The sequence below is a fragment of the Amblyomma americanum genome, chromosome 9 (genome assembly GCF_052857255.1).
Source record: "Amblyomma americanum isolate KBUSLIRL-KWMA chromosome 9, ASM5285725v1, whole genome shotgun sequence".
NCBI lineage: Eukaryota > Metazoa > Arthropoda > Arachnida > Ixodida > Ixodidae > Amblyomma > Amblyomma americanum.
In genome coordinates this window covers 87,090,497-87,162,585 of record NC_135505.1, presented here as the reverse complement: position 1 = coordinate 87,162,585, position 72,089 = coordinate 87,090,497, and the positions used below count along the sequence as shown (strand labels likewise).

At 43.6% G+C, this 72,089-nt stretch overlaps 1 long non-coding RNA gene across 1 annotated transcript; it reads right to left on the bottom strand.

Moving 5' to 3' along the window:
- Positions 1-39,827: 39,827 nt before the first annotated feature.
- LOC144104981 (uncharacterized) lies at positions 39,828-41,133 on the bottom strand. The gene is made up of 2 exons (XR_013308675.1): positions 40,664-41,133; positions 39,828-40,123 (listed from the first exon to the last, which is right to left on the bottom strand). It is a non-coding gene; the product is annotated as an uncharacterized LOC144104981 (long non-coding RNA).
- Positions 41,134-72,089: the final 30,956 nt, after the last annotated feature.

The following is a 72,089-nucleotide window of genomic DNA, read 5'->3' as shown; positions in this document are numbered from 1 at the left end:
CACTTCCCCTACCCTCCTACTACGATCTCAGTCTCCCTCACGCTTCACGTCGCCCAGCCGCCAGGCTTTCGCAAATGGACTGCGGGGCTGGTCTCCAAGCCTGCGCCGGGGGAACTGAAAACGGCGACCTCTATGGGAAGGTTGCTGACAGCAGATATTACGAATACCCCCGAATGACGCCTGGGCGCGATGCCAAGATCCCGATGCCGCCGAGCCTGATTCTGTGATAACGAATTTTCCTGACACCGGCGCAGTTTTTAGCGCCGACCTCCAAATTCTCGTTGACGGGCGCCCAGTGACGGCTCTAGTTGATACAGGCGCGGACTTTTCAATAAGAAGCAAGCAGCTCGCGGATCGCCTCAGCAAGGTGAAAACAGAATAGTATGGAGCGCAAATTAGTGCTGCTAGCGGTCACTTTATCAAGCCTGTCCGAACGTGCACTGCTGAAGTCACCGATTCCAACTCTCGATTAGTTGGCACTTTTGTAGTTCTGCCGCACTGCTGCAATGACCTGCTCCTAGGAATGAACTTCTTGCGGAAGCATGATGCCCCCATAAAACTTTCTGGCCGTTGTAACATTTTCGACCCCTGGAACAGTTTCAGCCGACACCAAACCACGCATAGCGGCCCTGCGCATTATAGACACGGATGTGACCATGCCTCCGCGATCCTCTGTCCACGTTACCGTCATTTGCGACGACCAGTGCAGTGCTGAAGGCGCAGCAGAACAGAACACTGCGATTGTGCTCTGTCATGGGGTCTGCACCGCGAGAGGTATCGCAACGTTACGCAACGGCCTGGCTTGATGTCCTTCTAACGAATTCCGGGACCGAACGGCAACACATCACCAAAGGCACCGCGGTCGCATACTTCCAGGGCATCGCCGAAACTCACGACTGCCTTGCACTCCAGAGCACGACATCCACCTGTCGCACAGCCCAGTTGGTTATTGCTTTGAACCCTGGCTTACCACCAACCGAGAGGTAAAGACAAGTCGGCCTTCGGCATCAGTTCCAAGACTGTTTCTCGCCTTCGTCGGCAGTCAAACAGACACCTCTCGCTAAGAACCGCGTAATAACGGACGACAGTGCCCGACCGGTTCAACAAAACTCATACCGTGTCTCATTGCGGGAGCGTGAAGCCATAGCTATGCAAGTACAAGAAATTTCATTTTATTTCATTCATTTTCATTTCGCTTTATTTTTCCAGAATGCAAGTTACATCCTAGAGAGTTGCAATGGCTGAAAGCTGCTAAAAACCATCTTGACTGGGCCCAAGCACCTCTTAATGGCAGTACGCGACAAACGCACTTTTATTACAGAAAAATCAAGAATAAAAAATGTTTACCAATATATATAGGTTTCAACAAACACAAAACAACGAAGTAAGTGACATATCGATTCAATGCGATGGAAACAATGAGCATGTATGTTCACTAACAACAGTTTACAGACGCATGAAAATAAACAGAGGACTAAAGAAAAGTAAACAGAAAAAAAACACTCAAAATGAATGCATGGCACCGGCAGGCAACAGAGGCTCATAAAATGCAACCTGGCTATATATTAACAAAATACATATTAACTCACTTTGTTTAACACAAGCCATAACTTTGTGTTTATTAAGAGTGGTCGGTAAATTGTGTTCAAGCGTTTGTACTTTATAATTATTTCGAAAATATGGAGTATACCAGAGACGGGTATTTCGGATGTAGATTCGATTCCAAGCGGTCCTTAAATGTGCAGTACTTATTAGAAAATCTCTATCAGCAGGAGAAGAATGGTAAAAAAACCTCGAAATGCGAAAAAATACTTATGTTCAGAACGAATTGCCTTATAATTTCTAAACGCAGTTTGTTTGGATCGATAAGGAAGGTTTGTAATGTAGCGGATCATTTTCTTGCGCAGATCCTTTCTTGTGCACACTTGTTTTTGTAGTGGCTACCCAAACAGTCACAATAATTCAAAACAGAACCTAAACGAGCTTGATGAATTTGAATTTTCAAGTGAGCGGGGAGAAGCCAACGACATCGTGATAGAACACCTGCTACTGAAGAGAGCTTTTTAGAAATATTTTCCACATGCCGGTCCCAGCTGAGATGCGACGAGAAAGTAACTCGAGGGATTTTGTGCTTGACGACAACTTGAATTTCTTGACCTGCGTATTTAGGAGCGTGTTGTAGATCGATCGGCATGTTTCTTGCACGAAAAATTATTACCTTAGTTTTTGTAGGGTTATTTGGGAGGCAATTAGAAGAGGATCAGTTCGCTAGTTACGTAAGTATTACGTTTCAGTCTTCTATTAACTTGTTTATGTCGTCACCAGAGAAATGTAAACTGCTATCGTCGGCGCATATAATAAATTTCGCTTTATCATGAATATGCACAATGTCATTTATATAGATCTTAAAAAGCAACGGGCCAGAATGCTGGCTTGAGGCACACCATTTTGTACCGCCAGAAAAGAAGACTGATGGTTGTCGATATAGAAAGATTGTTTCCGATTTTGCAGGTATGATATCATGAGGTTTAAAAGTGTTCCACAAACTCCATTTCGAGAATGTTTATGAGTTAAATTTTGATGGTTTAGGGAATCGAAAGCCTTACTAAAATCTACGAAGAGTCTGACAGTGAGAATCCTTGCTTCAATGTTTTGCAAGGATACATTCCTTAAGTGATAACAAAGCGGTTTCCGTCGACTTGCCCTTTCAGAAGCCAAATTTAGCCTCAGAGAGAATTAGTTTTGCAATAAAAAGATTCCATAGACGGGAAAAGATTACTTTTGTAGCGATAGCTGCATTACGGTAGCATTTCGAGCCTACAGCGTGGCGGCGCCTTGGCGGTGGCGGCGCCGCCACCGTGTGGCTCCCTGTGGCTGCGCCGTTATGCTGTAACGTGGTTGGTCACGTGGTGCGGAGCAGCTACCGGCGGAGCGCGCCATGGCTGATACCGTGGCTCATCACGTGGTCGGTCACGTGACCAAGTTTCACTCGGCCAGCTGTAGCTATCGCGTCACTCCATGTTTAACCAAAGCTAACCCACCGCCAATTTTTTCCAAGCCCTTTGAATAGACTGGAATCACTGATATCGGTCAATAATTGGACACTACATCTTTTTCTCCTCCTTTAAACACAACTGTCATTCTTGCATTCTTTATTTCTTCCGCGTAAACTCTCGTTTCAATTACCAAATTGAAGGTGTATGCAAGCGCGGGTGCAATAAAAGAGTACACATTTGACTGGTTTTATCTGAATATTGTCAACATCTAAGCCTTTGCTATTATTTAAATTCATAAAGGTTGTGCGTAGTTCGGCCTCATTGATGGCCTCAAGGAGAAGGATTTCGAAAGGGCTATAAGATGAAGGAACGTCAGGTACATGCATCATGGGTGGACGAGAAGTTAGAAAATTGCTGTTAAAAAGGTCAGCAAGAGCCTGACCGGATAATTCAGAGCCCTTATAGATTATTCGTTTAGTTGGTGCATTTTTCGTATTGCGACGAAACACGTTATTTACAACATTCCAGACAACGTCTGAATTTTTCATTTTAACATCAGAAAACAGTTTATATCATATACAATCTTAGCAGGCCGAAGCTCAGCATTTAGTTTATTTGGTGGTGGTGGTAGTGGTTGTTTATTATAATGATAGTAAAACGGAAGGAAAAGATTTTTGCTAGCCCCGCATCTGCCATCGATACTGAAGCGCCTGAGCTGGGGCAGCGGAAATGAAGGATAGCAGGCAGAATGGAGAAATGAAATGAAAGAGGTGAGGGGACAGGAAGAGAGGATAGGGGGAGAAGTAATATGTACAAACTATTTACACAATAAGAAATGTGTCCAGTTTGTGCGCGTGATTTTTTCATTTCAGAGGAATTAAATCAAACACGCGCACAGCCCTGTGTTTGCTGCCACTTAGTTCATTTCCTGTTTTGTTTTTTCAATAAGATTAGAGGTTCTAGAGAGCGATGATACAAAAAGGCATGGTACAACTTGTTTTTGCGCATTATCCTTCTTTTGAGCTCCGGCTTGATCCATGGCTTTCTTATTCGCTAGACTGCTTAATGTCCTTGCTTAGTATATATTTCTACAGAAACCTTGATAAACTCTGAATACGCATTATTGGAATGTTTTATATCGAATATAAATGACCAGTTCTATACACACCTGTTGCGCTTGAAAGATTCAAGAGTGTCATCTGATACTTACTCTATTGTGTAGGAGTGAGTTTCATCATTTTTGTATTTCGTTTCTCCTTGATAAGAGAGAAAGATGGGGCAGCGATCGCTAAGGTCATATGCAATTGTTCCAGCATCTGAAGCATTGGATTCAATATCTGTAATCAGGAGATCAAGACATGATAACGTAGATACAGTGATCTGAGTTGGTGACGTTATTAAGTTTACAAAACCAGTTCACTGAATTATGGCGGCAAGGTCGCGTGCTGCGGTTGTATTATCTAACATGTCTGTGTTAAATTCTCCCCAGCATTAGAGATGTGATTTAGATATGCGAACACAATCAAAAAAGTTTTCAAAAAAGCTCATGAATTGTGCTATATTCCTGTTGGGAGGTCGGTCCACTTCTGAGATGATTTCTGGATTAACTTCTATTGTCAGTAATTCAAAACTTTTATTTACTGTGGAAAATCCAAGATTCATATGACATTCCTGGCGTATGTCATTATAAATGCTGCAGGGTGGCGTTATCCAGCCATCGAGGAGCCCCTGGGCTTCGCCTTTGGTTTTGGTTAAAAATATGGCAGTCTGCGATTTTGCGTTGAGTACCGGAAGCTTAACCAGGTTACAAAAAAACTTCTACCCGCTACCACGCATTGACGACTCTCTTAACCGGCTGCGGCACGCGCGCTACGTTTCTTCGCTGGACTTAAAAAGCGGTTACTGGCAGATCAAAGTTAACGAGCGAGATCGCGAGAAGATAGCGTTCGTGACGCCTGATGGTCTTTTGAGTTTAAGGTCCTTCATTTCGGTTTGTGTTCGGCTCCGGCAACATTTGAGAATTATGGACGCTGTTTTATCAGGCCTGAAATGGCAAGCATGCTTGGTATACTTGGACAACGTTGTTGTCTTGCCACCAACGTTCGAAAAATACCTCCAGCGCCTTTTGACCTTGCTACAGCAATAAGATCTGGCGGCCTGACGTGAAAGTCCGATAAATGTCACTTCGGTTTTGAGGAGGTCCTTTTCCCGTGCCATCTCTTCAGCCATAGCCGAGTCCGACCGGATCCTGCTAAGGCCAGCGTAGAAAATCATTCACTGCTGAGATCATGTGGATGAACAAGGGAATAGCTTGGCATTTCATTGAAGCACAATCCTTGAAGGAAATCTCTGGGTTCGAAACACAAGAAAAGTCAATAAAACATGATATTAAACAGGAATTCAAAACTCAAACTTCTATATCTGACAGTGATAAATGCCTGCATATTAAAATACATTCATCACGACTCTTAATGAGTGCAAGAATCGTTGCAATTAAGAATGAGCGCCTATTGAGCCTTACAGGCACCGCTTCCCGTCATTTATCTAGTCGAATACTCAGCTGCCGCCGGATGCTCTTTACTTCGTAAGAGAGACCATTGTTGCACAACTTGCGTTTTCCTCTTGTAAAGAAAAACATAACATGGTCTTAAAGCCGTTGAGTTTTAAATACAAGTGCGTAGCTTACAATAGCCGTGCTTTTGTGCAAATTTTATCTAAGTGTGATCCGGAACTCTGTATTTATTTATTGCCTCACCCAAATATTGCTCTTTGTTATTACGCATCGCAGCAGTTCCTGATGGCCGATAAGGCGTCCTTTTCTATGTTATGCGGTTGATAACGTTTTAATCACGTTTAATCTTATAGACTAAGTGCGACAGCAGGAGGCAACGTTGTGCATTGTTAAGACCAAATTAAGTTAGTCATCTTCAGAACTAGCAGTGCTGTTCACAACGCATTTGTCAGCAAAGTCTTAATACCCCATTTGGAGTGACGCAAGAGAAAATATCATTGATAAACGTTAGCAAAAATGTAGGCCTTAATGCGGATCCCTGCGGTTCACGAGAGCAAGCGTCTAAGATATTGGACTTATAATTTTTGAATTCGACGTACTGAGCATGGTCGGAGACGTCAGCCTTGACCATTGAAACTTTTTTTTTCTGTTGATTCCTTACAGACACGAGATATTGGTTGAGTATATTTCCAGATAGATCGGCAGTTCTTCTTAGTACTGTGCCATACTTCCTGATAGGGCGCTTCACAAACACAGGACACTAGGAGGTTATTACCACACCCGCGACAGCTCTGAGCTTACAACCTCTTTGATTCACTTGTCCCTTCTCCTCCTCACAATTACTCGATTAGGCACTGTTGTAAATTCATCCAATTACCACAATTATTTGCCTTACTTAAAGAAGTTCCATCAATTGCCCATTTTCAGTTTTCAAACTTGGCGCCATGCTTCGTTTTCAAATTTGGCTCCACACATTGCCCTGCCTCCGACCACTTTTTGGACATTTTTGGCACTAATTATTTAACTAATATCTCTATCGCCAAATTTTTTTTTTGCGCAGCATCCTAACATCACCCTCTTTCGATTACAGCCATTCGTTTGGCGATACTTATTCTACGTTCCTCACAACTGCTGCGCACACGACCTTGTTGCCATAGCCTAGTAAAGCTTTCACTGTACTAGGCATTCGCAGAAGCACGGTTTTGGCAGCCGACCGACGAGAACAAGGCGGACATACAACTGTGCTGACTAACAATCTTATTTCGGAAGGCAGCCGATCTGCATACTACGCACAGTCAGAAAAAAACGGAGGGAGTGATACGCATTCGCAAAGATCATCAAAGCTCAAGCACGGCCACAACCAAAAGATAGGCCACCACTTCCTTATCGTCGCACTCAAAAAGTAACGCAGCCGGAACAAGCGGAAAAGAGAGAGAGAGGGGGAGATGCGATAAGAAAAACAGAGAGCGTATTAAGACACATTTAAAACGATGTCGATGAAAGCCTAAAACAACCACGGCTAATAAAAACCACCTCTGCTTAACACTTAAAGACGCTAGCTGCACCCCTGAGGAAGGAGCCGAGCCACCTTCGAAACGTTGGGTTTGATATAAAAGTTCTTTAGTTGAAGGTGTGCAGTTTATTATAAGGATAATAGACACGCGCTCTGCTTTTCGTCTTCACAAAAACACGGCCAGTTCCGCCTTGCGTTTAACCCTTGCGGCGTGTTCATTAAACAAAAAGGAAATGTCAAATTGCTACGGCTCTGAATACGTTTTAATACTGCATCGGAAGCCGTAAGAATTGGCTTGTTATAAATCTAGAGGTAAAGCAAATTGTTTATTTACCCGCGCATGCAAACCTTTTCATTAAAATCCTAGATTTTGGGGGGCAACTGACAGACGTATTCGCTGTTCAATATGGCGAGCAACTAAACCTGTCTCATATTCTCTTCTTTTTGTTTAAAAAGCGATATTTAGAGCACGCCCCTTAGGCGTCGGCTACTGCGTTCTGCGTTGTATAGCAGCCGTCGGTGTGGTCGGCGTAGTCAGCGTAACACGCTACCTGACAGGTGGCGTGTCCAAACGTTACAGGTGGCGTGTTGGCAGGTAGAAGCAGAGCGAATGACCACCTGCCAAGGCGAGAGCGGAGGAATGGACAACCGGAAGGTGGTTGCTACCGAAAGATCCCGGAGGGTGGCTAGTTAGAGCCACTGGATAGTTTTATATTACCGCGAAGGTCCCACCTTGTGCTGCAACAATGATCGGCGCGCCCACGACGCTTCCAAACTGTCTGACGCGCGCCAGTCCGGCGCGGCTACATGCGAGCCGAAAGCATACGAAAATTTGAACGCAGCAAGGACATTTGCATAAGATGCTGCATTAAGGAGTTTAACTTCGACTCAGAAAATGGAAGAAGGTGCTATCTGCACGAGGCAATCCTTCATGGAAAGTTGAGCGGCAGTTTTCATGAGGACATTTCCAGCCCTGCCCACGAGCTCTATCGACAAACATTCCAACCCACTATTATTACGTTATTTTGGTGGTGTTCAAGTCTCTCGGGCGTTCTTTCCTTCCTCAGTTACCATAAGAATATGCATATCGAGCGATTCCCGATGGCAATGTAGCTGCTGACGAACTCGCCGCAACATGCCCGCTCACACACACACAAGGAAACAAACTCGCGTGCCCTTTCAGACCACCTTCCATGAACATGTCTGCTTTATGGTGTACCATTACGTTAAACTAGTTACATGAAGCCAAACCTTTTATTTTTGCTCCATGACCTTTTTCGGTTTGGAGCGAATTTGTTCCGTGTTACATAAACATGGACGTATAACGTCATTGCCGTACCGAGGATAATAAAGCATGCACTGTTATCTCGTCCAACATTTTAACTGGCTTAATTCTTATCTATATTTCTATTATTGGTGCAAGTCTAGAAAACGTGAAAAAGCTCAGAAAGATCTTCCGAGATTAAAGCCTGGACTCCATGTACGCGAAAACTCACGCGACGAGAAGGCGACGGCGGCAAGCGACGAGCGACGCCGTCGCGCGAAGCAAAATGCCTGTGTCGCTTGCCGTGTCGCTCGGATCTGCACGCACAGAAAATTTCGCACAGAAAAGTCTCCCACGCGACTGGCCAACCAGAGCCGTTTCCGGTTTGTCTACGGTTTCTCACGGGTACATCTCACGAAATCCGCCCGTCGTCTTGGTCATCGGCACCGTCAATAAAATATTTGGTTTTGTAGCTGAGAGGCAGTCCCGCATGATTTAAATAATTAAAGCAATCTACTTTTCGGGTGCGGAGGGCTAACAGCATTTGGAGCGGGCTACGAGAGTGGGCGTACTGCAGGGAGAGATGCGTGTCGAGCCGCGGGTACCGGCGCTCGATCCACCGTGCCGCTGCGCTCCAACTGCGCGAAACACTCGCGGTGCGCATTCGCACTGGTAAATTATAGTTTGGTGACTTACAATCAAACTGTGGTGACAGTTTATGGGAATGTTTTACTAAGCCGGTGTGCACAGGCACCGAACGAAAGCACACCTCCGCCGTGAACCCGTGATATGACTTCGTCTCCGCAAGCACGCCGTTGGTTATCTCCACTGCCGCTATACCGCTGCCGTAGAGGAAATATTCCTTTGGCCCTGACTATGAGGCACACTCACAACATTTTGAGAGAGAACAGGTTACTTGGGTGTTTCTAAGCTTGAGTGCGCAAAGGACGGAGTCCGCTGCGCACGTCGCGGGTTCGCGTCGCCTGCCGCCTTCGCTTGCATGGAGGTTGCCCACAATGACGGAGCGAACGCCAGCCGTCGTCGCCGCCGTCACGTTCGCGTTCGCGTGAGTTATCGCGTACATGGAGTCCAGGTGTAACACTCCTCTATGCCGGAGAGGCGACACAAGCATGCCTCACTGTCTGTCTGAATAGTGTACGAAAATGCGAGCTTGTTTCGTGGATTAAACTTCAACTAGGAAACGAAAGCTGAAAGGTAGATACTGAAGGTCACGCATGGCGGTTCCAGTAACGGGCAGTCATAATTAGTCTGTGTGGAATACATACTCAAGGTTTATTTCTAGAATATCGAGCAGAAAATCCTGCAACTTGGGAAATTAATGAAGAAACACCCGGGAAGATCACAGTATAAATGTAGTCAAACCCAGAAAAAGAGTTTCGTGATGGCTGAACTTCTAACCGCGACTGAACTTCAGCCCTTAAGCATAGAACCGCATTCAAGAAAGTAAGCCCAGGCACCATTATTTCTTTCCAAATACCTCAGTACTTCATACCTGTTGTACAACTCAATGCCCTATGTTTCATTATTCCGGCATCTCTTCGCCCTTTTGCTATGAGAGACGGTAAGTGCTTTTCCGTGCACATTTGCCCTTCGTTTACCCATACCCCGAGATATTTGTATTCGGCCTCTCGTGGTATTTCATGGCCTTTTTTTGTATGCTGCTGATCAGTTGTACCGTTGAAAGCCATCATACCTCAGTTAGTTGCGCTAAAATTGAAACCTAGACTGTCTCCTTCGTCTCCGCAGCGAATAACCAAAGTTTGCATATATTCCTGACTATCTGGCAACATTGCAATATCGTCCGCATACATTGATCCCGGTAGTCGTTGCTCAACAATTTTTCCGCCTAACCTGTGCGACAGATTAAAACCTAGCTTGTTTCCTTGTAGCCATGTTTCCATGCTTATCATATAAAGCACGAACAGCAGCGGCAACAGAAGACAACCTTGCCTTAATCATTTGTGTACCTCGACAGTTGTCGTACTCTTAATTCCTTCCCATGTTATTTCAACTTCATTTTCTCGATATATTCCTGTAGAAAATCAATTACCTTATGACCGACACCTTCACCTTTTAATATGTTCCACAGGAGTTCTCTGTCCACGTTGTCGTATGCACTGCTTATGTGCAGAAAGGCTAAATATATAGGTCTGTTTTCCGCCTTAGCTATTTCTATGCACTGGGTAAGCACGAACAGGCTATCATCTAAGCGCCTACCATCTTTGTACCCGCTCTGAAGTTCTCCGAGTATTCTATTACTTTCTACCCATCACTGCAATTTTATTTTCACCGCCTGCATCGCCAGCCTGTATGTAACTGATGTTATCGTAATCGGTCGGAGGGATTTTATGCTCGTCTTATCGCCTTTTTCTTTATAAATCAAATTTATTTTACTCTGTTTCCAGCTGTGTGAAATTTGCTTATTTGTTATTACTGCCTCCAATGCGTTACCTTGCCTTTGGGCTAAGTTTATTATGCTTAGAAACAGCGCGAAGAAACGCGGACACCACGAAGAAACGATACACACGAGCGTTGACTCACAACTGAATTTTTATTTTGAAGGAAAGATGAATAAATAGAAGACATGAGAAGGTGGCTAACAGGGCTGCTGCAGCGATAACCGGAAATCAGTGTGGTCGCGTCACAAAATTTCAAGAACAGGAACAAAACAAGTAAGCGATAAAAAGAAGGCGTAAAGAGCCGCAGAAAGGTGGTCAGGTGACAGTAACAAAAACCAGACCAATGAAAAATAACCCCCCCAAAAAGGGGGGGGGGGCAATGCGTTAAAATCATGAGCGACACATATGGGAAGATACAAGTGAAACATAAAAATGAAAGAACTAAAATATTTAAAACATGCCCAAAAAGGGGAGTTAAAAGCATTAAAATCTGATAAGACGCTGCGGAGCACAAAATAAGATAAAGGCACTACCAACAAGATCTCATTGAATTATTTAGATGTAAGAGGCACAAAAGAAACCTTAAGTGTTCATCAAGCCACCCAGAAAATTCAGCACTTTTTCTGACAAGGAGAGGGATGCTGTGCTCACGCATTGTTCAAAAGCATGATGAATTTGGAGGGCTTCGACGATTTCCCTCGTCAACCTATCTCGTCCTCGGCCGATGGTGGCACAACGATGGAAGTCAGGGGTGCAGATGCTTTCAGAGTCGTCTTCTGGGATTTTGCACTTCTTACATTGCTTAGACATGTGCTCAGAAATGGGTATACTTTTTACGTTGTTTTGATGTTCTTGGAGACGGATATTGATGCACCTTCCCGTTTGACCGATGTACCTCTTCCCGCACGACACTGGGATGGAGTAAATTATTACTGAATTACAGGGGGCATACTGTTCAGAGTGTGTCACCCTTTACCCTCGGGTTTCCAGCGGGCTATTCACATTGGAACAGACGGCGGAAAGCTTGTTGGGAGCCGTGTAGACGACATCCACGCCGGCGCTCTGTGCGACTTTCTTTAGACTATGGCTGACTGTGTGATGGTAGAGCATTACCAGAACATTTCTGCGCTTATCGTTTGAAGCAGCAGGTCCGACGTTCGGCCGGGATTTCTTGATCATGGAGCCGGCTGCAGATACAAGCAGATGCAAAGGGTAGCCTTCTGTTGGTCTGGTTGTTGAAACTGTCCAGGAAGAGATGCTCACATGATTTTTGCAGCGCGTTTTGGAAGCCCAGTTTACTATGCCCAGCTTGACAAGATTTGTATGGGCTGACGCGAAGGGCAGGAGTGACTTCTTTCCTTTAGGTTGGTAACACCAGCAGGTGTGATTATAGGAAAATCGGAGGTTCAGGTCAAGAATCTGATCGACTGATCGTTGGGTGTTTCATGCGTCCAAGAAAGAGGCAAGCATCGGTCAAATAAGGAAAGGGCCTGCGATACCGCTGAGGTGAGATTCCTGGCTGCAATTTAAAAGGACGAGTTGGTACCGGAAAATTTTTACCACGGCCGTCTCAGGAATCGTGTCATGCTGTTTTCTGTCATGTTGGGCTAGAAAAAGTTCACTTAGAATGGGCGCTATACATGACCCAATACACAAACCCTGCTTTTGAATATACTTGTGGTCATTCCAAGTAACGAATGTTGATTTTAGGTAGAAGTCAAAAAGTCGCAAAGTCCCAGTGTCATGCGGGAAGAGGTACATCAGTCAAACGGGATGATGCATCAATATCCGTCTCCCAGAACATCAAAACAACGTAAAAAGTATAGCCATTACTGAGCACCCGGCTAAGCACCGTCAGAAGTGCAAAATCACAGAAGACGAAACTGTAAGAATCTGCACCCCTAACTTTAATCGCGGCACCACTATCGGCCGAGGACGAGATAGATTGACGAAGGAAATCGTCGAATCCCTCCAAATTCATCATGCTGGTGAACGATGCGTAGCACCGCATCCCTCTCCTTGTCGGAAAAAGAGCTGAATTTTCTGGGTGGCTTGATGAACACTTACGGTTTCTTTTGTGCCACTGACAGCTAAATGTTTCAATGAGACCTTGTTGGTAGTGCCTTTGTCTTGTTTTATCCTGCGCAGCGTCTTATAAGATTTTAACGCTTTTAACCCCCCCCCCCCCGCTTTTTGGGCACGCTTTTAAAGATTTTTACGTCTTTCATTTTTATGTTTCACTTGTATTTTCCCATATGTGTCCTTTATGGTTTTAACACATTCCCCCCCCCCCCTTTTTTTGGGTTATTTTTATTGGACTTGTTTTTGTTACTGTCACCTGACCACCTTTTTGCGGCTCCTTACACCGTCTCTTTATCGCTTACTTCGTTCGTTCTTGTTTTTAAATTTTGTGACGCGACCACACTGATTGCCGGTTATCGCTGCAGCAGCCCTGTTAACCACACTCTCATTTCTTCTATTTAAGCATATTTCCTTCAAAATAATAATTCAGTTGTGAGTCAGCGCTCGTGTGTGTCGTTTCTTCGCGGTGTCCGCGTTTCTTCGCGCTGTTTCTAAGTACAATGCATTACCAACTAGCCCGGAACCTTGCTCTTCTGAACTTCACCTCTTGTTCTTCGGGCGCTATTAAATGTTCCACCTCTGACCCACGTTTCTCCTGCTCTCAGGCCGCTAATGCGATTTGCCGGTCCGGCACCCTCTCCTTTTGCATCCGTCACAAGATCCTGCCCCTGGACGTCCTGGCTCTATTCGGCGGGTTTGCTCCCTCGTCCGGCCATGGGATCCGGGTACTGAAGCTTCTAAGGACAGAATGGCAGCGACAACGCCGCCTCTACATGGACACCCTATTCCTACGGTTGTGCTCATGTAATGCGTCGAACCATGCTTGGAAAGAATGCCTTCGAGTCGTCGGCACCACGGCGGAATTCCTCTGGCAAAGATGCCTCATCATCCTGCGGATGTTGCTGCCATAAAATGCAGCGAGACCTTCGAATCCTGTGCACGCAGTAGGGGATGTTCACCTACCGGACAATGTGCGGGGTGTTCCTCAGCCTTGGTCCCAAATTTGCCGTCGAGCCCAAGAAGTCCGCGGCAGAACTTCTCGGACTAGTGTGGCAGATAGGACAACGAGCTGCCGACTCTGACAAAGCCAGATGCATTTCCGAAGGCGTCGATGTCCTGCAAATACGCCAAACGTCCTACAAGAAGTTCCCGCTGCGCCATGCCGTCACCTTTCTTCGAGCCAAGGACCTATTTCTGGTTCAATCCGACAAGGGAGGCGGCTACACGGTGCTCCCGGCGGGTGACTTCAACTCAAGTGCCACCAGCGCTCTACAGACTTTCTTCCATAGAAGAGATGATGTCCAGCTTCTCAAGGTGAAGAAGCAGGTTGCGCGCTTTTGTAAGTCACTAAAATTGGACAATCTGGCCAGTAGAGTACAGTCTGCGAGTCGTCTCAGGGAAACGTGTTTTGCTCCAAAAAGACCCATAAGTCTGGGACCCCGTTTTGTGTTATAGTTTCGGAAAATGAATCTTGGCAGAAGTCGGTCGCGTTTTTCTTAGGGACAAGCTGAAGTTAATAACCGTTGACGACACTTTCGGGTCGACGAATCAGATAAGATCAGTGAATATTTAGACACTATCCACGGCAGTAATTTAAATACCTTTTCCGTAGACATTAGGGATTTATACTTCTCATTGCCGCATAACGAATTAATGCTGTGCATTGAAGCCGCTATTGATACTTTCGGAGCCATAATCTTCCAAAACGAAGTCGGCCTTTCTGTCCGTGATTTTTTGCGACTTTTGGACTTCTACCTAAAATCAACATTCGTAACTTGGAATGACCACAAGTATATTCAAAAGCAGGGTGTGTGTATTGGGTCTTGCGTAGCGCCCATTCTAAGTGAACTTTTTCTAGCCCAATATGACAGAAAACTGCATGACACGATTCCTGAGACGGCCGTGGTAAAAATTTTCCCGTACGTTGACGACTATCTCGTCCTTTTAAATTGCACCCAGGAATCATTCACATCAGCGGTATCGAAGGCCCTTTCATTATTTGACCGATGCTTGCCTCTCCCTTCGACGCATGAAACACCCAACGATCAGTCGATCAGATTTCTTGACCTGAACCTCCGATTTTCCGATAATCACACCTGATGGCCTTACCAACCTAGAGGCAAGAAGTCACTCCTGCCCTTCGCGTCAGCCATACAAAACTTGTCAAGCGGGGCATAGTAAAACTGGGTTTCCAAAACGCGCTGCAAAAATCATGTGAGAATCTCTTCCTGGACAGTTTCAACAACCAGACCAATCGCCTTTTAACAGAAGGCTACGTTTTGCATCTGCTTGTATCCGTAGGCGGCTCCATGATCAAGAAGTCCCGGCCGAACGTCGGACCTGCTGCTTCAAACGATAAGCGCAGAAATGTTGTGGTAATGCTCTACCATCACACAATCACCCATCGTCTAAAGAAAGTCGTACAGCGCGCTGGCGTGGATGTCGTCTTCACGGCTCCCAACAAGCTTTCCACATCTGCCAAAGTGAATAACCAGCCGGAAACCGGAGGGTGTAGGGTGACACATTCTGAAGAGTATGTTTCCTGTGATTCAGAAAAAAATTTACTCCATCCCAGTGCCATGCGGGAACAGGTACATCGGTCAAACGTGAAGGTGCATCAATATCCGTCTCCAAGAACATCAAAAAAACGTAAAAAGTATACCCATTTCTGGGCATCTGGCTAAGCACAGTAAAAAGTGCAAAATCACAGAAGACGACTGTGAAAGAATCTGCACCCCTAACTTTAATCGCTGCACCACTATCGGCCAAGGGCGAGATAGGTTGACTAGGGAAATCTTCGAAGCGCTCCAAATTCATCATGCTTTTGAACAATGCGTGAGCACAGCATCCCTCTCCTTGCCGGAAAAAGAGCTGAATTTTCTGGGTGGCTTGACGAACACTTAAGGTTTCTTTTGTCCCACTTACAGCTAAATTATTCAATGAGATCTTGTTGGTAGTGCCTTTATCTTATTTTGTCCTCCGCAGCGTCTTATAAGATTTTAATGCTTTTAATCCCTCTTTTTGGGCATGTTTTTAAATCTTTTTATTTCTTTCATTTTTGTGTTTCAATTGCATCTTCCCATATGAGTCCCTCATGGTTTTACGCGTTGCCCCCCCCCCCCCCCTTTTTGGGGGGGTTATTTTTCATTGGTCTGGTTTTTGTTACTGTCACCTGACCACCTTTTTGCGGCTCTTTACACCTTCTTTTTATCGCTTATTTCTTTTGTTCCGGTTCTTGAAATTTTGTGACGCGACCACACTGATTGCTGGTTATCGCTTCAGCAGCCCTGTTAGCCACCTTCTCATGTCTTCTATTTAATCATCTTTCCTTCAAAATAAAAATGCAGTTGTGAGTCAGCGCTCGTGTGTGTCGTTTCTTCGTGGTTTCCGCGTTTCTTCGCGCTGTTTCTAAGTATAATGAACTTAGCCCAAAGGCAAGGTAACGCATTGGAGGCAGTAATAACAAATAGGCAAATTTCACACAGCTGGAAACAGAGTAAAATAAATTTGAGTTATAAAAGGAAAGGCGATAAGACGCGCATAAAATCTTTCCGACCGATTACGATAACATCAGTTATATACAGGCTGGCGATGCAGGCGGTGAAAAAAAAATTGCAGTCATGGGTAGAAAGTAATAGAATACTCGGAGAACTTCAGAGCGGGTACATAAGTGGTAGGCGCTTAGATGATAGCCTGTTCGTGCTTGCCCAGTGCATAGAAATAGCTAAGGCGGAAAACAGACCTATATATTTAGCCTTTCTGGACATAAGCAGTGCATACGACAACGTGGACAGGGAACTCCTGTGGAACATATTAAAAGGTGAAGGTGTTGGTCATAAGGTAATTGATTTTCTACAGGAAATATATCGAGAAAACGAAGTTGAAATAACATGGGAAGGAATTAAGAGTACGACAACTGTCGAGGTACACAAATGTTTAAGGCAAGGTTGTCCTCTATCACCGCTGCTGTTCATGCTTTATATGATAAGTATGGACAGAAGGCTACCAGAAGGCGATCTAGGTTATAATCTGTTGCATAGGTTAGGCGGAAAGGTTGTTGAGCAACGACTACCGGGTTTAATGTATGCTGACGATACTGTACTGTTGGCAGATAGATGAATGGCGTTCTAGTGTACTAAATATTACTGCAGGGGTACCACAGGGCAGCGTATTGGGACCGATACTATTTAAAATCTATATAATTGATATAATAAATATTAACAGACATGCATATTTCATTATATATGCAGATGACACTAGCCTTTTCTTCCATTCGAATGGCTTAAACGATTTAAAGGTTTCCGCAAATACAACACTAATGAAATTGCTTCAGTGGACTAAAGCTAACGGTTTAGAAATCAGTACTACCAAAACAAAAGCTCTGTTATTTGCGCCTGTGCAAAAAAATATTACTAGGGATTTCAACATGCAGCTTGGATCAGGGGAAATAAAACTAGCAAGTGAGGTTAAAAGCTTACGGGTAATCTTTAATCAAAACTTAAGTTGGAATACGCAGGTGGACCATGTGGCAGGAAACCTAGCGAAAGCTACGGGTTTGCTTTCTCGGTTCCGGCACATGCTTCCAGTGAAAATTAAACTTATGCTTTATAATTCCTTGTTTCTCCCCCATATCAATTATTGTAGCCTTATCTGGGCTGACACAAGCCAACGCAACATAAACAAATTGCGTCTTCTGCAGAAGAAAGCCATTCGTCACGTAGGAAATGCTCCCTATGATGCCTATACACAAGTAATATTTTCCTCCTTTAATGTGCTTCCTTTACAGCATGTCCACCAATTTAACCTCATTATGAAACACAAAGAAGCCATAAACGATGACAGCGTCACTTTTATAAAGTTTTGTAATCTCAGAAAAAATCCAGAAGCACCCTATCCCATTAGAAAAAGAGAATTCTGGTCAATTCCCTTTTCACGCACAAATTATGGCCTACACAGACTACAGTACCACATACCGAAGTACCTTAATCTATTGGAAGCAAATAATAATATTGACATATGTAACATCACAAAGAAAAAAATGGAAAGAATACCTCATATCACAAAGCATGTAACTCTGCTATTTTTTTTTATCATTCCGGAGTGGCAGAGACTGTATTTGACACAAATGTGCATTTGAATGTTCGGTTCTTTTTATGTTTTCTGTCTTATTGTTGTTGTTAATCTGACCTGTAAATGACTTATGCGATGTTGTGTTTGAGCGCGTGTATGATTATGGCGTTATTTAAGTTTTGTACATAAGTGCCTGTTGTCTGCTACCCATGCCAAGACAGGGGCAGGAACCCCGTCAAGCTACTAGGGTAGTAGCTTTTTGTTCCTGTCCCAGTGTTTTTTCGTGGCTTATTATGGAAAAAAATGCTGAATAAAAGGTTTTGATTTGATTTGATTTGAAGATTTGAAAACTTTGGTTATTGGCTGCGGAGACGAAGGAGACAGTCTAGGTTTCAGTTTTAGCGCAACTCACTCAAGTGTGATGCTTTTAACGGTACAACTGATCAGAAGCTTACAATACAAGGCCATTAAATACCACCAGAGGCCGAATACAAATATCTCAGGGTGTGTGTAAACGAAGGGCATATGTGCACGGAAAAGCACGAACAGTCTCTCATAGCAAAAGGGCGAAGAGATGCCGGAAGAATGAAACATAGGGCATTGGGTGGTACAACAGGTATGAAGTACTGAGGTATTTGGAAAGGAATAATGGTGCCTGGGCTTACTTTCGGGAATGCGGTTCTATGCTTAAGGGCTGAAGTTCAGTCGCGGTTAGAAGTTCAGCCGTCACGAAACTCTTTTCCTGGGTTTGACTACATTTATACTGTGATCTTCCCGGGTGTTTCTTCATTAATTTCCCAAGTTGCAGGATTTTCTCCTCGATATTCTAGAAATAAACCTTGAGTACGTATTCCATACAGACTAATTATGACTGCCCGTTTCTGTAACCGCCATGCGTGACCTTCAGTATCTACCTTTCGGCTTTCGTTTCCTTGTTGAAATTTAATCCACCGAGCAACCTCGCATTGTGGTACACTACTCAGACAGACATTGGGGCATGCTTGTGACGCTTCTCCCGCACAGAGGAGTGTTCATCTCGGAAGATCTTTCTGAGCATTTTCACGTTTTTTTAGACTTGCACGAGTAATAGAAACATAGATAAGAATCAAGTCAGTTAAAATGCTGGACGAGATAACAGGGCATGCTTTATTATCCTCGGTACAGCAAGGACGTTATACATCCATGTTTATGTCACGCAAAACAAATTCGCTCCAAACCGAAAAAGGTCATGGAGCAAAAATAAAAGGTTTGGCTTCATGTAACTAGTTTAACATCATGGTACACCAGAAAGCAGACATGTTCATGGAAGGTGGTAGGAAAGTGCACGCGAGTTTGTTTCCTTGTGTGTGTGTGCGCGGGCATGTGCGAGGACTTCATCAGCAGCTACGTTGCCATCGGGAATCGCTCGATATGCATATTGTTATGGTAACTGAGGAAGGAAAGAACGCCCGAGAAACTTGAACACCACGAAAATAACGTAATGATAGTGGGTTGGAATGTTCGTTGATGGAGCTCATTGGCAGCGCTGGAAATGTCCTCTTGAAAACTGCCGCTCAACTTTCCATGCAAGCTTGCCTCGTGCAGATAGCACCTTCTACCCTTTTCTGAGTAGAAGTTAAACTCCTTAATGCAGCATCTTATGCAAATGTCCTTGCTGCGTTCAAATTTTCGTCTGCTTTCGGCACGCTTGTAGCCGAGCCGTACTGGCGCGCGTCAGACAGTTTGGAAGCGTCGTGGGCGCGCCGATCATTGTTGCAGCAAAAGGTGGGACCTTGCGGTACTATAAAACTATCCAGTGGCTCTAACTAGCCACCCTCCGAGATCTTTCGGTGGCAGCCACCTTCCGGTTGTCCATTCCTCCGCTCTCGCCTTGGCAGGTGGTCATTCGCTCTGCTTCTACCTGCCAACACGCCACCTGTAACGTTTGGACACGCCACCTGTCAGGTAGCGTGTTACGCTGACTACGCCGACCACACCGACGGCTGCTATACGACGCAGAACGCAGTAGCCGACGCCTAAGGGGCGTGCTCTAAATATCGCTTTCTAAACAAAAAAGAAGAGAATATGAGACAGGTTTAGTTGCTCGCCATATTGAACAGCGAATACGTCTGTCAGTTGCCCCCCAAATTCTAGGATTTTAATGAAAAGGTTTGCATGCACGGGTAAATAAGCAATTTGCTTTACCTCTAGATTTATAGCCAGTCAATTCTTACGGCTTCCGATGCAGAAGTATTAAAACGTATTCAGAGCCGTAGCAATTTGACATTTCCTTTTTGTTTAATGAACACGCCACAAGGGTTAAATACAAGGCGGAACTGGCCGTGTTTTTGTGAAGGCGAAAAGCAGAGCGCGTGTCTATTATCCTTATAATAAACTGCACACCTTCAACTAAAGAACTTTTATATCAAACCCAACGTTTCGAAGGCGGCTCGGCTCCTTCATCAGGGGTCCAGCTAGCGTCTTTAAGTGTGGAGCCGAGGTGGTTTTTATTAGCCGTGGTTGTTTTAGGCTTTCATCGACATCGTTTTAAATGTGTCTTAATACGCTCTCTGTTTATCTTATCGCATCTCCCCCTCTCTCTCTCTTTTCCGCTTGTTCCGGCTGCGTTACTTTTTGAGTGCGACGATAAGGAAGTGGTGGCCTATCTTTTGGTTGTGGCCGTGCTTGAGCTTTGATGATCTTTGCGAATGCGTATTACTCCCTCCGTTTTTTTCTGACTGTGCGTAGTATGCAGATCGGCTGCCTTCCGAAATAAGATTGTTAGTCAGCACAGTTGCATGTCCGCCTTGTTCTCGTCGGTCGGCTGCCAAAACCGTGCTTCTCGGAATGCTTAGTACAGCGAAAGCTTTGCTAGGCTATGGCGACAAGGTCGTGTCCGCAGCAGTTGTGAGGAACGTAGAATAAATATCGCCAAACGAATGGCTGTAATCGAAAGAGGATGATGTGAGGATGCTGCGCAAAAACATTATGGCGATAGAGAGATTAGTTAATTAATTAGTGCCAAAAATGTCCAAAAAGTGACCGGAGGCAGGGCAACGTGTGGCGCCAAATTTGAAAACGAAGCATAACGCCAAGATTGGAAACTCAAAATGGGTAATTGATTGAAATTCATTAAGTAAGACGATTGAATGTGGTAATTGTGGTAATTTGATGAATTTACAACAGTGCCTAATCGAGTAAATGTGAGGAGGAGAAGGGACAAGTGAAGCAAAGAGGGGCAAAGAGAAACGAGGAGGCGTCAATGCTTTCACATTCCTCCAATTCGGGTTACCGCAGTGACCTCGAATTTTTTAACCAACTGGCTCAGCAATATAACTTCTACAGCACTGTTCGCAATTTTTCTTGCGTGAGGAAAATGCAATACAGCAGAGCTCAGAAATATCAACTAACTCCTCGGCCTTGTTCCATCCGTGCCGTCAGTAGAACGCCCCTAGTGTACTAAAAATCCTGCAATTACCGAAAGTCGGACACAGGTGTTATATGTATGTGCCTGAGCGTGGTCCGAGCCTGCAGCTTCATGCCCGATAACGGCCTAGCCCTGACAAGGCAACGCATTTTCTGGAGCGAACCCGAGCCTGTGCAGAGCTCTGCTTGCGTTGACGCTCCTTTATCGGCAAGCAGTGGCTGTCTTTTCCCCTCGCTGCCGCCTCGAACGGCTGCATCGAACCGGTATCGCGAAACTCCGCATATTGTGATCACCCACCACAGCAGACAAGTGACGGAGGTCAGAATGGTTTCACTCGAACGTGTCATCTCCGAGGCTTAAATAAAAAGCCATTAAGACCGCAGAATAAAATCGCGGTTTTTTGTAATGCGGGCCGATAATGTTGCCGAACACGATCAAAAAAGCTCAGTTCTTTTAAACGAAGTCGGAACTTCATGTTAGAACGAACCTTCTCTGCTCGATTTCCAGCAGCGTAATGCAAATCTCACTGCACTTCTCAATGAGCATCGCAGCCGAAAAACTCAAATTTCGTTCGAATTGGGCCCATGTCTTTCCTAAAAAAATTGTTTTGCGGAAAGAAAAGGGCATAGTAAGTTTCCACTTCCCGATGGATTCCTGAATCCCGCCGTGCAGGAATGGGGGAGTGTGGAAGGAAAATTAGAGAGAGAGAAATGGGCGCAGTACTGGAGGGTCCGCATTAACTTTGACCATTCGGAGATCTTAAATATTATTCCGGAGCCCTCCTCTGCGGCACCGTTCAATGGGATAGCATAAGGAGGGCCACGAAGGCGAAAACTGTCCGGCGGCGTAGGCGTATATGTGACGCCCGCATTTGCTAGGCAGTTATAGGGGGATTACCGCTTTCTATCTGCCGCGTGCCATCCGGACCCTCTCCCCATCCTCCTGACCGCCTGTAGGGCAGAGGAGAGTGTGGCCTCACGACGAATGGCTTAGCAAAACGAAGATGACGGAGACAACAGAAAATTACTCAGACAATGAGTCAGAAAATGGCTCAGGCCCACGTGCAAAATATGGAGCCTCCCGAAGAATGGTGGGTGCAAAAACTCCTTCTCTGAAAGTTCCAGAAGAGCAACGTGGATCTCAAGCCCCACCGGCGCCTCTGTTTGAAAGAACCACCTGCCAGTGCAGTGAGGCACCGCTGCGCCAGCAGTGGTACAAGGACTGGCCGTAGTCTAATAATGTGACTTAGACTGCGTAGTTGCGTAGCCGGAATGGGCCATAATCCTAATTGGGACAGATGAGGAATAGAATCAGAGCTGGGATAGACTAGCGAGTGAAAACAAAATGCTATCTCATTTCCTCTGAATTAATCCAATTGAGCATCACTAATCGTTTCTTTTCGCCTTCTTTTGCTCTCTGCTTCATACGGTGCGGCTGAAAATGAAAATAGTTTTTTTTAACCACGCGGAGAGGAAAGAGTGCTGGAGAGAGCGAAAGAATGGCGAGAGAAAAAGGGGCCGTAGAAGAGGGATCCAGAATAATTTTGAAGATCCCCACGTGGTGGAAATTATTCTGGACAGGTTTGTGCAGCAGCAGGGCAGAATGGTGGGCGTGTTGGTATGGCATGTTAAAAAAAAATTTGCCAGCCACAAAAAGACGAACACACAAGGAGAGAACAACACAGGACAAGGGCTGGACTAACAGCTTAATTCTTTATTGAGAACAGACCGCCAAGTAATCTCAACGCATGCGCCAAGGGAGGATGAACACTCAGACATGATTATTCAAATAATCAAATTCTTTTATCATCAGCGCTATCGACGGTGAAATGACGCAAGCATCGCCATGTTTTGCTATTTCAAAGGCCTTAAAGATTTCGCGGACCTTCTGTGCTCTTACATAGCCCAGAATGGTGACATCAGAGAAACGTGGGGAACATTTTCCGGGACATCTACTGCAGTGCCAAGTAATATTGCCATCTACACCAACGCCAACTTTTGTTCTGTGCTTGCGCATTCTCTCGTTCACACACTCACCCGCCTGACCTGCGTAAAATTTTCCACAGGTCAGCGGAATTTTATAAATCACTTCGGTCCGGCACTTTGCGTACGTAATTCTATGTTTTTTCGTGCAACGCTTCTTATTTCCGACAGGCATAATTCGTGCACAAAAACCAGAAAGCTTAACGGGAGCAGAAAAAAACCAAATTGACCCCTTGGCGCTCGACGACTTCCTTAGGTTTGTGTAGGCCTGACACCTGTACTGCCGCCCAAGATTCCTGGAGACATCGGTCTTCAAGGCACAGAAGCGGGAAGATATAAACGGACAAGTTGACCATTGTCCGAATACCTTGTCGGAGCCGTCTAGCTGGTCCGGCAGGAAAGTGACCTGAAGTGCCTGTCCATGTAGTGCTCATAGCGTGTATGTGCCTTCAAGCTTCTACACGGGAGGTGTAATGGTCGCCATGATGGTAGTAAGCAAGCCACACGCTACATGCAAACAATCGTCACTTTTGCAATTGCGTTGGCATCATCTCGCGGTGGCAAACACTGCGCACTCAAGCCCCATGATTTGCGCGGACTTCTGGTTGTCGCTGAGATAGAGCACTTCCCGGCTGGCTTAATACGTGAGAGGCCAAGGCCTCAGCTGCGAAGTCACGTCCATGTCTATGCTCCTCGCGCTTACGGTGGTGGCAGCAGACAACTTTCTTTCTGCTCGGAGATGCGATCGCAGAGCATACCGCAGATCAGATGACTGTACCTGTCCCTGAAACCTTTCATTGATAGAAATAAAGAAGCGTGTAAAAATGCAAACAGTGGCCCGTACACGACACGTGTCGCGCCGATGCGGACGCCTGCCAGAGCATGACTCCCAACTCATCGCGCCGGCTGTGGCATATTGCAACTGCTTTTGAAATCGCTCTTCTGCATGAATCAAAAACTCAAAACTGTGGGTTCGCCAATCAATTGCATTTTCCGACTACATCCACAAAACACACCAACCGCGACGGCTCCGAAGCTCTGGCGTTCGGCTGCTGATCCAAAAGCTGCTGGTTCGATCCCGGCCGCAGCGGCGGTATTGCGATAGAGGGTGCGTTGAATAACCACAGATGGTTTAAATTGATCCTCCACTAGGCAGTGCCCACAGCACAAATGTCGGTCTAAAACGTTAAACGCCACAATTCATAATTACTAAACAAATACGGCTTGCACGTAACCATCCACATTTGTGACAGTCATGCTGCCTGGTATTCATGAATAACCACACAAAATAAAGCTGCGTGCGCGTTGTCAGCGGCAGCCCAGGTGTCGGTTTTTATGTCGGTGTATACAACTGAGGCAACTCAACGACGCTGGAGTTCACCCAAGTTTTCTCATCACAACGCGCACGGAAAGCAAACGGCGACGACGCGAATTCTTGCATGCATCTCGGAGTTCGCAATAAATGGTGCCAAAAGCGCTCTGTGCGTTCCTGTCAACAGTCACTCAAGCGAAACCTCACAGTAGAACGCCATCGGCGATTTAAACGCAGTTTGCCGCTCTGCAGCGAAGTCGAAAAATGGATTGCCACCCACGCCTGAGAAAAGGCGTCGGCGGGGCACCGTCCAAACTGGATGCGGACCTATGAAGATACGATCTCCTACCCTTCATCATCTGTATACCCAAAGTTATTCATACAACAAACATTTTTCTTTGAAATCATTGTAGCCAATGAATGGAAGATATCTACACGTTTTCTTTGCGCAGCCGCGTCTACAGCAATAGCCGCTCGGCGGCTGTTCAGAAACCAGCTCGTGCGCCACGCTGTTCGCTTGTGAAGAAACGGACGTTCCGCTCTGGCCGTCTCGGTGCATAGACGCAAGCTACCAGCCCCAAGTGCTGCGTGACACTGGTGTGGTTGCGGGCTAGACGCCCTACGTCCTGGACCGCTCCAGACAGCCGCTCATTGTGACCCGACCAGTTTCCGCTTGTCTGCACGCCCGTTCACCGCAGCAGCAGCCACCTCCTGGGACTTGTCCCCGATTTTGGTCTCCTCCACGAAGAGCCACGCACTCATCTACCTGGTGAGCATAGCACCATGGCGCAGCCTAGTGCGTCACCCTTGACGCTTCATCCACTCCGTGTGCCAGCCAGTTTCTATGGCGCCACTTTTGAAGACGTTGAAGACTGGCTTTGCCAGTTTGAGTGGGTCGCGGATTTCAACCAGTGGAGCCCTGCTCGGAAGCTGCGGTACGTTTATTTCGCACTCGACGGATGGAGCCAAGGCTTGCTTCGAGAATAGGGAGGCCGATATGCAAAACTGGGATACATTTCGCCAGCAGATCCGGGACACGTTTGCTGGCACGGACCGCCGGGATCATGCACGCCGCCTCCTGGACGCTCGCGTGCAAAAGCTTAATAGAGCGTTGCCACGTTCGCCAAGGACGTGACCCGAATTTGTCGACGCGCTTACCCAGTTATGGCGGAAGCCACGAAGCTCCGCCACCTGAAGCAAGGTGTGAAGGACCCACTGTTCACTGGTTTGGTCCGAAATGCCCCGCAGACTGTAGCTGGCTTCATAAAAGAAGCGACCGCCATTGACCTAGCTTTGCAGCAGCGCTGCCGCCGAAATAAGTCCTTATGCGGTGAGCCATGCAGCAGTGCGGCCGCTTTGAGTGTGTCTAGAGACATTTATTCGTTCCGTGAGCTCATACGCGCGGTGGTCCGCTTACAGCTCCAGAAACTGACCCTCGCCTCGCCCTATCCGACAGCTGCGGCTCTTAGCGAAGTTCTGCGCGACGGAATCCGCCAAGAATTTCCACCGCCTTCTCCAGTCATCCCCGAACCAAGCCCCATGAGCTACGCCGTAGTTTTCCGTTCCGAGTTGCCACCTGTGCCGTGTTTGCCGTGCGACCCGTCGCCACTTCGCCGCCGTCATCCTACCAGCGGCCCCAGCAAGGGCCTGCATTGCGTCCACCTGCTCGGAAGGCGGCTGTCCGGCACATTTCTGACCAGCAGCCGCCCTTCTACGATTGCGGGGTGGCCTGCCACCTGTATCGCCGTTGCCCTTACCGCGAAATCGGGCTCCGGAGTTTTTGACGTGACGCTCTCTGTCCCCGTTTCAGAGAGCGACGCCACGAAATAGAGGAATACATTGTTGCCCATAACACTTCCCCTACCTTCCTACCACGATCTCAGTCTCCCTCAAGCTTCACGTCACCCAGCCGCTAGGCTTTCGCAGATGGACTGCGGGGCTGGTCTCCAAGCCTGCGCCGGGGAAACTGAAAACGGCGACCTCAAGGGGAAGGTTGCTGACAGCAGATATTCCGAATACTCCCGAATGACGCCGGAGCGCGATGCATAGATCCCGATGCCGGCGGAGCCTGATTGTGTGATACCTAATTTTCCGGACACCGACGCAGTTGTTAGCGCCGACCTCCGCATTAACGTTGACGGGCGCCCAGTGACGGCTCTAGTTGATACAGGCGCGGACTTTTCAATAAGAAACAAGCAGCTCGCGTACCTCCTCAGGAAGGTGAAAGCAGAATATATGGAGCGCAAATTCTTACTGCTAGCGGTCACCTCATCAAGCCTGTCGGAACGTGCACTGCTCGTGTCAACATTGCCAACTCTCGATTTGTTGGCACTTTTGTAGTTCTGCCGCACTGATGCAATGACCTGTTCCTAGGAATGAACTTCTTGCGGAAGCATGATGCCCTCATAGACCTTTCTGGCCGTCTGGTAACATTTTCGACCTCAGGAACTGTTTCAGCCGACACCGAACCACGCAGAGCGGCCCTGCGCATTATAGACACGGATGTGACCATGCCTCCGCGATCCTGTGGCCACGTTACCGTCATTTGCGACGACCAGTGCAGTGCTGAAGGCGCAGCAGAACAGAACACTGCGATTGTGCTCTGTCATGAGGTCTGCTTCGCGAGAGGTATCGTAACCCGGAACGGCCTGGCAGATGTCCTTCTAACGAATTTCGGGACCGAACGGTAATACATTACCAAAGGCAACGCGGTCGAATACTTCCAGGGCATCGCCGAAACTCACGACTGCCTTGCCCTCCAGAGCACGACATCCACCTGTCGCACAGCCCAGTTGATTCTTGCTGTGAACCATGGCTTACCACCAACCGAGAGGTAAAGACAAGTCGGCCTTCTGCATCAGTTCCAAGACTGTTTCTAGTCTATGTCGGCAGTCAAACAGACACCTCTTGCTAAGAACCGCGTAATAATGGACGAGAGTGCCCGACCGGTTCGACAAAACTCATACCGTGTCTCATTGCGGGAGCGTGAAGCCATAGATAGCTCAGGAAGTACAAGAAATTTCATTTTATTTCATTCATTTTCATTTCGCTTTATTTTTCCAGAATGCAAGTTACATCCTAGAGAGTTGCAATGGCTGAAAGCTGCTAAAAAGCATCTTGACTGGGCCCAAGCACCTCTTAATGGCAGTACGCGACAAACGCACTTTTATTACGGAAAAATCAAGCATAAAAAATGTTTACCAATATATATAGGTTGCAACAAACACAAAAACAACGAAGTAAGTGATATATCGATACAATGGGATGGAAACAATGAGCATGTATGTTCACTAACAAAAGTTTACAGACGCATGAAAATAAAGAGAGGACTCGAGAAAAGTAAACAGAAAAAAAAGACACTCAATATGCATGCATGGCACCGGCAGGCAAGATAGGCTCATGAAATGCAACCTGGCTATATATTAACAAAATACATTTTAACTCACTAGGTATAACATTAGCCATAACTTTGTTTACTATGAGTGGTCGGTAAATTGTGTTCAAGCGTTTGTACTTTATAATTATTTCGAAAATATGGAATATACCAGAGACAGGTGTTTCGGGTGTAGATTCGATTCCAAGCGGGCCTTAAATATGCAGTACGTATTAGGAAATCTCTTTCAACAGGAGAAGAATGGTAAAAAAACCTCGAAATGCGAAAAAATACATATGCTCAAAACGAATTGCCTTATAATTTCTAAACGCAGTTTGCTTTGGAGAGATAAGGAATTTTCAAGTGAGCGGGAAGAAGCCAACGACATCGTGATAAAAGGTTTACTACCGAAGAGAGCTTTTTAGAAACATTTTCCACGTGCCGGTCCCAGCTGAAATGCGACGAGAAAGTAACACGAAGGATTTTTTGGTTGTCGACAATTTGAATTTCTTGACCTGCGTATTTGGGAGCGTGTGGTAGTTGACCGGCATGTTTCTTGCACGAAACATTATTACCTTAGTATTTGTAGGGTTAATTGGGAGGCAATTAGAAGAGGATCAGTTCTCTAGTTTCGTGAGGATTATGTTTCAGTCTTCTATTAACTTGTTTATGTCGTCACCAGAGATAAGTATACTGCTATCGTCGGCGCATATAATAAATTTCGCTTTACCATGAATATGCCCAATGTCTTTTATATAGATCTTAAAAAGCAACTGACCCAGAATACTGGCTTGAGGCACACCATTTCGTACCGCCAGAAAAGAAGACTGATGGTTGTCAATATAGAAAGATTGTTTCTGATTTTGCAGGCATGATATCATGAGGTTTAAATGTGTTCAGCGAACTCCATTCCGAGAAAGTTTATGAGTTAAATTTTGATAGTTTAGGGAATCGAAAGCCTTACTAAAATCTACGAAGAGTCCGTCAGTGAGAATGCCTGCTTCAATGTTTTGCAAGTATACATTCCTTAAGTGATAACAAAGCTGTTTCCGCCGACTTGCCCTTTCAGAAGCCAAATTGAGCCTCAGAGAGGATTAGTTTCGCAATAAAAAATTGCATAGACGGGAAAAGAATACTTTTGTAGCGATAGCTGCATTACGGTAGCATTTCGAGCCTTCAGCGTGGCGGCGCCTTGGTGGTGGTGGCGCCGCCACCCTGTGGCTGCGCCGCAATGCTGTCACGTGGTTGGTCACGTGGTGCGGAGCGGCTGCCGGCGGCGCGGCGCCATGGCTGATCACGTGGTTGGTCACATGACAAATTTCCACTCGGCCAGCTGTAGCTATCGCGTCACTCCAGGTTTAACCAAAGCTAACCCACCGCCATTTTTTTCCAAGCACTTTGAATAGACTGGAGTTACTGATAATGGTTTATAATTGGACACTACATCATATCCCCCTTTAAACACAACTGTCACTCTTGCTTTCTTCATTTCTTCCGCGTAAACTCTCGTTTCAATTACCAAATTGAAGATGTATGCAAGCACGGGTGCAATATAAGAGTACACATTTGACTGGTTTTATCTGAATATTGTCAATATCTAAGGCTTTGCTATTATTTAAATTCATAAAGGTTGTACGTAGTTCGGCCTCATTGGTGGCCTCAAGCAAAATGATTTCGAAAGGGCTACAAGATGAAAAACGTCAGGTAGATGCATCATAGGTGAACGGGTAGTTTAAAAATTGCTGTTAAACTGGTCAGCAAGAGCCTGACCGGATAATTCAGAGCCCTTATAGATTATTCGTTTAGTTGGCGCATTTTTCGTATTGCGACGAAACACGCAATTTAAAACTTTCCAGACAACGTCTGAATTTTTCATTTTAACATCAGAAAACAGTTTATATCATATACAATCTTAGCAGGCCGAAGCTCAGCATTTAGTTTATTTGGTGGGGGGGGGGGGGGGGGGGGGTAGTGGTTGTTTTTTAAAATAATAATAAAACGGAAGGAAAAGATATTTGTTAGCCCCGGCATCTGCCATCGATACTGAAGCACCTGAGCTGGGGCAGCGGAAATAAAGGATAGCAGGCAGAATGGAGAAACGAACTGAAAGAGGTGAGGGGACAGGAAGAGAGGATGGGGGAGAAGTAATATGTACAAACTATTTACACAATAAGAAATGTGTCCAGTTTGTGCGCGTGATTAGTTCATTTAAGAGGAATTAAATCACACACGGGTAGGCTACCACATAGTTCATTTCCTGTTCTTTTTTTCAATCAGATTAGAGGTTCTAGATAGCGATGATTTAAAAAGGCATGGTACAACTTGTTTTTGCCCTTTATCCTTCTTTTGAGCTCCGGCTTGATCCATGGCTTTCTTATTCGTTAGAATGCTTAATGTCCTTGAAGGGAAAGTGCTTAGAATATATTTCTACAGAAACCTTGATAAACTCTGAATACACATTATTGGAATGTTTTATAACGAACATAAATGACCATATCTGTACACACCTGTCGCGCTTGAAAGATGCAATAGTGTCATCTGATGCGTACTCTACTGTGTAGGAGTGAGTTTCATCATTTTTGTATTTCGTTTCTCCTTGATAAGAGAGAAAGATGGGACAGCGATCGCTAAGGTCATATGCCATTGTTCCAGCGTCTTCAATTCAATATCTGTAATCAGGAGATCAAGACATGATAACGTAGATACAGTGATCCGAGTTGGTGACGTTATTATGTTTACAAAACCAGTTGACTGAAGTATGGCGGCAATGTCGCGTGTTGGTTGTATTATCTTACATGTCTGTGTTAAATTCTCCCCCGCATTACAGCTGTGATTTAGATATGCGAACATAATCTAAAAAGTTTTCAAAAAAGCTCATGAATTGTGCTATATTCCTGTTGGGAGGTCGGTCCACTTCTGAGATGATTTCTGAATTACCTTTTATTGTCAGTAGTTCATAACTTTCATTTGCTGTGGAAATTTCAAGATTCATAGAACATTCCTGGCGTGTGTCATTATAAATGCTGCAGGGTGGCGTTATCCAGCCATCGAGGAGCCCCTGGGCTTCGCCTTTGGTGTTGGTTAAAAAGATAGCAGTCTGCGATTTTGCGTTGAGTACCGGAAGCTTAACCAGGTTACAAAAAAGTCTTCTATCCGCTACCACGCATTGACGACTCTTTTGACTGGCTGCGGCACGCGCCTACTTTTCTTCGCTGGACTTAAAAAGTGGTTACTGGCAGATCAAAGTTAACGAGCGAGATCGCGAGAAGATAGCGTTCGTGACTCTTGATGGTCTTTTGAGTTCAAGATCCTTCATTTCGGTTTGTGTTCTGCTCCGGCAACATATGAGAATTATGGACGCTGTGTTATCAGGCCTGAAATGGCAAGCATGCTTGGTATACTTGGACAACGTTGTTGTCTTGCCACCAACGTTCGAAAAATACCTCCAGCGCCTTTTGACCTTGCTACAGCAATAAGATCTGGCGGCCTGACGTGAAAGTCCGATAAATGTCACTTCGGTTTTGAGGAGGTCCTTTTCCCGTGCCATCTCTTCAGCCATAGCCGAGTCCGACCGGATCCTGCTAAGGCCAGCGTAGAAAATCATTCACTGCTGAGATCATGTGGATGAACAAGGGAATAGCTTGGCATTTCATCGAAGCACAATCCTTGAAGGAAATCCCTGGGCTTGAAACGCAAGAAAACTCATTAAAACATGACATTAAACGGGAATTAAAAACTCAAACATCTATATCTGACAGTCATAAATGCCTGCATATAAAAATATATTCATCAGGACTCTTAATGAATGCAAGAATCGTTGTAATTAAGAATGAGCGCCTATTGAGCCTTACAGGCACCGCTTCCCGTCATTTATTTAGTCGAATACTCAGCTGCCGCCGGATGCTCCTTACTTCGTAAGAGAGACCATTGTTTCACAACTTGCGTGTTCCTCTTGTAAAAAACATAACACGGTCTTAAAGCCGTTGAGTTTTACATACAAGTGCGTAGCTGACAATTCGGTGTGCTTTTGTGCCAATTTTATCTAAGTGTTATCCCCAACTCAGTATTTCTTTAATATCTCACCCAAATATTGCTCTTTGTTATTACGCATCGCAGCAGTTTATGATGACCGATAAGGCGTCTTTTTCCATGTTATGCGGTTGATAACGTTATAATCACATTTAATCTCATAGACTAAATGCGACAGCAGGAGGCAACGTTCTGAATTGTTAAGACCAAATTAAGTTAGTCATCTTCAGAACTAGCAGTGCTGTGCACAACGCATTTTTCAGCAAAGTCTTAATACCCTATTTGGAGAGACGCAATAAAAAATGTCGTTGATAAACGTTAGCAAAAATGTAGGCCTTAATGCGGATCCCTGCGGTTCACGAGAGCAAGCGTCTAAGGTACTGGACTTGGAATTTTTGAATTCGACGTACTGAGAATGGTCGCAGACGTAAACATTGACCATTTAAACTTTTTGTTGTTTATTCCTTACAGACACGAGATATTGGTTCAGTATAATTCCAGATAGATTGGCAGTTCTTAGTACTGTGCCATACTTCCTGACAGTACGCTTCACAAACACAGGACACGAGGAGGAAACTTCAATACCCGCGACAGCTCTCAGCTTATAAGTTTTCGGTTGTGTAGGCCCGGCTCTATTTGCCCGCATTTGCCGGCTTCCCTCTGATTCACCAAATAACTAGTGTCGCAAAAACTTAAAAATGTCACTTTTAAGAAATGTGAAACTGTTCAAACTAAACAGGACTGCTAAAGCACCAGGGGGCTTGAAAAATTTGAATCGTGCGCCAGATGTTCGACAAGTTGCCGGAGAAGAGCAAAATTGGTCGCACAATACCTACCTGGGAGAGTGACATGAACAGCAGCCTGCCAGAGCAGTGGCGCATTGCTTAACCGCTGCTCTTTTGCGCTAGTAGTGGTATGAGGACTCGTCGCCTTTTAAGAATGTTAAGTAGAGACGGACCAGTTCTGCCTATATGGGCCTTAATCCACGGAGCTCCGAATCGTTTGCGGTTTAATGGCCAACGCGAACTGTGTTACACAAACGCAGAAAGCACAAACGCACGAATGGAAACAGCTGTAGCGCACAGTGCTTTCGCATTCACAGCACGTAAGCGCACCTAGGTGTCCCGGTATAGTTTTTCTTACCTTCCGCTATTCCAGACACAGTTATCTGAATACTAGTTATGAACAAGTGCTTAAAGTAATGATGAGATCGGCTCTCGATGCATGACATTCCTTGGGATTGGTATTTTGTCACTCTCCCTGGTGTGGTCTCTGTGCAGCCGCTTTAATGTTTGTTAGTACATTTATGTATATCTCTTCTTCAACTTGTTTACGCAATGCCTGCACAAACTCTCAGGTTTAGAGCAATTAAATGTTGTCTTGTAATCTGTGGAGGCTAAGTTGAGACGGTATCTGTATAATAGAGCAATGACCTCTGATAACAATGCTATATAAGTTGACGCTCACTTGACAAGAACAACCGAAATAAGGAAGGTTTGGGCGAGCAGTGGAAGAAGTATCCTCTCGTCTGAACAACCTCGATTAACGCGGTTCTGGGCTAACGATACTAGGTGGTATCTAGTCTCGAGATTTGGAAATTGATGCGTTTGGTCTTTGTTGGAAACGCAGAATTTCAAATTATTTAGGTGAATAAGGTCCTCCCTGCCCAACTCTGCAGTTTGGCAGGGAGGACCTTTTTGAGAACCAAGAAATGATTGCCGTTCAACCACACAGAAGCGCCTTGAGGTTTGAAAATACCGTTTAGTCAAAGTAGGTACCTTGCGACTCCCGTCTCAGTATTTCCTTGCATAATGCCACAGCAATTATCAGTGGTACTTTGGATGCATTCATAATTATAATAATGATTGAGGTCGTGTTGGCGCGCATGAACTCTGCTTCTGCGTTACTTCGTAATTTATTACCATCTGTAGAGGGATAATTGTTTCGTGCACAAAGGCGGAATGGAACCACTATTTCTGAATAATAAAAAGGCGGCTTCGAGAACGCTTCTAGCAAGTAGATACCTAACAGCAGACAAAACTTATGACTCAACAAAACTATTATCGCAGCAATTCAGCATATCGCTGTTGCGGAAATCTAGAGTGTGCTCGAACATTTTATACAGAAGCATTAGGATTTTTTCCCTACTGCATGCGCTCCATTGAAAATAAAAACAACTTGTTTTGTGACCAGAAATGTTTCTACCGTTTGTGACACCCTTGTCGACATTTCTGTATGTTACTATATCCTCCAGAGCAGACTGCCAGAGTGCAACAGTTTAAATTAAAATAAAAAAACAGTAATCTTTAAGTCAGCATTTTTTCTCTTGCAAGCGGTGCGAGTGCAATTTTCTGTTGAGAAGGGGAAAGCATTTAACTGAAGATATTGAGCCCCGCGGTAAGTTCAGTTGACGAAACAACGCCTCAAGTGTAATGAAATTTCTACTTTTTATTACTTTGGTCTGGCGCTGTCTCTCATAAGCGCTGCTCTGTAGTTCAGAGAGGAGGTGTTGGTAATATTACCACCCTCCTACCCTCCTATTCCAGTTCCGTTGAGAAAATACCGCGCAGTCTAATTAAAATTCTAAGAAGGAATTATTGTCTTGAGAGATACCTGGGTGATCATGCAACAGTAGTTTTTCTCTTTGAAGTTGGTAGGTGGAACGGCCCCGTTGCTCATAACAGGTGCGTTGCTATCCGGTTATAGCTACTGTGCGTTTCACCATTTTTGATATATTGGATGCTTCATTTGCAAGAGAACAGATGCCATATGTTGTCAAATATTTCGTGCCTCTTCTTAGGCTCAAATTCTTCAGCCTCATATCAACTGTCCTTTCCTTGTTGGCGCTTATCGATGCTTGTGTTTTTCATTCACCACTTTACCAAGGAATTACAAAGCTTTTTTTTCGGGTGGTTATGTATATCGAGAGCACTTCGGTATCGGAATAATATGCTAAATGAAGGATATGTCCGTGGCAGTTCTCGGATGGAGGCCACAAAAATTACAATGCACCTAAGTAAGAACCTCGATAGACGATATGTGAAACTGCTTGCAAGTCTGACAACACATCTTGCGCTTCTTCAAGCCGCCATATAAGATCGTTCTTGCCCGTGTCACTTATGCGGTCTTCTTTAATTTCCGTGAGCTGCTGGTGAAACTACTGAATCTCGAGAGCACAGCTTTGAAAGTTAACCATAACGTGGTGTGCTACTTCAAGTGACCATTTATAACTAAATACACCTCATTTCACGCTCATTATAGAGCGCCAGCCGTGATAACCATAATCAGATTATCGCGTTTTCAGTGTTCCAGAAGATAGCAACTATTGGTCCTTTGATGTGCCTGGCAAAGCCGACACTGAGAAGTAGCTGAAGTGTGCAGATTAAGGATACCCATTCAAAACAGTTTACTGGGAGCGAGCTACTTAGCATACTGCGCACAGGCGCGATCCTATGCTTGAACTTAAGTACAACCAAAATCGACCGTAGGGAAGCTGCGATGCCATCCTCTTGACTACAATATGCGATGATAGTCACTCCTGGTATCTGCGTTTTTCAACTTCAGAAGTGGAGATCCCCGGGAAGTTTCCAATGGCGATCTGGCCAACAACCACAGGCTGTCAGAAGAACGAGGGGGTAAAAATATTACCCTAAAAGCACCCAGTACATTTTTTGTTGTTTCAGCCGCTTTGCTTCTAGAATTTCAGGAACCGTTTCATGTGCGCAAGAAAATTGCTTTTTCTTGCGAAGGCCTGCAGCAGTTGGTGCATGCACTTGAACTTCATGATATGTGCGCAGTGTACAGCTCAATGCTGTCGCAGATTTGGACACTTGGCTGGGTCCAGTTAGCTCGATAAAGAGAAAACTTCTTTATCACCAAGCAGCCTGCTGCAGGTTAGCAGACCGGTGATAAAATTCCCCTGTTTAGCGGACACGTTCTACAAACAACACGAACTAATAAAAACTAACAAAAACAAAATGCTTGCATCAAAATATACCTGTTATTTGATACGACAGAAAAGCAAAGTAGATCAGCACATCAAAAAATTCTGATTTAATGTAGCCACACCGAATTAACCAGCTATGAACATTCCAAGAGTTGAAGCAGACATCATGCAATCACATATTTCCGTCTTCATTGAACGTCAAAGCGTGTAGCTTACAACGAACACTGCATACAAGCATTGATTTTTGCATCACAAAATTTGCTCATCTCCCATTTTCTACTATCTACCAACTTTGACTATAATACGGAGATCCGATTATAAAGACGAACATCTACTATACAACTTTTATCTTTTCTTATCAAGATAAAAGGCGGTAGGAGGAAGGCGCCCTTTGGATAAACTGCCCTGGCGCCAATAAAATCTCACCACATCGCCATTACATTTAAAAGCATTTTCCTTTCTTTTCAGCACTAGGCCAATCTATATTACAAAGCACAGAATTTCTTTTCCTCAATCCGCGAGATATAAGAGGAGTGGGCTATGCTCTCTTCTATCAGCCTCAATCTGCACTGTGTTTAAGACTCCCACTAGCTCTCGTACACCCTGTATGTTCACGAATGCCTTATGTTATAGCAGCTATCATGAATTAATGTAATATTACCAGAACGAACATGTAGGAAAAATCTTTCGGTTTTTCGGTGCTCTATCTTTCTGTGTGAAGCCCCGAACGGCAGGTTTAAAACTGGAGAGAACAAAATTCTTACCCTACCTTTAGTAAAGAGGGGAGAAAAAACGACGAATAGTTGCGTGGCGTGTGGTGGAAAGTAGAGAGGAAAGTGCGGCTTTCTCACACTGTGATTCATGGATTCGATAGGGAGAGTGAAGATGAGGTACGGCTTCTTGCGCATATAATGGGGGGGCTAGTTCACGAAAGCCGTTCCCATTGTGTGATGAAACCTCTGGAATCATCTTCTCCGACCGGACCGAACACTAGTGCTAATGCATGCTGTCCCCCATAAATACCATTTATCGCGCATAAGCTTTATTACTGAGGACATTCAAAGTGGTTGGCAGTGAACCTGCAACAAAAGTTTACATATCAACTTTTGTACATTGCAATGCGCAACAGGTTGCGGCAACGCGCGGATTGTTGGGTAGAACTTCAGAACGTACGCGGTATCTTGAGAAATCTTGCTCCTGCTAGCGTTTCTAAAATTTATTCGCACACGTCGCAAAGTCAACTTCACAACTAGACAGTTAAGTAACAATCGATGAGTAGCAGTCTTTGAGTGCATCTGTATGCAACAGGTCGGTTTACCGAAGTGCTATATCTGAACCGCAGTGCGTATGCATGGTCAAAGCGAACAAAATATTGATATCTCATCCTTCCGCCTAGAGGTCTACACGCATCGAAAACATCGGCATATGCCAGTATAAAGAATTCCCATTGTACAATACGTCGGCGCTTAGTGAAGAATGCGCCGACCTGTTCCCGCAAGATGCAGTTACACTGCAGTAGATTTCATAAATATGGATTGAGGGCTCCTCATATTGACCAGAAGTACCAAAGCTTGTGCTCGGTGTTGCAATTTAAAAACGTCACCTTGAACCGTGTGCGAAAACTTAGGCGGGAAAACGATAGTGGAAACCGATCGCAGTGCTTTGAAATACATCGCATTACCGCCGGCGCACATTAAAATACCCCCGCACAGTAGTGAAACCAGTTAACGTCAAGCTAAACGTTCCTTGTTGTTGGGTGCATGATAGGAGCACTGCTGAGTTCACACTGGAACGCAGCAGGTTGGTGGCATTTTCCCGCTAACGGAAAGCGAAGCTATCTTTTTAGAGGTGTTTATTCATTGTCGAGCACCACAATCGTTTTCTCAGCGGAGAGACCATGGCCAGCCTAGTCATGGTGCCCGCAACAGATTCAACAGCCCATTTCGCATTTCTTCACATATTTTTATAATTTGCACTTCATACGTTAAAGACCATTTTCGGGTATTTTGCATAGGAGGTCGGCATTGTTACATATGAAGCAAATATTCTACATTAAGGATCTAAATAAAATTACAAAAACACAAAATAAAATCAGCAATGAAAATAAAACTCCGAGTAGTAGGCTAAAAACGAACAATCGAGTGCATCGACAAATGGAGCCTCTGTATGAGAATTGATGTTGAAAAAACGCTTCAGGATTGGAACATAGACGTAATGTTTTACGTAGCAACGATGTATTGGGGTACATTGTTCAAATGCTTAATGACGAGAGATAATGGTGCTTGTCTAATTAGGACGGTATGCACACATATACCAAGAGCTGAAAGCTGCCGTCGGCAGGGCTATGAAATAAGCCAAAAAGCTCTAGTAGCGTTTGTTTTTCAACTGATGTCGGGCTTATCAATGCTTTCGTGGTAGTTATGATGGAATGACATGAATATTTTTGTTTTAAATTTAATTTTGTAATAAGGAACGTCTTGCAAAGCACTGCGTCGCGAACAACCAGCGGTACAGCCGAGGTACAGATCACAAGCAGCACTCAATCCAGAGCACGCACAAGTGAGGGAGCGTTCGGCACTTTTCGTTGTCTTCTTCGTAAAGCGCCGGCCTCTTAAGATGTCAGAGCCGAAGGCCAGTATTGAAATTATTTTATTGTTACCCGATTGTAGTTTGCTAAATAAATACATTTCCAGCGGAATCCAAATGAAGAGGCGTGTTTCATTTATGTTAACACGATATTAGTGGATACTAAAATTACTTAGTTTATTGGATAGGGATAGCTTGCTAGAAGACACCTGTGATGACTACATTTACTTTGGATGAGTGCCTAACGACTGCATTGATATGATTCCTTATATTAAATGAAAAGAAAAATGAACCTCAATGCGTTTAACTATATATATTTCTCAACGGTCATAATATTATCGGACTGAAGATTTTGTGACATATCGAAAGGTCTCTCAAAGGAGTGCCTCAAGGTCCGAGCGCAAAACGTTAGTGCTATCAGGTTTGCAAAGCTGATATATCAGAGGCCTATATATAACAGAGCAGTCGGCAAATATTCCTGGGGTAGAAATAAGGTTATTACTTATGATATAAGGCACACCAAAAAAGAATCTGTCCATATCCGCAGCCTTGCGGCACGCCATATTTCACGAACGTTCATAGCGGTTTGCAAGAAGGAGTAATCTAGGCAATAACCTTCTTCTTAAAGCTGTCCCCATTGTGTTTCAATAAAAGATGATTATGAGGTTCTTCCTCAAATATTTTGGCGAACATCAAGCTTAAGAGAGCATGGCCGTCGTGAGAGAGGCGAGTTTATGATTGGAATATTCAGATTAGATTTTTGCGGGATGAACAGAGCGCTGCCACCCTTTTCTTACCTGGTCACTCTCAGTGATTCCAATAGAATACTTGCTAGAATTGTTGAATTATATAGTTAACATCGGTTCCATGCATTCATGTTTGATGTGTGATGCTGCGCGTCAGTGTGCTTTTCTGTCTGTTTTGCAATGTGTTAAACTGTACTCGAGTAATTGGCTACGAGTAAAGTTAAATGCTTTGTACTGCCACATTAAACCAATGCGGTTGGCAGCTGCTGAATTGTGTGCTAAAATAAATGTGCATAAAATAACAACGATCACGCGGTGTACGATTATACGAATGAATGAGAAGCTGTGGGAATACTGAGAAGAAAAAACTGCTTCAGTGTGGTCACTAGCTAAAAAGGATGACCATAGCAGTGCAGTCAGAAGCATGAAAGGTTTGGTTTTGGTTTATAGTGTTTAACGTCCCAAAGCGACTCAGGCTATGAGGGACGCCACATTCATAAGGATTAAGCCATCCTAGCACATGAAATAAGCATATGCGCTGTTATTGTGGACAAATCTGCTTTCGCAGATGATAAGAGTAGAAACACGAGTAAGTGCTCTGCGATGATTTATTCGACTAGCATAAGGCTACGGTGCACAATACAAGAAGAAAACGAAGTGACCAAAATTCTAAGTAATTTGCTTCGAAAATTAGCGCCGCTTGAGGCTTTATGCGAAAGTTACTTTCTGCTTTCATTTTTCGCTTGTTTAACTACAGACTGACACACATCCTTATCGTAAATGTTGTAAACTGTTCGGTTCGCTCCTGCAAAAAAGGCCAGCAGGAAGTCGCAGCAGCTGGGGATATTGTCGATGTAGCCGGAATTGACCCAGAGCTCATATCCTCCTGAAAAGATTGCAGAAAAAGCTCAGTTGTTTCTGTTGTTGCTGTATGACCTACAGCATACGTTACATAACATTACAAACTACTCCAAAGCACTGTTGTTAAAAAGTTTTACTTCCGAATTTATAAATATGATTTTATGAAGTAAACACCGCCAATAAGTTCGCAGCGCTTCACCACATATGATGAAGTGCAAAACATTGTTTGGCATGAAGCCCCTTGACTATTTATCCTGAAATCGCACTGAGGTCACATTCATTATTTCTAGAAAACAGCGAAACTTTTTTTGGTGATAACTCCTTTTATTACTGATATAATAACAAAGAAAGTTTGAGGAACTATACAGAAATACACCCACGCAGGCCATGACACATATCAGCATCCCAGCGTTCTTTGGTCGCTCGAAGTGAAGGACATGTTGTTACTTTTATTATGCATTAAGACTTCCACGTTTCCTTTTTTTCCAGTATCTAGTTAGCACCATTACAATAAACATGCATGAAACCAAGTTTAAATCTATAAAGCATAATGAAGTGCACGTACCAGTTCCATTGTCGGCGTACGGCGCGTAAATGATATCGCAAGTCTTTCCGTCACTGAATACGAGAGGGTCAATAAGTTTTGTGTCATCTGTAATTAATAACCTGAGTTGCAGCTTGCAGAACGCACTCTCCGGAATTCAAAAGTATAATAAAAGTGTTTCCATTATTTCGGAATGAAAAGCTGGCTTAACTATGAATTAGCCAAATCAAGAGCTCTCACGGGCAAGAAGTCGTGCCAGTCGAAATTAAATTACGGCTGCGCTGCACACATTTTTTGGTACTTTGGTACGAAATTACTGTATCTTTTGTACTACTGTTACATTAAGTAGTATTAAGCAGGTTTTTACACTCAAGAGCACTACTCGAGAGGATTAGATCTGCTAGTTGAGAGAAGACTGCGATCAGTTCACTTGAACGTCGGTTCAACGGAAAATACATTGGAAGGCTTTGTAGACTACTTACTTGCGAGAGTGTATTGAATGGCGTTTTTGTAATTTGTGTAATTATAATAACTGATGGCCTCCACTTTTTCTGTAACGTTGAATCTGAAATCGAAAAGCGCGCCGTAGCAAGTTCAATTTTGAAACAAGTTCAAAAAACTTCTTCGATAAATAAGCAACGACGTCTCTTTAATTCAAGCCACGTGGTATACTGAAATAAATAAGTAAAGTGGACGAGTCTGTGTAATTAGGATGTATTTCTTTTTCCGGAGGTAAAGCGCCTACTTGGCGGCTAAAGTGTTTGGAGGAAGTTCGCTCAAGGAAATTTGTTGTAAACTATTATATAGGCACTACAACACTTTTGTGTAAGATTTATATGGTTCCGAGAGCATGATTACGACTGGTTGTATCTTAACGCCGAGGGCTTTTCAGTACTGTTGTGAAATATTATTTTCGAACTTCATGCCCGTTATTCACAACTAAAAGTAAGCTGTAATAACAAAGCTACGATGGTTGTGTATATAGCTTTGGCATTCAACCATTTAATTTGAAATAAGGAATGCTGTACTCATCACAATTTATTTGCATCATAATGATAAAATATTTCTGATGTGTCAAATTTCACTAGATAAACTGTGGCTAAAAATTATAGAATAAGCCCCCAACGAAAGCTCCAATTGTGAAGGATCATAGAAACACGACCACAAATGCTATTTCCTCAGGTGCCTAGTCCTCAACTTCCATGGCACTGTATTTAACCCGCCCGGAAAACTTCCTGACTTACCACGTAGAAGCACTAGCTTTTGCTTTGAAAAAGAACTGAATCCTCGATGACAGTTTTGCCGCCGACTTTAGCAGCAGGCAAGTGACGTCGCCTACGCAGGCAGTGCTAGAAAATCTACCGGTCGTTTCTCAAGCACCACTATGCTTTTCTTGTTGAAGAAGCTTCATAATGGGCATCTCAAGAGCCGAGGAGACTTTGACATTTCTGCACGCAGCGTAATCCTGACTACACTTCCTCCAAACGAATCAGTTGTCACAAGTCCTAGTTACTGTCGCTGTGGTCAAAGTTTAATTCACAGTGTTTATCCTACGGAACCACAAGCCGGTAAATTTTTCGGACACCGTTCCAAAGACACCTAAAATAGGTGGCCCCGAGAACGCCCAGTCGTTGGAGCCACGCGGGCAACAGAGAATTTGAAAAGCAAGTCGCCATGACTAGTTTCTGTTCATAGCGAGATAATATAGCGCAGAGTAGGACAGGAGACAAGAAGAAACGAACAACACGAGCTCTAGTTTCGTTGTAAATATCATAGGGCTCTTTGGTAGTGGCAGGTACGTTAAGTAAATGGTTCTTATAATAGTAAAATCACAGGAACTTTCACCATTATCCCAAAGAAAGTGTCTCCGCTGCCATGAACAAAGCAACACTGTCCCGCTGTTTCTGCCCTTTCTCTTTTCCTATCTCCGCCAATTCAGCGCACACTTATTTTAAAAATGCGGACAACACGTTCATAGCTGGCCTAATTTCTGAGCAGTAACTTGGTGACGGCTCATGTAATGTGCTCCTTTCGCTGCACATTGCTGAGAGCGGCGAAGAGACAGAGAGCACGTGTCTGACGTACGGCCTGGTGTGCCACGCTCGCGCGTAGGGTCAGATAGCGCTCTTCGCCTGCGTGCCAACCCAGAATTGCTTGCTCTAGAGCGTGGCGAAATTATCCGCCTCGGTAGCGCAGTAGGCAGCGCGTCAGTCTCATAATCTAAAGGCCTTTTTGAAGCTAAAATTAAATTAAGTAATATTTATCATGATATTCAAGCGTCTTAAGAAATTAGGGGCCTAGCGCTCATAGTTAAGAATTTAATTATTCAGTATAAGTTAAGCAGCCTGCGAGCTAGCATATCTTAGCTGATTTCTGTTGCATTGCACAATTGAAAATGCTATGCCGAAATAAGCGCTCTTCTACTTGAAAATTATATTTAAAAATAATTGCTGCCGTTCTTAGGTAAAACGCCCTCTATAAGGTTGAGAGTCAGAGTGGTTTCAAATTGGAATCAAGCCCGAGTCAGTCAATAAGCACGGTTTATCAATATGAGCTCAGCTGAGGGGTCGAATGTGGCGTGAGAAGAGTTTAGTGACCGTAGTATGAAAGGTCTGAGTGCCCTATCATTCTTGTTCACGAGACTGCTCAGCTGCTTTGGTGCATGCAAAAGTTTTCAAAACCACTACTTAAGAAAAGTTGAAAGCCTTTTACTTACGTTTTGTTTCCACCGCTGGACGCATTCAGGAAAACGAACTCGGAATAAACAGTATTTGTTGTCTCGTTCTTTCTAGTTTCATTAACACTCACGCAGCGAAACATAGTGCCCCAAGATGCGGAGTCATTTTCGTACGTCGCCTTTGCCAGGTAATATACCGTCGCATTACTTTGATTTAAGCTCTGAAAGCGGAGGAAATGTATGCACACTGATGATCATTAAAATATCGTTGGCTCAAGGCGTGCATATATTTAGTTTTTTTATTTGCAGCATTTTATGACTCAGAATCTTGTAAGCGCCGACTCCAGAGGGCTTTTCAGTGAAGCTATTCTAACCTTCTATATGTTATGCACAGCTGCGGCCAAAAAAATGCTGAGCGTGCTCAGGCAGCGGAGTTCTTTTCGCGTGCTTCTTAAAGGATAGGTAAATGCATCAGTGGCACAAACGGCTGTGCATCAGCGGCGATGGTGAGCACATGTGCAAATTCGTGATTTTCACTAGTTCTGGCGTGATGGTAGTTAATTAGCGTAGCTGTGTTCAAAATGTGAATGCCGCAACTTTTGACGGCTACGGAAGCAATCAGTACACAGAACAGCGCCAAGCCTTCAGTCGGAAGTTCTGCGGATCAAAAATGTATTGATACGACTTCGATTCCGAGGGAAGGTACTCATGGGTTACGCGTCGTCTGCTGCATCGGTAATTGATCGCCTGCTTTGCTGCTGATTAAGGGAATGAAGGTTGGCGCAACTTTCTGGAGATTATTTTGCTCGATCGCTATGTCCCGTTTCTTTGATGACTATAATGTTCCATCGCTATGTCCCGTTTCTTTGATGACTATAATCACGCCAAAGACCAATGTGCATGTCAGGTGATAGAAATTTCAAATCATTATGGAAACAAACGATTAGTTAGGTTATGTCAATGACAGATTGACAATGCTCTCTTGTAGTTTTCCGCACCTCGCAATAATCTCGAGGTCACGCTCTCTCACCGAACACTGCACATAACTGCTGGGCTCCTTTAGAGTGCGAGAGATCTGTTTGCCTTGGCTTTTCGAGCAGCGTTAGGCGGGAAGTGCATCATCGCTGGATTCCGACCAGTGCTACTGTTTTTCATCCCCTGAGGCGTTCGGCCCGTATGTTCTAAGTTTTTCCGGAGCCCTTCTTCTCTTTCTTCCTTCACTCCAACATTCCTCATTACATCATGGCGCGGTGGAGGTGTCCACCGAGTTGAAAGACAGTTGCAGCGCCTTTCATAATATAATAATAAAATAATTGGTTTTGGGGGAAAGGAAATGACGCGGTATCTGTCTCATATATTGAACTGCGCCGTAAAGAAATGGACAAAGGAGGGAATGAAAGAAGAAAGGAAGAAAGAGGTGCCGCAGTGGAGGGCTCCGGAATAATTTCGACCACCTGGTGATCCTTAACTTGCACGGACATCGTACAGCACACGGGCGCCTTTCCCAAAAAGCAGTTTTCAAGCGTTCGGACTTACGTGCAACGTTCGTGTGTTAAGCCTTAGTTAAGCGAGGTGCATTAGGCAGGGAAACGGCGATGGGAGCAATCGGCTTTCTGGGCTCCATTCAACGTTCGTAAGACATTCACCCTTTGAACTTTCGGCGTTGGGTCAGGCACACAGCCTCAAATATGATATTCTAATCGGAGCTACATTTTTATGCAACTGGGTTGTGATAATTATTTGGGTATTTTAGATGAAATGCACAGTTCGTGTTAAGAATCGCAGTTCTTCTGATGGCAACCTTGTATTCTTATTGTTATACTAAAACTGATGAATTCGAAAAAGTGCACGTTATAAAGACAACAGCGAGTAAATTTAACTGAAAAAGTTGCAAATTTATATAATGAAAAATTCAAGATTATGCAAAGGACTACCAGGATTCGATATTAAACATAAGACAGCTATCGTACAATTCTTAAAAAAAATATCGGTACATTTACACCGACGCATGTGTTTCTTTACACATTTTATAATGATTATTTACCAATTTCCAAAAACCATTGTTTATACCACGCTCGAAAGTCGTCTTCTGTTAAAAAACAGTTTTCTCTTGCCGCCTGCTAGGATCGATTGTTTCGAGAACACGTTTCGTACGTGGACGCGCAAACGTTAGGTAGATGATTGGACTCCATGGGTCGTGTGCAGACTAATTCCAAAATATCTAAAATGGCATGCTTGATTGTCTGCTAACCGTATTTTCTCAGAATCAGATGCCTTGCCTTGATGCGATCATAAGAATATCACAGTGCTTAAGCCCTCAATATTTTTGCCAGAACAAAAACTTTCCGCCTTTACACGTAAATGACGTCACGTATCACGAAAATTTATTGATGCCTTTGAGTAACATTGATGCCTGCGGGATTTCATACGGCAAAAGCCAAGAATAATATTCATCTCGACCTCCGCAAGATTATTTCTGAACACATATCTACACGGTAACATTGTTCTCGCCCCAAACTTGTGCACAGCAGCAGTGCGAGATTTTTCTGTCATTGAGTTATTTACAGAAGTGCGACGAAGAGCACTGAAAAAAAATTTACCTTCCAGGCGTCTTGGTACTGGCCAAGTCTTCCTTCATCTGCCCAAAGTGGGTGTTCTCCCTGCCCCTGCGGGGAAGAAGTGGCTTGCGCCTTAGAGAACGCCAGCGCTAGCACAGAAAGAACAACACCAAGCTGCATCTTCAACCAGTGCCTCGGTACTGTGATGAAGACAGTGACCGGCTCCCTAGCTGACGAGTATTTATACCAAACAATTCATATGTTAGACAATGGCAGGGTTCGTTAAGAAATGGTGAGTTTGATGCCCTTGTTAGCGCGGTATTTAACAGACAGGTGCGAACATACAGGTGCTGCATTACTCTTCCAAATGGTGATTACTTGATGTATTTACGCAAAAGCCTAGCTAAAGAACTGCAGCATACGGCAGTTTTGATTTTAATAGCTGTCATGGTCTTTGCAGCGCCCGCACCCAGTTTTGCTTATCAACCTCATTTAATGGCTAGCAGTCTTTGTGTCGGAAAAAAACAGTGCTCTGTTCGCGTTTTTTTTTCTAAGTTTAACCTTTTGCTAAATTAAACAAAATTTCCCAATTAGCTTTGCAGTTATATCGTACAATTACAAAATTCTTTTTTTAACAATTTCGTACGAAATATGGTATTATTCTTAGTAGCTGCTGACGTCCCTAATGCGACTAGCCTAACTATAGTGGATTGGTATATTTGTCTCTCCTTGCGCAGCAAGATAATTTCAAGCACAAGCTGTTTTCCTAAACTTCATAGATTGCCTACAATTTGCCTTCTGCTTTATTTTTCTGGCAATATTTTAATACAAATCGCCGATATGAGTTGCCCTAGTTGCCCCCATCATACCTTCAAGACCGAATACCATGCACAATTTTGTCGCTTATCTGCCCGATCTAAGCAGCCCATCTGAAATTTTCTGTTAAGAACTTGAGCATTATGGAGAATGGGAGCTACCCACACTAAGCTCCCGTTTGTCTAGTGCCGCAAGCCAACAATGTCAAGCAGCCGCAACGGCAAGCAGCCTTCCTTGACACTGAAACGTCTATGCTGCCTTGTGATGGAGGGCCCTCTATCTGTTCCACTCAGTTCGCAGCAGTCGGCAGCCCTCAAGGTGTGCAGGCTACAGCTGCGGTGGCCTGTGACTTACAGTGCGTGTGTCATTGCCTGTCGTGCTTGCTACGGACCGCATTTCTCTACTTCTTATTCTTTTACGCCCCCCCTCGTCCCTCTCCCCCAGTGCAGGGTGGCCAACCGGAACATTCTACTGGTTAACCTCCCTGCCTTTTCTCTACCACTTCTCTCTCTTTCTCTCTCTCCGACAATGTCGGGCAGGGCTTGGCCTTAGTGTGAACATTCGATGTGTGTGTCTCGAGCTATAATAAATTTTAGGGAGCCGCGGACAGTTCAGAGGGTCGCAGGCAGTTCTGTATATCCTGGTTATAAACCTGAGTTATTCCTGCGCATAGTTATTTTTGAGTTTTTGGAATGCGAGACCGTAAAACAACTCATTTTTATAGTGTTGCAAAGGTGCTTCGTATTAATGCAAGAATCACCTATGATACTACGCTATGGGCACGTATGATAAATATTAACGACTATAATTATTGAGGGCGCAGTAGAATGGTGGCATCTCGTTGTGTTCGGACGCGCTACGCACAAGGTAGGGCCGACTGACTTCTTTATTGTAGAGACGCTCCATTTTTTTTGGATACTTTTGCATACAGCCGGCATTCTGTCGAATCTTCCCTCAAGTCCCCTACAAGCTACTGATCTGGGAAGGCTCCTGGCACGCATGTTTTTCAGTTCCGCTAACATAGCGGTTTCGTGCGGTAAGCTCCATTTGATATAACAAAGACACCGCGGTGGCTCAATAGTTACACTGCTCTGCTGCTTAACCGAAAGACGCAGGATCGATGCCGGACGCAGCTGTCGGATTTAGATGAAGGCAAAATGCTAGATGCTAGAGGCCCATGTCAGTTAGTGCTAAAAAACACCAGGCGGTGGAAGTTATCCAGGCATCTTCACTACGTTGTCGTCATAGATGAGTGGTTAGGGACGTAAAATCGCATAAACCAAAATCGCCTGGGTTAGCCAAGAGTTTTCTTTTACTGAGCCGACATTTACGCGGCAACGGCCGTGTGGTAGTTGAAAAGGTAACGATGTTAGATGTACGAATTTGGCCTGAGTACGCCCTAGACACTCCGATAAGCGACTCAAGTAGGATAACAGCGGGTGATGTTCGTATTAGAGGGGTTGACGAAGCGCCGCTTGCCCAAGAATGACCCAACAACTTGTGCTATTTGGCTCGCTTATAGCCATTAATTTCAGAACAAGAGTGTCTGGAAACTTACAGATGCTCTCGCCCGGCTTGGACACTTTCGAGAAACAGCTAGGACTTCTATTACTTTTATAATTTACTATTTTCCTCATAAGACATCCAGGGCTGGAAAAAAATTAGGGACAGGTGGAAGTGCCACAAAATAGGGCAAGGCTTACAGGCCATGTCAATTGATAAGGCGCAGCTATGCGGTTTCAATATCACGATGAGACATCTATGGATTGGCCTTCCACCACTGCAACATACTGGCAGTCTTCGTCATAGCTTGCCTTAAACTAATTTATTTTTCATTTAGGAGGATTTTTTGATTAAGATGGGTTGGAAGCATTACCAACACTCGGCATACTTTAATGAAGTCTTTCCTCGTGTTCGAAGAGTAACATGTGAGTAAATGATTACAGGGCATGTGGTCCAGATATTGATCGTTTTTATGGTTTGGTTTTAGCTTTGTTCTTAAGCACAGTATAGGAAACTCGAAAATATATTTTTCCCGAAATTCCCTGATTTTAGACTTCGTAATTTTGCTTTCATGCCCTCATTTACCTTGGGCGGAATGTTTATGAACTGATTTCTTTATAAATATTAGCGCAGTTGCTGCTTTAAACCAACATTAATAAACTGAAACTTTTTACAGAATGACGTTCACTCAATAATAACACATGGCACGGGTCACTCGAAAAGAAGTGAAATATTTGTTGCATTATCATTATCGCTGAAATTAATAAAAATTATGGACTTGGGAGATTTATTCATTATTTATTTTTCAGTACTGTGAGCTTTTCCAAGTTCTCACAGGAGTGGAGTGATATGAGAATGCGTATGAAAAGAGACGTGCTTTTCAGAAACAATAATAAAAGAAACACCGTACACAAAATAATCGAATCTATTGAGTGCAAACCGAAAAATTCATGTCATAAACGACACTCACGAATAAAAAAAGAAAACAGTGGCTAACAGTAATTTTCACAAAAGTGACATTTCCTAAGAAGGAGAGTCAACATTTCAAACAAAAGCAGCAAGTGAGAGATCGTTCATAAATTGGAGCGGCAGACCATTCCATAATTGTATGCGAAAAGCAAAAAAAAATTATATTCCTAATACATCACACTATTCAGCCAACGGTGTTATTCACGTGTTGTTGCTAATTCTTTTAGAGCGCTGATAAGGTGGCTTTAGGCAGACATCTCTGTCCATGCTAATACCAACGTAATATAGCACACAAAAAATTTCACGCACGCAACCTCTCGTCACGGTTCCAACGTCGAGACCCTAGCCCTTTTTCACGGAAGTGCCACGCTATCTTAATGTGAGTAGCTAAAATATAAAGAGCCGGACTGCTTGATTGAAATACACGCCATATTTTGCTTTCCTGCCACCTGCTTCAAACTGCATTTTGCAAATTGTGCATGCAAATATTGCCGATGAATTAACATTTTTATTTCAAGATGAGACCTTGTTTTTAAGATTCCTAAGTTTGTGAAAATTGGGAATACCATTTAAACTGCTTGCGACGTCGTGCATCTCGGTCGTGATCGGCACGAATCACCACACGCTCGCTTACTTCTGTAACTTTTTTTTCCTGTTCTTTTCCGAGGTGGTAATTTGTTAAAGCTGACACAGAGGGCAGTGAGGTCGAACAATTCGTTGGAATGGAAATACGGTTTATATGTGATGAAGTAGCCGCTAGTGCGAGCATATCATAAACTAAGTGAAAGCCAGAAAGCTTTCAGTATTCGTAAGGTTGTCAGCGATTCTTTTCAGTCGTTATACAAAACATTGCTGTGAAAGCATCATATGTCCCATTACGACAAAAGGTGCCGATCGCCGTCTTTCTCCGTCCATGGCACAAAATTCCTCAGTGACGTCACCATACTCACGCATGATGTCAGCAGTCGACTACACAATAATTATGTCTACAGCAAAGAAAAATAACAAAAATTTTTCTAAAGGTGGTGGAAGTTTAGTGGGGACCAGCAAATTGTTGGTCCCCACTTACGATACGCGCGATCTCTTAACCACGCACTTAGTGCAACCTTTCTCGTCATCGCGCTAGACGCACCTACATAAGACGCTGCTAAAATATTGTAAGTGGCTCTATGACAATTCATGCAGCAAGAAGGCGAGACCCCGCAACCATGCAGCGGGCTGACCACAGGTTACAGGCGTAGGGACGCAGTCCGCAAGCGGCGCGCTGCCCGAACACAGTTCCAATGTTCTGCCTGTGCTTTTCATAGACAAAATCTGTTAACGTTTACACCACGCTACGTAATGCGGCAAACTCAGAGGTAAGAGTGACCCATGTCAGCGTTTTGGGCTGTTCACACTTCAAACACAGGATGTCTTCATGTATGAACGCCTTCATTCGTAGGCAGACACCCGAACTACGCTGTGAACGAGAGATAAAAAAGGAGGCAACGAAAAAATAGTGAAATAGGGGCAGTAGTGAAGGTTTGAAAAACAGTGTCGACCGCATGAGGATGTTCAAAATGTGATTCCGTAGCACAGCGAGATCCAATGGGCGTCTTGGTGGAAGCTTTATGTAGTCAATATAAAATATGTTCCAGCAGGTTTACATAATCAGGCCTTCTAGATTGTTCAGCGCAGAAAGGAATTAAATAAAACGTGAAAGGGGAAGAGGGTGCATGATTTTTTTCTAGGTAAGATGTCTGAAAGTGACTCAGAGCTTGAGGGACGCCGTAACGGATGTTTCTTGAAATTTGGACAGCCTGGAGTTCCATAACTTGCTTTGACATCGACAGTACACGGATCAAGCGTTTCTTCATCGAAATGTGACCGCCGCGGCCGCCAAGATTGAACCCCCGTGTTTCGAGGTAAGCAGCCGCTCACCATAACTACTTAGACACCACGGCTGGTAAGCGGGAACAGATTTAAAAACTAACTAAGGTTACATTAGCGCTCAGTGAAATTTTCTGTATGTGCAGCAGGCTTACTGCTTCTACATATTTTTGGTTGTGAAATGCACTATTTTGCTCTTCCCAAGAAAACATATACTAAGACAATGAAGACGTTTTGTAAATACTGTATTTAGCCAATTGATAATCCATTCCATTGAACGCAGCTGGACATGGGGCTATTGATAATTTAAACATAAACGTTTTAATTAGAGAGGCATGAACACTGCAAATCAAATAGAGGCTTTTACGATGCTCATGCAATGCATTTCTTTTCTTCCTAACATGAAGAATGTTACAGTAAATGTTTTGCGAACGTTTGCTGGCTGAGAGTGCGTTTAGTAATGCATTTTTTTCCACACTGCAACTCCTGGCAGATAGGTTTTTCTTCTCGAAGCTAGCTTTTTAACTACTTTATCGTAATTAAATGCATTAAAGATAACAAGAACCTCATATTATGAGCCCTATTTCTTTCAAAAAAGGACAAAATATTTCGCCATTAAGGCTAAATACGCAGCTTACTGAGGCGCTGCAGCACAGAGAATGAGCAAGTGTTTAGTGCTGAGCACGACCATGCAATAAATAAAGCGAAATAACTTTCATACATCTTGGTATATGCCATATTTTGCCTCATTTGGCCATACCTGAGTGGAAAGTTGACGGTCACTAACCAACTCTTCTTCAGAGTAGGCCAGCCCTACAATTGCAAAGAAGGCTAGAAGTTGCATGATGAAGCTCTTTACCATTGCTTCAATACTCGTCGTCTTGTGAAAACGTTCTCGACTGCTCCCTTTATATACATTGGTCTCCTCAAGAAGAGAGAAATTTCACGAGCCGAGCGCCATTGCTTAATCAGAATTCACCACATGATCTGGGCTGACATTTCGCTATTATTGCTTAAACCTGTCAGTTATCGTTGATAACAGCGTCTAGCGCTTGTTTTTTTATTTATTTTCATTGTATTTCAGCCGTAGAATCTCACTGAGCCTTGTAATATAACTCCTTCGTTTGGAATTCTCATAATGATAGGCACAACAAGATAAGCATAGTGTTGCTTTCATTAAGGAACAATTGTTCTTAAAGGCGTTTGTTTTTGTTATTGAATGAAAATTTATTACTTCAAGTTTTATATTGATTTTTTTATTCTGTAACAAGCTGAATGCAGCGTAGTTGCCCGCTCTATGGGCCGCCAGTATTTTCCCACTATTAAAAAATAATCGCTGTTCTGTATACATTGATCCTGAATAAAAATATATTTTTCTGATTGCTTAGGTGCGTACGAATTTTGTTTGATATAGCAATTCTGTTCTTTTATCATAAAAGAATTCTGCTTTAACAAGTCTGCTTTTTCTCAAGCAAGGCAAATTTGGCACGAGACGATTGAAATGTGCTCAACTATTTTTTCTTTGGCGTGCTTCGTTCCCTAAGCCTCAGTATCAAGCGCCTTTTCTTCTTTTTTCGGCAGCATAATACGCACACAGGAAAAAAACGGCCAGCCTGAATTTGCAGTCTGCAAAAAGACTTTTTTCAGAATATGTGATACGCGATGTACAACACGAACCAATGTTCTGAATTTTGCAAAAGTCCGTGAGAGATTTGTAATGAGTTTTAGTGAGTTTGACGTCATCATTATTTTGCACAGGGTTTTACTGCTACTAGAAAAAGTAATCACAAGCAAGTAACAGGTTTCCTGTCAGGTCACAAACTAAAACAAAGAGAGCATCCCATTGCTCGTTAATCTTTTTGCTGCGGACACTCTAGAAAGAGGGACAATTCAACGTTCGTCGAGATTGAGATGGCAAATATCATGTGGCTAGGGGGTCTTCTCTCATGGAGGTAGTCATATGAACTGATGCATCCTAGGAGAAGAATTTCACGTCGTGACATTGCAATAACCATTGCGCGCGCTTAAATGCAAGGACACTATGGAGCAAAATATATAAAAAAGACATCCAGTTTATTCGATTCGCAAGCAGGTTACCTGAGAAGGTGCAAACAAAATTTGAAAAATTAGTTGGGCCGATGTTTTTTTAATGGCAAAATCTGTTGCTACTGTTAATATGTAGTGTTTTTTAACCGTGATAAATTTTTATTTTAAAAACTAGGAAAGGTACGTTGTTGAGGTCTCTTCAGTTCGATTTTACATAAAGGTGGGCGTTATGTATGTCATATGGATCAATAAAAACACTTCTGTCTAACCTAAATTGCCTCATAATTGTTATCCTTTATATTAGGCGGCAAGGTTGTAATGCGAAATTTATGGCCGTCAGCATCAAAGTTGAGCTCTTTTGCTTAAGCGGCGATGTAGTCTGAAATGTCAAAGGTAGAAACTGCGGAATTCAAAGCTTGTTGAGTTAACATAGCCGCATTATCTCATTTTAAAATGGCGTCGCTGCACGGGATATCGCCGCCGAAGTAAATTTCATTTCTTCTACATCACCCTAATATATATACATTGCTGTATATGATGCAGAAGTGCGAGGCGGCAATTTTTAATTATGCAACCAAGAAAAGCCACCTCATTGACATTTAAAATGCTGATTTTTGACGTTTGACATTTGGAAACACATTACCAATGAGAAAAATTTAAAAGCACAGCTCACCTTTGATTTTGACTGCCATCAATTTCGCAATATAGCCTTTCCCTATAAAATCAAAATACAAAAGTTTATCGGTTAACTTTAGCTAAATAATGGTTTAATTATTCTTTAGTATAAGATATATAATGTCAGCATTGCTGTACCATCAGCTCAACAGATTGCGCCCACATAGCACCCACATTTTTAAAAAATTGAAATCGCTAAAGCTTAAAAAACATTACTGTAAACAGCGCTATTGTTGCACAGTGAAGCCGCTTTGATCGTGTATTCTATTTTTGCTATAGAGATTTTCCAGAGGGCACATAGAACCAGAGTACTAAAAAAATATGCGTATATAAGCGTTCAGTGCCTGTGTTCTGAAACCTTACTAAGGGATCAAGGATGACACCTTAAGAACATCTTGCAAACGATTCTAGGAACTTAAACAGTCCCAAAATTGCGGACTTCTGCAAGTGAATTCTACAAACCAATAGCTCCATGTATATCAGCTTCTTTGGTGTTTATATTCGCCGACGAATTCTCGCGCTTAATTTCGATAAACCTCCCTCTGTAGAAGTGACGGTAATAGCTTAGCGTGCAAAGAAAATCTTGCTCTTCTATGTTTCCTATTCTAAACAACATTTGCTTCATGAATTGATTTACCTTCCCACCGCAGCGGTGGCCTAGTGAGCTGACCATCCACCTCGCATGCGGGAGGTGCGGGGTTCGACCCTCAGCGCCGCCGGGTATCCACCGGTGATACAATGAGTACAAGCTTTCCCCTGGTCTGGTGCTCGGCTTATTTAGGGTGAAATGCTTGGGAAATAATTTTTCGATACCACCTTGAGGTGAAGAAAAGTACCTTGTGCAATGGCGCTCTTTGGCCACAGACGTCATTTTCGCCATAAAAGCCACCATCAGCATCATAACCACTTCCTTCCGTAAGTATACGGTAGGTCAGTTGACCGCATACCATGGGAATTTTTGTCTATGCTTGCTGAAAGTCTGTGCGCCACCTAGAATATGCATCATGTTCCTGGCATCTTTTCGATCACGTTGTAGAGAGCCTCGTGGAAAATCATATCCTGCGTCCCTGGCAAGCACACGGCTGTTCAGCGAAAGAGCTGGCCTGAAGTTGAGCCGCAAGGTGTATTGTAGGTTTAGGTGCTTTACTCAGTAATTGTTCGAACACTGTGCTCATAGCACGAGAGCAAGTGCACGACACAGAGCGACCATCGGATGTTTTACATACCAGGAGCAGCCCAACAATATTTGAAAAAAGCTCGTTGATCGCCACCTGCATAATGTGAAATTTACAAAAAGACCTTTTTGTACCATTTAGGACAGTCCCTAGCCGTAAATAATGGCAGGATTGATGTTTACAATTTTCTCAATTCTAGATATAAATTGTTTTGGAAAACTAATTATGTTACCAGAAGTGAATTTCACGACAATTTTGTGCTTCTATTACTTTTATTAGATGCTTTATCTGATTAATCTTACTTTGCTAGAATAGCAGTATCCCGTTGCGTATCGAAGTTCTCTAATACTGTTCGCTCCTGAAGTCGTTTACGTACTGAAACAGAAAAGAATTCGCGTGAGTTCATGCGCATCGACGTTTTCTGCTCTCACAAAATGGCTCCAAAATCTATGATCACTTTATTGAGGGATGCGAAGAATATATCGTGTGATTGGAAAATGTGCACTAGAGGGTGGAACAAATGACTGAAGGCCAAACATACTGGCACAGTAAGCTGAACAGGCCTAGGGTTATTATCCTCCCCCGCGAGTACGTGACTTTTGAAGTGGAGGGGACGATTAAAAAAGAGGCCAAAAAATGCTGCCAGTATCCGCTAGGATACCGTCAAGTGTGAAGGATGAGCATGGATCCTCACACTTCGCAGCACACCATGAAACGTAAGCATAAGTACCGAAATTTTCATATCTTGCTTTCCTTAGATATTCAGGTAGACCAATACCAGATGTATCTTTATGGCATCACTGTTCGTGCGTCCACGAGTCGCTGTGAGATTGAAGTCATTTTTGAAAGAGCTTGCGTGATAGCTTCCAAGAGCCTTGCCGCGTTTAGAATGTTCTCTACGGGGCCATTCTCTCCGCGGTCTCCCGGCTGACAAGAGGGTGTTTTCGCTAATACACTCCACGAAGCTTTTTAATAAAAAAATGGAAGGAACAAATAACTTCTAAGTTCATTTCCCATTCAAAGGTATGCCAAAATAAACTGAAGACTCTCTGACTGAAGTTCTGAGCTTTCTGCACTTGTGAAGTTGATGTATATGAGCGACAACAATTGCTTAAAAGTCCTTTTTGCCACGGGAATATATGAGGATGATGCATCTCTTAGGACCATTGCCTCTGAATCTAGAACTTGGGAGCACATTGTTGCTCGTTTAATACAGGGTCATTTTAAGATCTTATCTGCGGATGACCTTCTATCGGAAGCAACTGTAATCATTTTCTAGGATTTCTTCGCACTAACACAAAAAAGAGCTGCCAGGCTTTCTCAAATTTCATTACAGATCTCATTTACGCTTTACCCAATAACCAAATAAATCAATGAGCTGCTTATGTTATCGTCAAGTGTGGCTCATTCGCTTTCCAGAACACAAATGGGATTCCATTTGGTGGTTTTTAAAACTGTTAACATTTTATTTACTGTCAACATACATCCAGTTTAAAAGAACGTCACACTTGTAAAAGCTGGATATATTATGCATTGCGACCTGCATCGCTGCCGTCTCATTGGCTTCGCACTTGCTCATTTAGATCGTTTCCTTTGCGCCCCTCTCATTAGTGAGAATGTTCTTAAAACTTTTCGCTTTCAGGGGAATTATTTATTCGTTTTAAATCGTGAAGCAAGAGCCACTCAATGTGAGATGGCAAAGCTGTTGGCAGTGTTTGAAAATGTGATGAGCCCCTTTCGCCTCTTATGCACTAACTCTCTATCAATGACGAAATTGCATTTTTAGAGATATGGCTCCATTTTAAATCCATATTTCACACCCTTCTTCAAGATTTCTTTTTTCACATCCTTTGTGACAATTGTGGAGAAATCGCAAACATAACACTTCCTATCGACTATTTATAGACTTTAAACTATTGCTGAGAAACAGACATGTTTCTGCTTTTATCATAGCCAGGTAGTTACAGGGCTCTAATGCAGTAAAAAAAAAGTAGAAATGAACAAAGCGCAGCAAAGGTAATAAATGATGTTTGGTAATCTCACGGAAGAGAATAACGAACTAAACCATTGATGCGCTTCAGGCACAATCTATATGCAAATATTCTTCTTTTTGAGATGTTTTTGTGTCGCAGTAGCGAAGCTCAAAGATTTACGATACTTACGTGCATTGCACCGGCTGTAGTAGCCTTTGTCTCATTCATTTCAGGGTGTGCGCGCGTCAGTATAGTCCTCAAGAGAATAAAGAGAAGCGTTGGACAGCCCGATTGTTTCGAGCCTCTCACGTCCCGATTACGTGTGGTGTCCGAGAAGTGTGTCTCGAGCAAGTATTGTACAAACGGAGGAACGGATCACATTCGATGTGTAATTACGCACCCCCTCCAATGCCCCCTCGCGCACTCTAATTGAAACGGCGAAGGGAGCCATGAAACTTACAAGTAAGGTCACGCGATCTAAGAACGGGGCCATGCTTTATTCACGGTGTAAACCGCGTATCATAGATGTGCAGTGAAAGCCATTGCTCAGGGTACGTTTTCTTCTTACCATGGTTTCTGAAGTGCTGAATGTAATATAGCTGGCACGCTGAAAAAGGCATTATACAGGTTCAGCAATATACTTTAAAATTTGCGCTTAGTTATTTGCGAATACTTTAAGACAGCTGTCTCGTTGCTTCGGAAAGCAAGATTAAGAAGTTCGCACTGTACCCCAAACAAAAGCTTTTTCCGAGCACGTTAGCATTCTTACAATGGAAACGCCATTGTTCAGAAATAGAACACATCAACAGTGGCTAAATTTTTTGATGCTTTTAGAAAGCATAATATCACAAATAAATGTTTGCCTGAAAAAATTTGTGGTAGATTCGCCTGACGGCTGTATAAGGCATTCCGTTCCTGTAGTGAACGTACCATGCTCGTGGCTTCCTTGGCGAAGGTGGCGACTGTTCTCGGAGGGTCGCGAACGAGGCCAACAAATAACTGATCCTTCACCCCACACATGATGTGCTAGACCTTGGGCATGGCTAGATATGGCCAATTGAAGAGGCGTGGCATGTCCTCTATGAAAATGGCCACGCTCTCTTTGAACTGCTCTGATCGAGAGCAAAAAGAAATTTCGGCATTTCCTTTCCCTCGCTCGAGCTGAATGTGTCAAGCAAGTCATGGCGGAAATGTGCCAAGTTGGAGAAGGACACTTCATGGCTCTCATACCACGTCTTCGCCAAGTCTCTCAGCGCGAAATACACGTTCATCAGCTTGCGCCCATCGTCCCATTGGTTTAATGCGGCCACACGGTCAAAACTGGCCAACCAGTCTTTTACATCCTCGAGCCTCTCTCCGTGGAAGAGCAGTGGTTACCGAGGTACGGGACATTGCCAGAGTACTGACTTGTCTCGCTGCCCTGGTGGACGTTATGGCCCGCACAGGCGTTGTCAGTGGCTCAAACTCTGGTGGAAGGCCTCGCAAGCGGCGGTTCGTTTTGTGGACGGGTGTGGCGTCCGTGCGACGGAGAGCAGCGTCAAGATAGCTTCGGGATCAGCGTAAAAGGTAACGCACCCAGCACCTCCACCAAATGTAGGCAGAAAACATAGCATGAAGCAAGACTGCCAAGCTGTTTACTAGGGCCAGGCGCTCATTCGTGACAAAGACGCTCTAACACGCGCGAAGAGATAAGGTTCGGCCACATGGTGGCAACTGCAGAGTGTCGCTCTAACACGCGCGAAGAGATAAGGTTCAGCCACATCGTGGCAACTGCAGAGTGTCAACAGTGTGCCGTTGTGTATAAGCTTAAAACGATGTTGAAATTTGAAACATTGCTGCAAAACTCGGCATTTAAATGTTAATGCCAAGGCAGTCCAGAAATTTAAAGGTGTCTGTTTACGGCTACATGGTGACAATATATTTGTAAAGTACGCAGTACTCATCTCTCAAATGCAATTCATCATATGGGCTACGCGATGGTAACGAGCACGTTTGCGATGGACTCAATAAATAAAAAGCGTCGTCGCTGAGAGTTTCAAATAAAACACAGTCATCTATATTGTTACAATGACCAATATGATAAGAGTAAGGATAATGAAATAACTTTATTTGCTCCCGTCAAGGAATGAGAGGGCGATTCTGCGAGGAAGATGTCAGCCGTCATCTTCCTCCTCTTTCAGCAGGCTTGGGATCCCTTGGGATTCAGCAGCATCCACGGCCATTTGGATGAATTTTTATGTTCTTCATTCTGGCTGACCATTAAAGCCTCCCAGGAACCTATATCCCTGTCAGCTTTGTTGTGGCTAAGGCATGTCCACACCATGTGGATCATGTCTCCAATTTTATATCACTGGTTTCACCTCGGGTGTTGGATCGCCAGAGGGCATCTGATTAGTGCTGGTGGGTTGGGAAAAACCTCCGCCTGTAACTGTCTCTATATAACCTCTTCCTTTTTTCTGAGGCCCTTGCACACTCCAGGTTGTGTCTGTCTTCCTAATCTGTAATGGCTAAGAATATCTTGGTATGTCTTCAGGTCTTCGCCCGTCTGAAGGGGCTCGCTGCTCGACGAGACCGAATTGAGATCCCGGTGTGTGAGTCCTCGGGCCAATGCGTGCAGTGTCTCGCTTCCTCGGAGGCCCTCGTGGGCAGAAGTCCAGACTAGATTAATTAGCTCTGCTGGTGTTGGGCCGGCAGTCAGAATTTTTACTGCTTTAGCAGATACCCTGCCTGCGTAGTAGTTGCGAATAGCTGATTTGGAATCTGGTATAATCAGCCTGATGTTCTGTTGAGTTAGGGCCAGCGCAATGGATACCTCTTTTTGCTGCAGCACGAAAACTCCGCCCTCCCTGGTTGCTAGGGCTACAGAACCGATTCTGCCTTCGTATTCCGCCACGTCCGTGTAAACCGTGTCCTGTCTGCTGGCTATTTTTTTTCAGTAGAGCTTGCGCTCTGTCCTCTCGTCTACCCTCATGCTGCATCAGATGTATGTTCCTTGGGAGTGGTGGGATTCTGATTTTGTTCCTTACGTTTTCTGGGATATTCTCCGCGTTGTTTGCAGCTTTTCTAGTATTTTTAGCCCAGAGTGGCTGCGTACGAGTCGTTGTTGCGCTACTCTGGTAGCCTCAATGAGCTCGCCTAGTGTGCTTGAAATCGCCATGTTCAGAAATGTTCTCTGTGGATGTGTAAGTGGGGACGCCCAGGGCGGTTTTGGCGCCTTTCCTGATTAGGATTTCAATCTTATTCTTTTCTGCTTTGGCTAGCTGTAGAAAAAATCCCAATAACAGATATATGTTAGCACTGGCGTAGAAAGCTTTGTTTTCGTTTTATAAGTTTCAAGTCCCGAAGTCACTCGGGCTATGATGGGCGCATTATGGAGAGCTGTGGATGATTTAGACCACCTGTCGTTCTTTGACAAGCGATGTCTTCGCACCGTACACAGGCGTTTAGCATTTCGCCTCTATTGAATTGCCACTGGCTTGGCCTGAGTCGGACCAGGAGTTTAAGAAATGGATTTGTTGGTCTACAGGAGTGAGAAATAGACCACAAGCACGTTTTGTTTATGTACAGGTGCGGCCAAAATATTGCGGAGCATACTTCGGCGTTTGAATTTTTTCTCACGTTTTGTGTAGAGGGACTATAAGTGTGTCTTCTGTTCATTCGCCAACGCGCATGTGACGTGTGCTAAGTTGTGCAAGAAGTACCTCTTAATTTTCATTAGGTAAGGTGTGGTGAGAGATCGAAGCACCGAAGCGCGCTTCGTAATATTATGGTTGGGACTATCCGCTTAACGCCCCAAGACAACACAATCTATGAGTAACGCCGTTGTGATGGTCGGAATTTTCGCCACATAGTGCTCTTAAGGTTCACTTGACAGCGCACATTACACGAGCCTCCAGCATTTCGCCTCCATCGAAATGCGACTGGCCCGGCTGTGCTGGAACCCGCGTTTGCCGGTTCAGCAGTGGAGCCAGTGGTCATTGACCGCTTAGCCACCGCGGCGGCTTAGATCAATATCACGTGTAAATTTCCCATTCCGCTTCGTTGTTTCTTCAGCGTGGCGCTCTATTGCAGTTAAATTATATGTTATAAATGTTCACTTGCAACATTATAATAGAAGCAATAAATGGAAACAAGAGAAAGAGGAAGCGAAGATGCACTCTGGAAAAAAATATCTAGCGCCATTAAAAATCTTTTGCAGGCGTAAAGAGCAATAATTTTTATTCTCGCCTTATAAAGTGCCCAGTATGCCCCATCATTCTACATCTCCTTTTTTGGGCGATTATACCTGCAAGGGTTTTCTCTTTATTCCAACTGTGCAGTTTCTGGAAGGCACTGCTTCCGTTCAAAGTAGTCGCGGAAATTTGATTCAAAATAACACATTTTGAGTCGGTTGCTTGCTCATCTAGAATGGAAATAGGTCTAAACAACACATAAGGCACAGAAAAGGAAAAAGAAACATTGGCGCTGGCTCTGACATGACGTTTTTTGCTGCGACATCGCGGTAAATACACATAACGCATCAAAAATAAGAGGAACAAAGTCAGATTCCCAGGAAGAAGAAACCAAGCAGGAAAAGTAGAACCACCCTTTTCTGGTAAAAAACACAAATCCTTATAGAGAGGGACTATAGAAGGTGTACTGAAACAGCTGCCTTAAGGCACGTGGTTTTTTCACTTTCAATGATTGCTCGTGTGGTTTTGTCATAGCACCTGCACAGCAGGTTTGTGTTACTGAACAAAAATTTGCACTTAGAATCTTGACAGTGAATCCGTAGATGGCCTGAAAACCACTTTGTCGCATTGGAGTTGCATTAAATTATTGTTTTATTGAGGCACTTGCCGGTTTCACATAAGCACGCGTGGCCATAAGACCTAGGAAGAAAATAAGTGACGTATTCAGAACAATATATGAACTGGTCGTGATGGTTAGTAGTGCACCCGATATTTTCTGCATCCGTTTGATCTTCTCACTTGCAGAGACTTGACAAGAGATCCGCAACCTTAAGAGGGGCGTGTATTCCAAATTTTGTTCCTATCTTAGGTTGTGTGATGTTCCATGTTCTGAGGGAATAACAGCAATCTTGCTATCCTTGTCTTTACCCAAGCAGCACTGGTCATCGGCCAAATATTGCAACAGGATGGTCCCATCCTGGTCCTTTGAAGGGCCAGCTTTGCCAATACAGTTCCAATGTTGGGCCAATTACTTGTGCTGTTTTGGTACCCAGTGGCAGTCCCTCTTTCCTTAATATGGCGCAGATCAGTAGCATTGGCTTATCGCCAAAATTAAGCTGCATGATTCAAGGAGCATTATGATACCAAAAGCGAACACCCACCTCCATTCCTGTCCACAGTGTCTCAAGTGATCATTTAGAAATGTAACCCTGAATATTGTACTAAAAGGAAACCGGCAAATAGAAATCAATACCATGCCTGACGCATGGTATCAGTGGAAGAGTGGCGTACACCCATTTATTCTGCAGTGGCATGTCACACGCTGGCCTACCTAGAGCACCAAGGAATACTTTGTCCCTAGGCATAGCTGGCATAGAATTGAGTAAAGTTGAGAGAAAGACTGAACTTTATTAGGGGGAATTTACTTTCCCTTGAAGAACATGTGACAGACCTGAATCCGTTGGGTAATAGCGACATTTTTGTTGAAACATAATATGTAGGATAACCTTTTTCGACTCAAGTAGGCTGAAAAAAGAAACTTGTCTCTGAATATAATGTGAAAACAAAATCTTTGAGTACAATTTTGTAACAAAACTTAGTAGAAAGCGATAAACTCAAAAAAATTGATCGTAATCATCCAGAAAAAAGTTTGATGGCTAAATATGCTTGCCTCCAACAGCCTGCGAGCAGCATTCTATCAGTTTTCTTTTATTTCACTTCGAAATTTTCTCCTTTGCTGGAGAGCCCTGAAGAATTCCTGCTGCGGGTGACCGCAATAGCATAAGTGCTCGTCTGAGCCGTGTTTGTAAGAGCTGTGTTGTAATGAGCGAGGCTGTTACATCCCACGACTTTGACCGTTTTAAAACACCGTTTTGTGAAATAAATTTACTTATTGATTTACACTGCTGTGTGATTAACTGAAAGTTAGAATTGGGGTTAAATTTCTTTGGCATGAAGAAATGGCAAAGAACACCAAAGGTTCAAGCAACATGAAACAAAACAGTGAGAAAAACAATAATAAAGAGCTGAAAAGCATTAATAACGTGTCGAGGTAAAATCACAAAACAATCGTACATTTTATGAATATCGAGTATTCAGTGATTTAAATGCCCCTTTTCGCGTTTCCTTACTTGCCGCTCCCAGAGGACAGCTTCGCGTTGCGCTCAGAAATTAAGAAGTATTTTCTACAAAAAGAACCTAAATCGCTGACCTACTCTTCTTCCACTGTTCCTGTATCAGTACACTGGAGGTTAAGCTCAGGGTCTAAAAATAAATGCGCTTAAATGTATCTCGATAAACAAAATGACAGAAGGCATGGTTAGCCCGACAAAGCGAACGGCTTAGCTGAGTGGGAGGTTAAGTCTTACTGTTTAAAAATCGCAGCTGCATATCAAATTGTAATGTACCGGTAATGGAAAAACGCTAGAGCCATCGAAAACTTTTCCATTGACTTAAACGATCACGCCATCAGAGCCCTAAATAGACTAGAATAACACAGCTGACAAAACTGAGATGCATGGAGTGCATAAAGAAAGCTGCAGATTACCAAACGACTCTGAAAGCATTACTAAGAATGACTGAGTTCATGGTCTAAATTAAAAAGGGAAAGGCTGTGGAGACCGCTCTAAATTTGCAACCTCGATTTCTAATTCTCCGAAGACGAAATTCGCGCGTTTCAGAGAAGCAAGAATATCCGAAGCTTTTTGCTGTAGCTTATGCGTAGCATAACGTTTCTGACAAAAGAATCGTTGTGTAGTTTTCTGTTGACCAATGTCGTTACAAGCTAACATTTCTTAAGAAAGACCTGGCACACAAACCTTAGAAGTATTGCTTCAAAAATTTATCGAAATGAGCTGCGTGTGATGTTAACCATCTTACATGCTATAGTAGAAAGGATTACCAAAAGAAACGCTTTAGGGTGATCCTACTTTTAAGCATTGCCCCATAAACTTTGGCTGTAAATTTGTGATCATTTCTTTCCAAAATATTGATTCGAGGGTACCTAACGCGAAACCGCCGCGGTGGCTCAGTGGTTAGGGCGCTCGGCTACAGATCCGGAGTTCCCGGATCCGAACCCCACCGCGGCCGCTGCGTTTCGATGGAGGCGAAACGCTAAGGCGCCTCCGTGCTGTGCGATGTCAGTGCACGCTAAACATCCGCAGGTGATCGAAATTAGTCCGGAGCCCTCCACTACGGCACCTATTTTTTCAATTCTTCCCTCACGCCCTCCTTTATCCCTTTCCTTACGGCGGGGCGCAGGTGCCCGCGAGATGTGAGAGAGATACTGCGCCATTTCATTTCCTCAAAAACGAATATTCATATCATTTTTCTTAAACACACTTATAGATTATATACACTTTACTATACCCCTAAGAATTCTATGCGACGCATTCCGCTTTCACTTTTTATTACATTGTAAAGGACCATCCACTAATGTATTTTCTTATTTGCTGTACGGCGTCATCCGAAAGCTCCGATTACTGTATTTTGCTCTGGGCCCAGTTTAGGAACCCGTAAAAAGCCACGGTAGCATAGCGAGCTGTGCAAAACATACTTCTTATGGACAAGCGAAAATGCCCAATGCTTGTTTAAAACATATTTCTTTCTCCTACTTAAATTATTAACCAAATTGAGTGAGCTAAATAATGGAGGGTGAAGCCAGCGACAGATGAAAGTGTTAGAAGTATTTGAATGAAGTTTGGTACCCAACTCTTCGTGCAGTTCATGTTTTGACCGCACCGCCGTATAAAAATAACTTTTCCTTCAGATCATTGAGGTCAATAAAGAATAAGTAATAGATCTTTTAGCCCAATAGAGCAAAGCGCTACTGCTTTTGTGCCTGCCTTGCGCGATTGTGGACAGGCCACCAACCTGAATTTTCAAGTGCCAGCGATTTACTTGTCACCAAGGCATAAGTAGGAACAAAATGAATATTTACAGAAAACAATGTACTGCGACTTGGAATAGTTTCTTTAGAAATATTTTAACGAAATTGTGCACCCAAATGTTGGCGCAGTTCATGTTTTTACTGCAGCGTCGAATAATAAAACATTTTCCTCGCCATCCTAGACGTCACTAAAGAATAAGTAATAGATTTTTTGCTCAAGAGGGCACAGCGCCTGCTAAAGCTTTTGGTATTCCTATACTGCTTTTGTGCCTGCCTTGCGCACTGGTAGATCAGTCGCCCGCCTGCATTTCGAAGAGCCAGGGACTAACTTATCACTAAGGCATTAGTAGGAATGAAATGAATATTTACAGAAAACAATGTACTGCAACTTGGATTTGTTTCTTTAGAAATATATTTAATTAAGTTGTGTGCAAAATCGTTTGCGTAGTTTATATTTTAACTACAGGTCTGTATAAAAGGAATGTTCGAGAAGCTCCTAGATGTCACTAAAAAATAAGTAAAAGGTTTTCTAGCTCAAGAGAGCAGAGCGCCTGCTAACACTTTTGGTATTCTTATTTTGCTTTTGTGCTTGCCTTGCGCGCTGGAAGATACGTCCCTCGCCTTCAATTTCAAATGCCAGCGATTTACTTGTCACAAAGGTATAAGTATGAAGACAATCAATCTTTACAGAATAGCATGTACTGCGACTTGAATTTGTTTTTTAGAAACATACGAAGGAAGTTGTGTACACAATCGTTTGTGTAGTTCATGTTTTAAGTGCGGCTTTTTACAAAAGGAATGTTCGAGAAGTTCCTAAATGTCACTAAATAATAAGCAATGAATCTTCTGGCTCAAGAAAGCAAAGCTCTTGCTAACGCTTTTTGCATTCCTTTACTGCTTTCGTGCTGCCTTGCGCGCTGGTGTATACGTCAACCGGCCGCATTTTGAAATGCCAGCGAGTTACTTTTCACCAAGGCAAAAGTATGAATAAAATAAATATTTACCAAAAACAGTGTACTGCGAATTGGAGAAAGAAAATCGCTAAATGTTTTGTTGTGGTACCCTTTTCAGCGGTAGCGTAGACCAGATCTTAACATTGTACTCAGCTCATTTTAACAACTTCTTTTAAGTTGTACTTATAACGAGTATGCACCATATCTCTTTTTATGAGTGTGCATTTTGAAAGACGTGGCTCAATGCAAAACTACAGAACGATTCCTTTCACAGAAAAATTAGTTTCCGCATAAGCTACTTAAAAGTGCTTGTGATACTCTTGATTCTCTGTAACGCGCGAATTCCGATATCAGAGAAACAGTAATCGAAAATGCGAATTTAAAGCGGTCTCCACAGCCTTTCTTTGTTTAACTTACACAACGGATTGAGTCATTCTTAATAATGTTTTTGAAATGGTTTGGTAATCAAGAGCTGTTTATATGCACGTAGTTCATCTGAAGTTTTTCAGCAGAGTTGTAAAGTTCATTCGGGCGGTCAGAGTGGTGTGAGGGTTTAAGTGAATGTATATGTTTTCTATGGCTATCGTGCTTCCCTATTACCGGTGCATGACACTGTAATGTGTAGCTGCTATTTTTAACAGTAAGACAGAGCCTCACATCCACCAAAGCCGTTTGTTTCTAATGGCGAAGCGTGCCCTTTGTCATTTTGTTTGCCGAGTGACATTTAACCGGATTTATTCTTTCAGCCTCACTTAACCTGCAGTCACTGATACAGGAACAGTGGCAAAAGAGGCAGCCAGCGCTTGAGGCTCTTTGTGTAAAAAATAGCCACGTGGCTGCAACGCCAAATATCAGACCGGCACGCGCAGCTGTCTGCGGGGAGCGGATAATTAGAAAGCATAAAAAGGGTATTTAATTCACTGAGAACAGTTTATTCCTGAAGCGTATGTATATTTTTTTATTTGAACTCTGCAATTTTTAATATTGATTTTACACTTTCTATTCTTAACATTTTAATGTTTTATTTCATCTCCTTGGTGATTTTACTTCATGTTCCGGTATAGATAGGAATTTTCTCACACTCCTAACATTCGGAATAAGTCACAGAATTGCAAATGAGTAGAATTCTTTTATTGCACCTCACGGTTAAGGAAATCGAATGTTCGTTTTAAAAATGGTCAAAATAGCGGAGCGTAATAACTTCACAGGTTTGAACAGGGCTCAGACAAAATGTTTGCTACCACACTGGCGACTGCTGTCAACCTTAGCAAGAATTTTTCAGACCTCTCCTGGAAACAAAAAAAAAATTAGTCAAATCAAGTAAATAGGATAGAATTGTGGAGCTTTTCGCGGTCACCTTAGTTTTTTTCTTCAAAATTGCATTTTATGCTTTCATTTCAACAATATTTTCATTTTCAGAGACCAGACACATTTAGAAGTTACTTCAGTCGCAAGAGGGTGTCCTGTATAATATAGGTAAAAATATGTCGCCATTTCTTAGCGGATTTAGTTCTGTTACATGTTCCTGAAGGAGGACTAATATCCATAATAAAGTTAAGCCTTTCTTTCTTTACTTTATTCAATCATAAGTCAGGTAGGCTTAGCGACAGAAAAATACATAGGTGCCCCTAGTACGCCAGCGTGTAGCATGCCGATCCAGGAGGCATGGGTGCACACCGCTCTTCCACCGATACCATGCCTCAGGCATTATACTAATTTCTATTTTCCGGTTCTCTTTGAGTACAATACATATGGCTAGATTTCGCAATGGTCACCTGTGACTGTGTGGACAGGAATGCTGACGGCTGTTCGATTTATTATCAGAAAGTTTAGTCTTGAGTCATGCAGCTTATGTTTGCGCTGAGCATATGCTACTGATTTTCGCCTTATTAAGGAAGGAAGAACTGCTACTAAGTTTCCACTACCTTCCCCAAAATTCAGTGTAATATTCGGAAATCTTCATGAATGTTTAAATTTCCTTGGTTGTCACCACCTGCCAAGCCAGTTAATTTTTTAAGTGGTTTCGATCGCCCTTTCAATGCAATGTCTAAGTATCTTCGCTTTTTCTGCAATTTTTAGCTGCTTAGCCACGTTATTATTCGCCACTGAGGGGTAATGTCCACCTTCTTGCAGTTCCCAGAAAAAGGAAGTGTCTGCAAGAGCTTAAATTCCGAATTCGAGGATCCCTAATTCATCAGACATCGTATGCGAGGCTCCTAGACTTAACTGTTTACTCTGATAGGACACGGAACAGACGGGTGAAGAACACCTACTCCATCTCCCAGCCAAGTACATTTGTACTCCGATATTGGCCAGGTTCTACGTGGGCTCGCAGGCATCCAGCAAAAGGAAAGGTCAAGCGTTTAAGGAAATCTCTTAACGTGGAGTAGGTTTGTAACAAGGAATTCATTACTCATTGGCGTCCAACCAATATCAGCGATGCGGCTACAGAGGAATGGTTTGCAACATCTGCTGGAACATCGAAATTAAAAAATAATTCACCCTGGTCTGTGGTTCGAACCTGGCACCAGTGCTTCACCGGAGTAGCCTCTAGCAATGCAGCTAAGTAGGTCGGCGTAGCATGTGGCAAGGCGAGAGCGAACCGATCACATACTCGATGTGGGAACAGTCCAGGACAATGTATAAGGGAGCTTCCAAGGCCAAACATATTTGTCAAAATGAATTTGTTACTCATACGGCCACAAAAGAAAGCTATACTGCTTCCAAAAAACCTTCGAAATTCAAGAAATAGTTGTTCTTACCAGGGTTTTGAATCTTGGACCACCGTTTCACCGGAGCAATGGCAGTACGAAGGAAGTTATAACCATGACGGCTGACATTCTTCAATTACAAATTCTCTGTGCAATCTGTTTAAATTTGTTTTGTAGTCGTAAGGCTGTGCTTGGATGGATAAAATTAAATAATTACTTCTCTATAACAATAGTAGAATTACACCCCATTTTTTAGCTATGCTTATTTTGTATTCATTGACTTTGATGCGCCATCTATAACGCTGTATAGCGGCTTAACAACGCTCACAATAAAGGACTTAAACCAAGTTTGGGAATTCCCCTCTGAGCTGCTTTCAGAATGGACTTTGCAGAAGCGTGTTTCCTTCCAATATGTCTTCACATCTATCAAACATTCCTTCTACAAATAGTCCGCCTCTGAAATACCAGGGTCGATCAGGTCCTGCTACGTACTCTAGAAGCCAAAATTATTTCTTTGCTGCCGTTCAATTCTTCGTCAGTGTAAGTTGGGTCTACACAAAAATCAGTTGTCAAGTGAACACGCCATGGTTTTACAATGACGTTAACTGCCAACTTCACCTCCCACTCCTACACAATATAAAAGTGTTGCGCATGCAACCCCTTTGGTTTTTGAGACTCCGGTGAGGGCCAACAGCGGCAACCGGCGTTGATTCTGGAGTTAGGCTGACCTATCAGGCTCGGCTGCATTTGTATTTCCTGACCTTGTTGTCTTGACTTGGCGTTTTACAAGAGTAATTTCGTATATTTATTCTGAAGAAATGGCAACTGCACCTCCCTCAAACCTCATTGCTTGAACGATGCACTGGCTTCCCTGACATTTTCTGACCCGAAATCTCATCAAGAGCGCCTGCTAGGCTGGACTCGCAGGCATAATTTAACCGGCTGTCTTTGACCTAGCACAGGAATCTCAAGTTTAAACAATTTTTAGCTTGCTTCCAGTTGCTAGCATCTGATACAGCGGTCGCTGTCTATAAGGCACCTGATCTCTGCCAGGAAAAGAAGAAATAATGGCAGTATTCCAACGTTTCTGTCGGCACAGAAAAATCCAGAATAACGAGTGAAGCATCAGCGACGCATGGCTTAAATCAGTTGTGAGATTGCGTGCTCTTTTCAGAAATTGGTGCAGTGCGACCTGAGCCATATCTGGATTGATCTGAAGTGTCCCATGTAGTTCATTAATTCGTCTGCACCTTTTTATGCGGGACGTTCTCAAAAGAGCGCGCTCCATACGGTGCTGGTGAATCGTTTGCAATAACGAGGCTCAAACAGCAAACCAAACCTCCGGTGCTGGAGCGACAAGTATAAGAAAGATCAAGCCGTTTGTTTAAATAATACCACTGTGGCCGCTATAGAAAAACCAAATAATTTTGTAGTGTCTTTTCGTTAAGAGCTGAGTAAAACCCTCTTTAAATGTGCGTATAAACTAGCAGCATTAGTCAGCCTTGAGTGTCGATAAGCTACCGAAAGGAGCAGATTAGCGGACGTTCGGTAGAGCCAATGTGCAACAGAAGCCGCCTTCCACAAGCGGATATAAGAAGGATGCCTGCACTGCGCAAGCGCGAAACAATTTGTTCCTGATACTGCATCCTTTAATATGGCATTCACGTATAAAATGGACCCTCTTCACTGATAGCACGCACCATTTGAAGGTATTATGTGGAATGCCTCTCGTTACAAGTATTTGCCCAAATCTGTATATGATGAGACGGGCTCCTGTTTTGAATCCCATCCCCCCGTGATACATCCGCAATGCTCTCTACTGGAGGCTGAGTAGGGATGCCAGCTTTCCCATTCAACCATCGGAAAAAGATGCATCTGTTTACTGACGTCAATTAGTTCGTCAACAGCAGAAGCGAACTGATTAGACTATTTTCTCTATCGTAGACGTCTGAGTAATCAACTCGTCGGGGCCATTGCTGAATGGGGAAAGGTGGTGGAGAAAGAAGCACTTTACACCTGTCATAAATTTTCTTTTCTTTTTTATCGCACTTCAGGATCATCACATTAAAAAAAGAGTTCAATCTCTTCAACGGATTTAAAGGACCGTGCCACTCAGATGCTAGATGCGTGACTGCAGATGAAGTTAGGCTGTCTCCTTCCGGGCTGCGTAAGCAAATCCGTTCCGCAAATCTCATTCGACATATCGCACTAGGCCTGAGGAGCTTTATGACCTTTTTACTACTTTCACCAGGCATAACATCGGGAGGTGCATATCCAACCTTCAGTCCGGGAGTCCCGGTTATTGATCACGGCCACGCGCTCAGACTGCTTCAGCCACTCTTTAGGATCCTCCCCTCGGAAACCGTGGAAAGTGCGTTTAGTGAGGGGCTGGTGGCGAATGACCTAAAACTAAGCCATAGACTGCGTATAGGCGAGGCAAGGGTTTGGTTGATTTCTGAGGAATTATCATGCAAGTGCACAGAACTAGTTGTGAATAGTTGGCTCGACGTATTCGTATCATCTTTTTCACCGACGAAGGAACAGGTTGCCGCCACAACTTGTACGTCTCCAGAATATGAACAAAACCAGAGCATCCCCCAAATGAGGCCTGTTAATGAAGGCAGTCCGGAAGATGAGAACACTTCAAAAAGCTTCTTTAAGACGCAGTTTTTTGGGCTCAATTCCTGGTGGACAGGCGGACGGATGGGCGGATAGCTTGAGGCAGGAAGATTGGTGAAAAGTTGTTTCATCCTGAATGCTTTATTTCAGTGCGTTCGCTGTAAGCAGAAATTTCTCAACAGGTAGAATTCTGTATTACTCCCCATAAATATTACAGAAAATGTTTAAAACGGTGTCTTAAGTTTGCAAATATCCTATGATGCGATATATCGTGTTTTCGTTTAAATGCCAATAGGTATTAGCTCGGAATAATATAACAAAAGAAAAGATACAGAAATATCCCGTTTTGGCTGATGTGGTTTGAGAGATATTATTGATAACTTCATTCCTTTTTTTTGTAGATTGTACCGATACTTTGATATATTCCGAACATCAATTAAGTTTTTGATTGATAATGTTTCTTTAGAGTCTGTAACATAATAAAAATAACTTGGCGTTTACATCACTGATAACCTAAGCTGGCCTGTTTATATCGAGCACGTAATCAATAATGCTAATCGTATGCTTGATTACTTAGGTCGCAATTTTTTTCAACGTCCCTGCTACTTTGAAACTTATGCTATAAAATACACTAATTCGCTCCAAACTGGAGTATGCTGCATCAGTCTGGGATCCTACTTATGACAGTCATGTTACCAGTCTTGAGATGGTTCAAAATAACTCTCCGCGTTTCATTCTCACAAATTACAACCGTACTGGAACTACAATGAAATCTAGTCTTTCTCTTTCATTGCTGTCATTTCGTCGCAAAGTGTCTCGTACCGCTTTGTTTCACAAATTGTACC